The sequence below is a fragment of the Notothenia rossii genome, assembly GCF_949606895.1.
Source record: "Notothenia rossii genome assembly, chromosome: 2".
NCBI classification, from domain to species: Eukaryota; Metazoa; Chordata; class Actinopteri; order Perciformes; family Nototheniidae; genus Notothenia; species Notothenia rossii.
In genome coordinates this window covers 67,130,997-67,203,085 of record NC_136904.1, presented here as the reverse complement: position 1 = coordinate 67,203,085, position 72,089 = coordinate 67,130,997, and the positions used below count along the sequence as shown (strand labels likewise).

At 40.5% G+C, this 72,089-nt stretch overlaps 3 protein-coding genes across 5 annotated transcripts; 2 read left to right on the top strand and 1 right to left on the bottom strand.

Moving 5' to 3' along the window:
- Window positions 1-46,484: 46,484 nt before the first annotated feature.
- Window positions 46,485-48,091, top strand: LOC307029660 (uncharacterized protein; the record flags this gene model as incomplete). Its single annotated transcript, XM_079665739.1, has 5 exons — window positions 46,485-46,642; window positions 46,973-47,099; window positions 47,359-47,439; window positions 47,670-47,877; window positions 48,070-48,091. The coding sequence occupies exons 1-5, from the start codon at window positions 46,541-46,543 to the stop codon at window positions 48,089-48,091; spliced, it is 540 nt and encodes a 179-aa protein (XP_079521865.1). The 5' UTR covers window positions 46,485-46,540.
- Window positions 48,092-48,910: 819 nt separating this feature from the next.
- Window positions 48,911-53,822, top strand: LOC307025640 (uncharacterized protein). Of its 3 annotated transcripts, none has more exons than XM_079660460.1 (9): window positions 48,911-49,115; window positions 49,213-49,294; window positions 49,486-49,832; window positions 49,974-50,091; window positions 50,168-50,259; window positions 50,371-50,488; window positions 51,498-51,650; window positions 51,922-52,121; window positions 52,290-53,822. In XM_079660460.1, the coding sequence occupies exons 3-8, from the start codon at window positions 49,587-49,589 to the stop codon at window positions 52,119-52,121; spliced, it is 927 nt and encodes a 308-aa protein (XP_079516586.1). In that variant the 5' UTR covers window positions 48,911-49,115; window positions 49,213-49,294; window positions 49,486-49,586; the 3' UTR covers window positions 52,290-53,822. The 3 variants fall into 3 exon arrangements, with proteins under 3 accessions (XP_079516586.1, XP_079516584.1, XP_079516585.1); XM_079660458.1 differs by having other exon boundaries at window positions 48,912-49,115; window positions 49,201-49,294; XM_079660459.1 differs by lacking the exon at window positions 52,290-53,822 and having other exon boundaries at window positions 48,912-49,115; window positions 49,201-49,294; window positions 51,922-52,275.
- Window positions 53,823-61,806: 7,984 nt separating this feature from the next.
- LOC307030098 (uncharacterized protein) lies at window positions 61,807-68,365 on the bottom strand. The gene is made up of 4 exons (XM_079666312.1): window positions 67,987-68,365; window positions 66,585-66,750; window positions 65,002-65,275; window positions 61,807-61,869 (listed from the first exon to the last, which is right to left on the bottom strand). Exons 1-3 carry the CDS (start codon window positions 68,197-68,199, stop codon window positions 65,034-65,036), a joined length of 621 nt encoding a protein of 206 aa, XP_079522438.1. The 5' UTR covers window positions 68,200-68,365; the 3' UTR covers window positions 61,807-61,869; window positions 65,002-65,033.
- Window positions 68,366-72,089: the final 3,724 nt, after the last annotated feature.

Here is a 72,089-nt window from a genome sequence, read left to right as displayed (position 1 = left end):
CTTCCAAGAACATCTCCCTCCTCACCGAGTCTAAAGAGCTGTCCCCTCGGTTTCTCGGCCCCTTCCTCATTGAGCGCATCATTAACCCCTCTGCTGTCCGCTTCAAGCTCCGCAGTACCGTGAAGATTCATCCCACATTTCATGTATCCCAAATCAAGCCAGTCCACACCAGTGACCTGTGCCCTCCAACCGTTCCCCCTCCTCCCCCCCGAGTCATCGATGATCATCCTGCCTACACCGTGCATCGGCTCATGGATGTCAGGCGCCGGGGCAGGGGCTTTCAATACCTGGTTGATTGGGAGGGTTACAACCTGGAGGAACGTTGCTGGGTGCCTCGGTCACGCATTATGGACCCTGTCATGGTGAGGGAGTTCCACAGGGCACACCCTGACAAGCCTGGTTGTTTCCAACTTAGGATCAATAAAGTATATCTTATCTCTTTCGACTACACTTCGAGCGATATAATTACTAACAAAGAACTTATATACTAATAAAGGACTGGCTTATCTAAAGCCAGTTGAGTAGCACTTGACATGTTTTAGCTCTATGAAACCTGATGTACTTATATGATTCTGTTTTCTTCAAGTTTGTATCTTGTTGGTCAAATGCACTTATTGTAAGTCACTTTGGATAAAAGCGTCAGCTAAATGCAATGTAATGTAATGTAAGATGATCGATGGCTATGCCATATTTGCCTCTGAACCTTGACAAGTGCATGTTTCAGGCTTATATATTAACAACAGGAGGGGTCACAGACATAAGACCAGCTGTTAAATAAAGCTCTTCTGACCTTAGCTGTCATGTGGGTATATATTAATGCTGCCCATTACGGGCACAAGCAATTTTCACCCTTTTATTAATTATATGTTTTAAATTTGAGTGTTTCCTATCCCCTAAACCTCCAGGGATGTTTAATACTGGCAACTTCTTATTATGGGAAAATATGAAAACGTCTTTTAAAACTACAATTCCCAGTAGAGACGTGCCATAGAGCATGTTGTAAAACACACAATGCACAGCATGTGTAGTTCTGGGGATGGGGTGGGGGAGGGGGGTTCGGGGTGGACCCGTTCAAATCCAGTTTTGGACAGTCTGCCGTGGTTCCATCCCATTTCAAAGTGTTGTTCGACGCTCTGCGTAACCCTCGGCGAACACTCAAACATCCAATCACAGAGCTTGCGTGCAAGGATAAGGGCAGATCCTGCTGCTAGGGAGGAGAGACTAGCAAAGAGAAGGGACAGGTATAACTGTGAAGGTGTATGAGAGCAGTAATGGCGGTAAACAGTATAGGATGCATTGTCTATAAGCCTGAATTTGTTTTCCATATCTACAGTACCACTACAAAGTGCATTTGGCAGTTAACTTGGCTTAAATCTTCATTAAAAAGAATAAACAAATGAATATCTAATAAATAAATACATGACTAAATTAATAAATACTTTGTAGGTATAAACAGAGGATGCAAGCTGGACAGCATGATCATCCGTCCGTCACAGAACTGACAGCATCTGCTGCTGAAAAGAAGAGGGAACAGTGGAGGCTCAATCAGAGGCGACGTAGGGAAAGAAAGAGGCAGGTGGAAGCTGTGATGAACCTCACACCTCTGTCTGAGGACTCTTTTGAGGAGCCTCCACAAGTTGCCATATGGACTTTTCTGAAAATTATGCCTGTAAGCTGAATGTTGAGGTCCAGTCTTTTCATTTTGGGGGTAGTAGAAAACAGGCAACAGTTCACACATGCATGGTCTACACAGCTGGGAAATCTCAAGCCTATGCCACCATTTCCGACTCCCTCCGACATGACGAACGGGCAGTATGGGGACATCTGAAACCTGTGTCCTACTAGGGCATTGCGTTCCAAGAATGCAGGGTTGTTGGTTGTTCCTAGAGTCTCTAAAAGTACAATGGGAGCCAGAGCCTTTTCTTATCAAGCTCCACTTTTGTGGAATCAGCTTCCAGTTTGTGTTCGGACGGCAGACACCCTATCCGTTTTTAAGAGTGCGCTTAAGACTTTCCTTTTTGATAAAGCTTATAGTTAGGGCTGATTAGATTCAGCCCCTAGTTTTGCTGATATAGGCTTAGTTTGTCGGGGGACATCTTACTTCTTCCTTCTCTCTGTCTATATCTGTGTACTCTCATGTTCCGATTAACCCAGCTTCCCCAAATTTCTTTCTTTTTGGTGTCTATATACGCCGGGATCCGGAGTCATGGATGATCCTGCGGTCCTGTGTCATGGATTGCGAGTCCTGGATCTTGAGTCGTGGCTGCGGTCCTGGATCATAAGTCCTGGATGGATATCCTCGTGGATTCATCTTCTTATTATACACACATGCATTTCAAAACATTTGGACTACCTATGTTGCAAATGTATTATCTTTTCAATTTACACACGGCATCTATTGCACGTCTGTCCGTCCTGGGAGAGGGATCCCTCCTCTGTTGCTCTCCCTGAGGTTTCTCCCATTTTTCCCTTTAAACTGTGGGGTTTTCTCTGGAAGTTTTTCCTTGTACGATGTGAGGGTCTAAGGACAGAGGGTGTCGTATTGTCATACTGATATTCTGTACAAACTGTGAAGTCCACTGAGACAAATGTAACATTTGTGATATTGGGCTATATAAACAAACATTGAAACATTGATTGGATGAGGTTCTATCCAATACAGGGATAACTACAGTGCACTTCATGAGTGACGGCCCACTCACCCAGTACAGAAACCGAAATAATTTCTACTTGATGTGTACCATGCCTTTCCTTAGAGGCATTAAAGAGATAACATGGAACTTCTCAGAGAAGGCCCATGGAAAGGGTGCACCAGACGGTATTGGTGGTTCAGTCAAGAGAGGTGCTGATGCATTTGTGTTGCAAGGAAGTGATATTCAGCAGCCTCAAGATTTGTTTTCCTTTCTGGAAAAATCGAATTCAAATGTAAAATTATACTGGGTATCCGAAGATGACATCACCAGAGTGGATGAGGCTTTGCCGAATGACGTGCCGGTTGTTAAAGGCACCTTGAATATTCACCAGGTAACTGCAAACACCGCAGGGAAGATCATGTTTAGAGATGTGTCCTGTTTTTGCCATCGAATGGGACTTACCTGTGAATGTGAATCACCCTCTGAGGTAGACTTTCATGCCAAAACAGCTACACCCTCCACCACCATTTCAGAATCTGATGACATGGTTGGAAAGATGGTAATAGTGTCTTATGACAAAAAGCTATTTGTAGGGCAAGTCCTGAAGGTAGTTGGTGATGACGTTGAGGTGTCCTGTATGCAACAGTCTGGCAGAAAGAATTGCTTTGCATGGCCCCAAAATCCCGATGTCATCTATTACTTTCAATCAGATGTGAAAACGCTTATCTCAGAACCAGAACCATCTTCTAGTAGAAGCTCCAAATTGTCAGCTGATGACTGGGATAAGTTCTTATCAGTCTGAAACAGTCAGTAAATAACACTGACCAGCCTTCAGTGGTACTGTGTATTTCTTAACACTAATGAGTTCATTATTTAGTAAAGTATAAATTGCAATAAAACAATGTTAAATTATATATTTCATATGCAATAAGAAAAACAGAATTGCCGCTATTGTTGCCTGTTCACTTACCTGTTGATAGCAGCTGAAATAAAAACAGGAGTTGTTATTGTTATTATTCTGTTGTAGTGATAAAAAAGAAACTTTAATCAGATACTTACTGGTTCATATTTGACATCATTATTGTGTTAAGAGAATGGAGAACGATGTTATGAGACTGAGTCTGTTTTTTGATTTCAATAAATGTAAAGTTCAATTATAAAGTCTTTGGTATCCTTTTTTTAAATGTAGGACTAAATCCAGTTATTGGATCTATGTGCAATGGCATATTGCAGTATGTCATTCAGTAAAACGAAAGACGTCATACAGTAAAACAATGAATTTTACAACAAATATATAAAATAGTGTGTTACTTGACATAAACAATTAAATTAATAAAGTTAATTTAATTATAATAAGAGATTTCATATGATTTGAAAGCATTTTTACCTGTACTGGAATAATGTAGGAAAAAAATGTTGACGGATGAAAAGCTATTGCCTTAAAAGACAAAATATTTAATATTTGTAGTTTTGCTGTGAAAATGTTATACCTGGATATAGATTCCTTATAGATCAATAATTACATTTTTCACTATCTGTGACTGTGTCATTGTCATTGATTTTAATATCATATGGAAAATAGCTTTGTTTTGCCGAATGACATTTTCAAGGGGTGTATCAATGAAATGCATAAAAATGCCTTATAGTGTTACCTTTTTCAGTGGGCACATGCACAAATGAAAAATATATATTTGATTTCACTCAGAAAATGTTGAAACTGACTTGCTGTTTCATTTTTATTTTTTTGCCATTTTGAAAATATAAAATGTCACTGACCCAAATACACATGTAAAACTTTTTTCTGTATTTGGATTTTATGTATATGAAACGAAACACATTTGTGTGTGCGTTGAAAAACACAAGTGTGGATCCGCGAAATATAAGTGTGACTACTTTTGCCGATCATGAAATACAAGTGTGAATCCTTCTGTGTGCATGCGTGTATTATGAGACTGTTCTGAGCCCATAGCTGAGCGCTGTGAAATAGTAAAACAGCAAAAAATGGGCTGCAAGGAGCTAAAATTGGCTAATGTGAGATCATCATGCCAAACGACCACTTATACTGTAGCACTACGCCAAATGTTTTGATCAGTTGTTAGGATAAATAATATTGATAATTGCAACTTTAAAGGAGAGGTGTCATGGCCATTTCCACTGATCTTAATTCCATTGTTGAGGTATACTAAAATAGAAAAATACTGTGCAATTTTCCAAACTCACATTGGTTTCGCATACAGCATCTCTGTAAAGTATGTGTATTCAGCAATATTCACTTTCTCCACTAAACGCCTCGCTGCAGCTCCTCCCCCCCCCCTCCGTGATTTCCTTGTTTAGCGATACACAGCCAAACACAGCCAAACTCAACCTGAACACACACAAAGTCACAGCCGAAATAAAAACAATAAGTGTGGCTTGATGTTGAGTAAGGAAAAGGTTTATAGGTTGATAAACGCTGTGAGAATGGGTCTGCAGAGAGAATTTCGCGCGATCCCAACTGTCTGTTATCAGCCTGCAGCAGAAATCGGCAGGGCTGCCTGCACTGAGTGTGTGTGTGGATTGGTCAATTTGGACCAATCAGCAGGGGCTTAAGGTAACGGCTCCGCGGACGTAACGTAACGGCTCCACGGATTGGCCCATTTAGTTCCGGGTACGTGCTTACGAAAGCACGTACCCGGAAGAATCAAATGATGATGACGTCATGATGACGTTTCACCAACGAGGCGTTTTGGGGAGGTATTTTCTGTTTTCGAGTTTTACTCGCTACAGGGTGTACTTTGAGGGTTTTGACTCTGCACACCGTTGTATGCAGAAAAACCTTCATAACACACAAGGGGACGGGTAATAACCGGAAAAGCATGACATGTCACCTTTAAGTTAATAAATGCTTTAGTATCCTTTGTGATGTTTTTTACTAAGATGAACAATAGAGTGGTGCAGGAATGAGTCCCTAAACCTGGAAATGGATAAGCATTGTATCACTTCCAGTCTGAAATATAGGGTGAAATGCCTGAATGCTGTGATTTATAGGATCTAAGGCTTGTTTTCTTTATTTTTCCTGGGTTGCATGTCAACTGTCTCGAGGACACAGGTCGATAAAGAGGTTGAGAAGGCTGATCAAGTCCCAGGTTGGATGTCTGATGCCGTTTCAGTGGTTTGGAGTCCATCCGTCCCCTAAACCACAGTCTTCTTTAGCATAAGCACTGCGTAAAATGAGAAGTCACCTCAGACAAGGCCACCGGGCTAAGTACATAATTTAGGTAATGTAATTAATCCATATCACACTCTAGGCATGGCAAATTAGACCACATACCTTCCCTGCTGGAAAGTAAAAAGGTCAAGGAGATCTAGCAAGTCATCCCGGAGGTTACTTTTCAAAATGAGCATAAGGAAAAAGCCAAACAGCTCCATCCAACACAAATCTATCACGAACTCTTAAGGCCTGTCTTACACTTATTAATCACATATGATACAAGTTCAAATGCAACAGAAGCTCAATATTCAGCTGTTAACTGTGCCATTGTCTCTTTTTTGATGATGTTATCAAGCTTGTACAACTCCTAACAATTCAGAGGGTTATCAAAAAAGCATTGCCAAAGATTCTGGGATGGATGTAATATTGTGTCTTTGAATGTCACCTGGACTTAGTTTTTGTATTTAGTTTCTCGTATTCAATTTATAAAATAACACATTTTCCTCCTACTGTACGTGTTGAGGCATTCACACATATAAAAGGACAGGTGTACTATTTTGGTACCTTGGTATCAATGGAGTTGCTAGGCAAAACCTAGGGAGAGTATTTCACAAGGACAGGTTTTTTGAATTTCTTTAAAGTTTCAAACAACCGAAGGATAGAGAATGTCACTGCATTTTGCTACCAACATTGATCACTCCTTAGTAAAGCTTACATTTTGTAGCACTCTTTCTCTCTTACACACACACGTACATACACAGATGTTAGCTAACTACTGCTGTCTCCTTCCCTCTCACACATTAACCTGGATCTTCACAACTCTTTCATTTCTGTGCAGTCTTGGACACATTTCCTCTCTCATTACCCCTATCAGCTGTCTCTCAGACCCGCAAGTCCTTTTTGTCATAATTATTTAGCTCAGAGCACTTTAGCTAATCCTTAATAATGCTATCTTTATTTACATTTCAATACTGGTCTATTCATTTATTCCCGCAAACCAATCAATTATAGGTGTCCACTTAAAGGATTACTCCACATTCAAAGAAGAATCAGAAATAATTGATGCAGAAGTGTATTAAAATTGAAAATTGTATGTGTTCTTGAAGTAGAGAGCCTATAAATGGATTAAGGGTTCTCAAAGAGATGCTTTGATAGGCCATTTTGATGTCATTTTGCTGTGGTTTCTCCCATTCATCCTTTCTGGGTTTCTTCATTTAAATTTAGGCATGCAAGAAAACCCTTTTCCTAACAAATTCATGGGGACACAAGGTGATTAACTTGAACAAATATATTATTCTGGTTAAATAAAATGGTATATATAAGCATTGTCCAAAAAATGTTTGCTCAGAAATGGCTCTCAGATTTCTTAACTGGTAGCACATATTTTAAGGCTGAGCCCTTATCGCAGCGAACTAGGGTTTGAATCCGACCTGTTGACCTTCACTACGTGTCATCCCCCCTTTCCAGACTGGGAATCAATAATCAAAAGCCAAAAGGTGGAAATTAGTCCAGTGCAACTACAAGACCCAAGCCACATTTCCTGCTTGAGTGCTGCGTTCTGGCTGCTGTCAAATAACTGTTGAACAATAATATTCGCTGCATATATTTGATGTGAACTGGAAAACAAGGGAGTGACGCTGCTTTCATGTAGAAAATAAAAGTAAGATATAATACGGGATACGTTTCTTATGCAGGCAGTGTGGTCTGGGCATTAAACATTACAAATAAATGTCTCTGTCTTCAATAAGGAAAGTCAAGGGGCCTCCACAGCTGAGTAAACCTTATTTCTTAAACTACTAGCCCCTTCCAGGTTTACCCTTATTAAAATATGGTGGTGATGCTAGACCTAAAGTTTTTCCCAGCAAATGAATGTTGCACGCCGTGCGGATGCTTTATATCTCATTATACATTTCAGCTTCAGTACTTCCAAGAAGCTTTTATTATATTATTATTTAAAGAAAAAACACCACAATGCCAGTGTCTGACTCAGTAGGAGGTTTTGCTTTGGTAGCCATCAAAGAGGCTTGCAAACTACATCTCAGGTTAATTAATAAAGGAATGGTATGCACTTCCTTCTAATTTTTCATTTGCAACACTTTGCTAAATTAATTAGTAACTCATACATCCAGAACATTACTGTAGCAGCTGCTCTTTGCCATTCGGACAGCCTAATTGGAACCCACACCTCAAATCTTGTTGTTCAGAGACTCTTTAAAGAGATTCTTCAAATCATTTCCCGTATGCAACATATGTACCGATGTGGGAGTAGCTCCAAGGCTTTTGGACATATCAAACCTTGAGCATTTTATCTTACTCAAACCGGGTGCTGCTTTAGTTTTATTTAGAATGTGTTTTCAGAAATAATGCTTAGCTGTTGCAGGCAGTTTGCATTGATTTTTCTCAAGACATCTTTAGGTGGGTGTAAATTGTGCTCTGTGAGAGAGCGGTGCTCTTTTGTGTTTACCCAGATCTGTAACCAAATGGACAATTAGCAGGTTTCGGGAGTAGATTAGTGGGTTTTTTCACAGGGGATTACTCAACTGATTTTTTTTTATTTGGCAGCTATTTGTTTGGTAGGGAAAGGACTGTTCTTGTGGGCTTTTTGGATAATCCGCCTGAACATCTTGAAGGAAAGCCAAGGGACAAATTGAGCTATTTCTTTCATTAGTCATGGAAGTTTGCATTTCAGTGTTGTCATATTTCACTTTTAGCCTATGGATGACTTTGTGCTTTAAATTTAAAAAAATCAATTATTCCCTAATTGTTTTTTGTTTATGAATCAATGATTTACAAATGCATTAAACATTTCTCAAATGCAGATACTTTGCAATACAAAAAACAAGGCCTGATTACTAAACACACGGACCGTGCACAGGCTCAGAGGGTCCCACTGCATTCACCTGCAACATTTCAAGAAACAGCCAGAAAGTGACTTAAAAAATAACACAAAATGATTAAGAAGAGACACCATAGGACTAGAAAAAAACACAATATAATTACAAACAGACACACAATCGTCACGAAGAAACAGAAAAAAACTGCAAAGAAACCAAAGACGGCAAAGCGTCCAGAGAACCAGACAAAATGACAACAAACATCAACAAATAGACACAATATGACCACAGAGAACCATAACAACCACAGGGAATGCAGAGCAACTGCAATTAACCAAAAAGGGTGAAACCAAATTCAATTGACACTTATTGTTTTTCATTACGCGTACTTCTGTGCTTATACTTGCTATTTTAAATGCAGAATCATATTAACACTGAGAAGTATGGCAAATCCCATGTACTCATGAGCTGAGTGTGGAATACCGCACACTTTTTACACTCAACGATCGCCATCTTGCCAATCTAAGAGGTTGTGGAGCCAGCCGCTGTTTTGATTGTTCCTGTGAACACAGCACCGTACATTAAAAAAAATATTGTATTGCCACAGCAACAAACTCACCCCAAAGAGATACAAATAACATACACAAAGAGACACAAAATGAACACATAAAAACACATTCCAACAACTAAGAAACTAAAAAAAACGGCTGAGTTACATAACAAATATCTAACAAAAGAGGAAAAATGAACAGAAGAGACACAAAATCACCACAAAGAAAGGAAACAAAACTACAAAAAACACGAAATCTAAAAAATAAATTGAAGAAAGTACAGACAAAGTCACCACAGAGATACAAAATGACTACAAGGAAAACTTAACCACTTCAAAGACAGCAAAGCAACTTTCAAGTCTGCGCCCATGTGCCCATTGTTTCATAATCGATTTCACGTGTTTTGCCAAAGTGTAACGTGTTGATTAATAGCAATTTACACCTGTTTTTAAAGCTTTTTGCACCACTTTAAGGATTTTTTCTTCCCACCATGGTTTGGCTGAGATATAGATGTTTTCTGCACGATCAATAACAGATGCATCTCACTCCCACATACCGTGGTTTGTGAGTATGACTCAAAAGAAAGTAATACATAAGTAACCCGTGGAGTAAGTGTCAAAGTCAACTTGAGCTGCCACTGTCGTTGTGGCTGTGGGAAGCTTGCAGGCAGAGCATCCCCCACATTTTGTCACTCTCTATGCTGGTCTCTGTTTAATGATTTCCCTCGCTTTTCTTTATGAGTCATGTAGAAATACTTTGTGCAAATCCTCTCTGTAAGGTTTGCTTTAGTTTTGCAGTCATCTCAAGATCTACTTATATATACTTAGCAGCCTGAGGAGACAAGATAATAGAAAACTGCTCATCCTGTCCTGTGCCAGACCATTACAACTTGTATCATTGCTTTTGTAGTACAATTTTAAAGGGCAGTGAGGGCTGAGAATATATGGACTAAACCAAAATAGCAGATTTTTTACGGTGATAAAAACTGAATAGGGTACAGAGAATTATGTAGGCTACTGTATAATTTGTCTTAAACGCAAAGATATCTGAATTCTTAGCATTTTAACTGGAAGTTGCTAATGTTATTCCAGAAGAAGACAAATCGATCAGTCCAATGCCTCGCAAAATGAAATAGAAAAGGAGTTCCTCTTTGTCACCTGCTGTCCTTTTTTACTGTGGATAGCGCAATGCTATAAAAAGACATCGATTTTGAAAATATGGATAACGCACAAACACAGGGCTGTTCATTATGTGAAGGTTGTAACTGTTTGCAATACATTTGTGGGGGGCTGAACTGTTCCTTTGAATGTTTAGAATTTTGATATATGATACTTGTCTTTCAAATTTGAAGGAGGGTGAGCAAGCATATTGAGGAGCATTCATCAGTAAGTCCTCCAAAAAATATAGTTTATTCAATAATAAATACATGTGAATCATAACAGTGATTGACAGCTGATAGGAATAATACGATTGTCAATATCATATTTATTCAGACAAAGATCGATGAGACAGTCAATTCATGTACTTATTGCAGCAGTCTACATAGATTTGGCACCCCTGCTGGTCTAAGAGTGAAACAAACTCATTCAGTTATTGTTCAGTTAAAATTCATTCAATTATGTCAGCCACCTTATATATTTATATTTAAGGCTTTACTGATGTGCCACAATAATGTCACCTATGTTATTGAGTTAAAATATTAATATTGTGGCTTTCCAAGTTAACATTGATTGATATTACTGCGATTAAATCAGCATATACTTCTGCCAGGGGATGCCACCCCTCAAAATCTCCTGCCACCCTCTTGCCACTACATGAATATTTTTCTAGATCCGCCCCTGGATACATGAGATGTAATATTTTTAATTGATGGTATTATTTGTACATATTTCTCTCCATTCTTCCTTCTGCCAATGGTGTCGCAGTTTCTCGTCCCTCCCGTTTGTGTGCGTACCGCGTACAGATGGGTCAGAGTGTTCGTGGAGGACCGCACATTTTCCCGTCAAGTGTTTTTTTTTTTTAAATCGCAAAGATTGCTTAGAAACTGGCGTACGCCATCTTTTGAGTGTACGCACCATTTATAAATGAGGCCCAAGGTGTGCCAGCTGATTGTTCCTCTGCATCAAGGCTGATGATGTCAGGCCTAAACCCTTTGTAAGAGAGCAATCAGCAAAAAATCAGGACTCATTAGTCTCTGCGTTATGTAAACTAATTCAATTTTGAGTGATGTTTTGAATGCGGTGAGGGAGGAAGAATCTCTACTGGATTGGGGTAGTGAGTTCCAGAGGGTGGGTGCAGCAACGGAGAAGGCTCTGCCGCCCCAGGACTTGAGGTTGGGCCGGGTGGGGGGGGACAGGAGGTTGGCAGCAGCAGAGCGGATGGAGCGAGTGGGAGTGTGTCTGTGGAAGAGGTCAGTCAGGTAGGATGGGGCCAGGTTATGGAGGGCTTTGTACGTCATCAGGAGGATTTTGTACTGAATTATCTAGGGGATGGGGAGCCAGTGGAGCTTGATGAGGATGGGGGGTAATGTGTTCACGGATTTGTGTGTGGGTGAGTAGACGGGCGGCAGGGTTCTGGATGTATTGAAGTTTGTTGAGGATCTTTGCAGGTGAACCATAGAGGAGGCTGTTGCAATAGTCCAGACGGGAGGTGATGAAAGCGTGGATGAGGGTTTCTGCGGCAGTGGGGGAGAGGGATGGACGTAGACGGGCGACGTTTTTGAAGTGGAAGAAGGCTGTCTTGGTGATCTGTTTGATGTATTTGTTGAAGGAGAGGGTTTGGTCAAATATGATGCCTAGGTTCCGGATGTGAGGGGGGGTTTGAACTGGGAAGCAGTCTATGTTGAGGGTGAAGTTATGGATAGATGAGGTGAGCTTTTTTGGTTGAATGATTATTATTTTAGATTTATCGCAGTTGAGTTTGAGGAAGTTGAGTTGGAGCCAGGATTTTTATTTCAGGAATGCAGTTTGTCAGGATGGAGTGGGTAGCAGTGGAGATGGACTTGGTGGAGATGAGAAGCTGGATGTCGTCGGCAAAGCAGTGGAATCTAAGTCCATGACGGCGGATTAAGTGACCAAGGGGAAGCAGGTAGATGATGAAGAGGAGGGGGCCGAGAACTGAACCTTGGGGGACACCTTGGGGGAGAGGAGCGGTGGGGGATTTTGCAGTTATTGATGTAGATGAACTGGTTTCTGCCAGAGAGGTATGATGTGAACCAAGAGAGGGCAGTGCCGATGATGTTGAAGCTGGTTTCAAGACGGGTGAGGAGGATGGAGTGATTGATGCTGTCGAAGGCAGCGCTGAGGTCAAGGAGGATGAGGATGTTGAGGTTACCGGCATCGGAGGAGAGGGTCATTTGTATCATTTAGATCAGAGAGGTCAGTAGGGGAGACAGGGGAGAACTGGGAAAGGGGTTGGCAGGATAAGGGGGGGGAGGTGGCTTGAGGGGGAGCAGGTGTGGTAGTGGTTAAGCTGCTGTAAATGTTGTCTATTTTGCTTTGAAAAATGTTGAGAAAAGAGCTGCATTTGTCGACTGTGAATGACTGAGAGGTGGTGTCCAGGGGGCTGAGGAGTTTGCTTATTGTGGAGAAGAGTATTTTGGGGTTTCCGGAGCCAGAGTGGATTAGCTGAGAGTAGTAGGTGGTGCGGGCATGGGAGAGGGCATCTTTGTATTGCTGTAGGTGGTCCTTGTAGGTTTGAGATTTAATCGTGAGACCTGTTTTATTGTCTTTAAAAGTTGCCAGGCACAGGTTTTCATCAGACGGAGTTCGGGGGTGAACCAGCGAGCAGAGTGGGTGAAGGAAACGGTTTTGGTTTTTATGGGTGCAAGCTGGTCAAGGCAGGAGGAAAGAATGTTGCTGTAGTAGTCAGTGAGATCAGAGGGGCTATGGAGGTCCACAAAGGGAGTGGTGGATATTTTTTCAGAGAGGAATGATGAGTGCGAAGTAACGAAACACAGCTTAGCTACAGAAATTGATTTTGCGTTTTTGCTTTGGTGGTGGGGTGGGAATGTTGATGGTCATGGTGATGGCTAAGTGGTCGGAGAGGAGGAGGTCTGAGCCAGAGAGATGGTGAAGGTTTAGTCCAGTCGAGCAAACAAGGTCAAGAATGTGGCCCTGGTCATGGGTAGGAAAGTTGACATGTTGAATGAGGCTGAAGCAATTAAGCATATCCGTGAAGTCTGCAGTTATTGTAGAGTCAGTGGAGTCCATGTGGATGTTGAAATCACCAAGTAGGAGGACTGAGGTGGAGAAAGAGCTGAGCTGGGTCAGAAATTCAGAGAAATCAGAGAGGAATGATGGGTTTGGTCTGGGAGGGCGGTAGACAACTGCCAGGATTGACTGTGTGTTACCAGAGAGTTTAAAAGCCAGGTGTTCAAATGAAGGAGCAGGTGAGACGGGGATGAGGATGGTTTTAATGTCCTGTCGGTGTATTACGGCAATTCCACCTGACCTCGGCCCTCCGAGCATGGTTTATTTATGTATGAGTATCCATTGGGTGTAGTGAGGTTGAGTGAGAGATAATCCAGAGGTTGTTGCCAGGTTTCTGTCAGACAGAGAAAGTCCAGTTTATTGTCCAAAATGAAGTCGTTGAGAATGTGGCACTTATTGTTTAGGGACCGGGTATTGAACAGAGTGAGCTTCATATTGCTTTGTGTGGTGAGGTTCAGGTGTCGTTGCCAGGGCTTGCAGACAGGGGGCGCGCTCGTCTGTGTTGTTGTGATGACGTAGTCGACGGGTGGGAGTGCGCTCAGCTGACCAGAGTACGGGGATGGAGTCACCTGTGTGAAAGTAAACAAACTTGCGACCGGATATCTACTCATGCAGAACAATACCACTTACAGTAACTAAGGCACGATTCAACCCCTCATGGTTGTGTTTTGGCATACACAGAACTAGGCTTAGGTTTGGAAAATGTCTCTGTCAAACCTAAAAAACATTCAACAGTGACTTGTAGCAAGTCACTGTTGAATGGTGTTTTGTTGAGGGTATAATATGAAGACATTACCGCAATAGTCTAAAAACCCATAGACCCATGTTTCATATTTTTTATGAGTAGCTTAACCCACATTTAAAAAAGAAAATGTAAACATAGCAAAATCCATAATCTCAAAAGTGTTTGTCTGTAATGTATACCCTGTACAAATTAGTGAGCGTTCTAGATGTCTGCTAGAAGCTGTCATAAGTTTAATTTTAAAGGGGGTGGGAGCTGCTCTGTCCAAGCCATTTAGGACAGAGAGTGAATACCTGGTGAATACGCATACTATACAGAGATGCTGTATGAGAAACCAATGTGATTTGGGAAAATTGCACAATTAAAATCTATTCTAGTAGACCTCAACAATTGAAATATGATCAGTAGAAATGGCCATGACATGGGCCCTTTAATTAAGTTTTAGCAACTTTTAATACTTTTTAGATCTTGGCTGTTTTTAACCATATATTTTTAACTGGACGAAGGATTTCAGTCATAGGAAGTCTGAATCTTTTAATCAGAAAGCTAGCTTAGAAAATGTTAGCGGTAGACTTACAGCCATAGGGAAACTGATTTTTGTAACTTAATGTAATGCTTTCTCCATTTGAAACGATTGTCTAACCAGTTCATATTTACATCAGTGGGCCCTTAAAGGTGTAGTTTTGATAGCAAGATTCAGACTTATTTTCCTTCTTCCGTTCATCAAAATAAAACTGACCAACAGCTGGGAGGTGGTGTTCAATGGGCCTGTAGATGCTGAGGATCCAGGTAATTGTATGACTCGGTAGTTAATCCATTTTGGTTTAATACACCACTGAGGTATTTGGTTATGAAACTGATGAATGAAAGGTATCATACATCCTTGGGTTGGACATAGAAGAGGGCTGCCATTCTTACATTTAGATGACATGGTCAGAGTGTTTAACTCCTAAGAATAGTTCTCTGTTAAGGATTTTCCCAAACATGTCATAGTGAAATAATGAGAAGGTTCAGTCTTGTTGACTTTAAAGAACAGAAGCCATTTTTAAAGTAATTCTGCCAGGCAACACATGGGGGTTTGATGCTTTAAAGCATGTTAAGGCTGCCAATCCCTATATTTATTGCACATTAGCCCCCCAAAAATTGTAGATTGACCACGGTAAAGAAGAAGATGCCTTTCTAACACAAAGGTCCTTGCTTACATTATGCTGAACTGATCCATGCCCCCTTGTTGAGTCACCGCTCTCTTCCATCGTGACTCCATTCTGTGATGTTGCCCGCTGGCAGTGATGTAAGTTATAGCCAGCAGTAAACAAATCCCATCCCCAGCCCGATAATAGTCTTCCCGGCTGTGTGGATCTCACAGCTTTCGGGGAACAGCTCTGTTTCTTGCTGTGCCAGTTGTGATACTCTGCCAGCACTTTCCAACTCAAGCCCTCCACACAACTCCAATATTACTCCTTTCCCCAACACATAATTTACCCCCCAACAACTCTGTCCCACCAAACCCCAGTAAGTCCTTTCTACTGCTTACCCACCAGATGCACATGACTGCACATACACGCAGCTTGGCACACTTATGCAAAGTATAGCTTCACATAAAACCCTACTTACATATTTCGCGTTCAATTGCGCGCACACACACGCACGCACGCACGCACGCACGCACGCACGCACACACACACACACACACACACACACACACACACACACACACACACACACACACACACACACACACACACACACACACACACACACACACACACACACACACACACACACACACACACACACACACACACACACACACACACACACACACACACACACACACACACACACACACACACACACACACACACTACTCCCAAGACTAATGTCATATGCTCCACTATTGCTCTTCCTTTTTCAAGACAAAGCTTCTGTGTCTTTTTGGACAAATAAATAAAAGACACAAAGCCACTATAGAGGAGGAATTGGCATGCTGTGCTATGACTCTTTCTCTCTGTTGAGGGAAGCCTATGTGTGTTTTGATCTGCGCTCTGCTTTTCCTTCTGCCCCTTACACAACCATTCTTTGGAAAATATCCATCCTGATGCTTAGCTGCTCATTTATCGGTCTGGCCACAGCTTCATTCTCCATTATCGTCATGTTAATGCTTATTGCCGATGACAGGGCATTAGGACAGGCTACATATGCCCAGTGGGCTGTTAATAGCATTGTTATGTACGGAGGCCAAATTTCCGTGTTGGCAGTGTTAGCCTGTTTTATAATTGTTAGTGTGTTTTCGTTATATTTGAAATGACTAGGTTAGCTATGTTGGGTTACTAGCTTGCAGCAGATTTGCAAGACAAATTGAAGGAATCATGCAATCACATTGTTAAAATAAGCCAACAAAACTTACATTGTTGGTACGTTTCCAGTGACAGTTGTCCAACTTCCAAATCCACAAGTCACCGAGCATTCTGGTCCCAGTTTCGTGCATAATCTTTTTGTGTCCCAGACTATGTGTTTAGATATTTGTGAAGCTTTTCGTTTATGCAGCTTTTCGTTTTTGCACTGCTTTCAATTACAACTGCGCATGTTTCGTCAAGTCGGTGACATTTTTCTAAATGTTTTCGAAATGCCCTGCAAGTAAAACATGTTTCTTCATTTGCAAGTGTTTTGGTACATTTGTGTTTTTTTAATCTGCATCACTTTTCTCCTGATGGAAATGTTTGTGCCATTGAAATGTATTTGCACCTTTCGGGCACCGTAGTTAGGTTCCCATGAATGTGTGGAAAAAATCACGGAAGACTATTTTAAAGCAATTTTGTTAAGTAATTATAAAACAAGATGTTTGTAGAGCAAAAAGTATAATTTATCAATCACTTCTGTTTTGTCAGTTATTAAAATAAACCAATGATTATAAGTGTTCTTGTGCAATGGTTCTCAACTGGTCAGGCCTCGGGACCCACTTTTTACTTGGTCAATACATCGCGACCCAACATTTTGAAGCACTCAAATCTATTCAACAAAAAATCGTGCTGTAATATATACGCTTTTCAGCATACAACATTAATACAAGTGAAGTACAGTGCATATATCCCTTATATCCCTTCACAGAACTTAAAGTATGCTTTTTAAAAGGGTTTAATGAGATGATGGAATCAAAGCTGAACTATATAAAAAGGCACACATGCTGAAAACCCAACCCCAGCAGGGGGGTCTGGGGGGATTCTACCCCAGGATATTTTTAGAAATACTAACATAAACTATGCATTCTGGCACACTCTGAGAAGAAAATAAATAAATCTATTACTACCCGACATATTAATAATATTTTAGGCCATTGTTTGTTTTTCACTTTGTTCTGACATCTTGCTGCGAGAAGAATAAAGAGGAGATAGTCTGTGTGACTTACTTTAAATTGTGGGTAAGGGTAGATAGCTCCCATTGTTCTGTGACCTGTCGATCATCAAACCGGGGGTCATATTTCATTATGTTTTCATTTTTATCTGAAGTTGTACCCATGGATGTATAAAGAAGAGTTCTACCGCAAAGTTATTCTCTGTGGGGACTTCCGGCAACAATCTTGATTCTGATTGGCCAGAAGACTAAAAAAAAAATCAGCAAAGATATTTTTATTGAGAAGATGATCAGAAGTTTTCAAAACGGTTTATGGTCTCCGGTACTTCCAGTCCAACGCCGACTGCATGCACAGCGTTAGAAAATCGGGCCTTCAAAATAAAAGTTTGACTTTTTCCCCCCCCAAAAAAAAAAAAAGAATTCAATTTTTTTTTTTCACTCACACATCCACGACCCACTCGAAACGGGTCCGCGACCCACTATTGGATTGCGACCCACCAGTTGAGAACCACTGCTCCTGTGTATCTCTTTACTATTTAATCACTGGTATTTCTGAAAATCAAGCTTCTCCCTGGTAGGAAGCATCAGATTCATTATTATTGCAGTGTACACGTAGGGGGTGGGGTAAAACATTGTTTACCGTAGATTTAATAGAGACCCACTCAGGCTTAATGAAATATGTGAAGTTCATCACAGTGCAGGGTTACCAACCAACTGGGCAAAGTGCTCTCATTGTGATCACATTGTGGATATTCTTACATAATTTAGTGTTTAATCAAATTACCACACAACAAACCATGGGGCAGGCAATAATCCAGCAGACAATGAAGCTGCCACGCTCTGATGGTTACTCAAAAAGATGCAAACACATGGCTAAGGAGGCAGTGGGGAACTATTTTGTTTTGTACTGCTGACCCCCATCAGGTTGATGCAGTCCTGACATTTGTCCAACCAGATGGACAGGTGGAGGGAAGAGTGGACTGTCCTTTTAGCTTAGTAATGTTAATTTTGACCTCACTTTTCTTAATTAACTTTGATATCACCACCAATTAAATTCCTGGTACGGGTAGGCATAACAAAGTCCAGTAGTTGACAAGCAAATACAATTATTATTGCATTTCCATTACATATTTTGCATTTATTTAATTAAGAAGAAATAATATCCTAAAAAGTAAATTAAAAAGGCAGAGTTGTTCTTACGCTATTAAGGGCTTCAAGTCTTAATGCTCAGCTATGCTAACCGCATTCTGCCTCTAGCCTAGCATATTTAACAGATATAAGAGGTGTATTGATCCTCACCTATTTGTCCAGGAAGGGGAATAAGCACTTTCCCTGAAATTTCAACTAATGAAAAATAACATGCTGTACCTCAGTGTTATCAAGTCACCAATTCACGAGTCCAAGTCACTCTCGAGTCCCCACTTTCCGAATCCAAGTCTGAGTCACCCAAGGAGTGTCCGAGATGACGACATTCTGCATGTTAAGTTGCCATGTGCTTTCGTAATATCGGCTGAATCTTTATTTATTGATTTGATGATGATCACATTACTCTGATGATAGTGTTCAAGACAGCCTACCTACAGTATATGTCTGAACTCAATCTTTTTTCGACATAACAAGCATTTTGCGCTGCTCTTTCCCAATGTCGAAGCAAAATCTGTTAAAGCGTACAGCACGATGCGGGGTGTGTTTCTGGACTTCTTCAGACTGGAATAGTAGAAGCACGCCCAGTACGTGAACTCGCCTCGCAGGTGCACACGCTAGGACAGAGTTCATCTGACTCGAGACAAAACTTGTTAGAATCCATGTCCAAGTCAGAGCGTCAATGTACAAGTCAAGTCTGAGTCGTCGTGGGTGAAAAAATGCACGAGTCCAAGTCAATCAGTGAGCGAGTCCGAGTCGAGTCACGAAAATCGGAACTCGAGTCCGAGTCCAGAACTTGAGTCTCCATCTCTGCTGTACCTCGATAGTGCACTCATTGATCACAATTTTGGCTATGTAACGGAAGTTGCACGTGTCAAGACATGTTTTTGGGTGCCCCGGTTAACAATGCAATGTACAAAAAAGGTATACATGTTTTAGTTTATCTCTATTTCTAAATCTGGAAGACACTATTAAATTGCTTGGGTTTATTGAGCAGTAATTGTAATGATGTGCGACCACAAAAGGTAACATTGCTAGCCGGTTAGCAAGTTATTGAAACGCAGCACAAGGCTTTGTGTTTTTCCCCCAAAAAATTATGAAATGTTCCTGACACTGACCAAGAAGTATTTCTCCATGGAGGAGAACTAGCTGCTAACGGAGCTAACAATAGTGGAGGAGAGCTAGCTGCTAACGGAGCTAACAGTAGTGGAGGAGAGCTAGCTGCTAACGGAGCAAAGAGCTCCGGAAAGAGCCGACAATCGTGCAAATCTCCCCATAGTGAAAACAACAACAAAACATGCCGGGAAATAAACCAAAACAGAAGAAAGACGAGCAAGAGAATGAAGAAGTTAAAGGGAAGATGAGGCTTGTTAGTCAAACAGTTATACAGCTTGCCGGAAATGGGCCATCTGACAACAAACAAGATGGAGGTAACGATGTAACAAATGTCAATAAAACAGCAGATGAAGACTCCTGGGTATTGTAAACTGTGATCGTTATTCTCGCGTCCAGGAGAGAAGCTTAAAAGAGGAGACTAATAGAGTCTCTGAGAAGGTTCAATTGGGTACTTTAATTAAAAGAAGCGCGGTAATAGAGAACCGCAGTGACGCGTCGTAAAACCCGGAAGTAAGTTAGCATTTTTAGCACTTCCGGTTCCTTCCTCAAAAAGCAATGCATTTTTTCCATAGGGTTTTGGAAAATAGCTCGAAATAAGGTCTGTGGTTGACACAAATTTAAGAGATAAATCACGTTTTGTTCTACGACATTAAATACATCAGCAGTGACCCCACTGGGGATTTTTGAAGAGTTTACGTGTCTGAAAAACGATGGTTGTTACCGAATGGCTGAATAGGACTACAGAAATTGTCGAGGCCGTTTTACGTCATTACGCCGAACACGTAAACACTCCCGCTAAGTTTGTTTTCCCCTGTGTTCTTCTTGAAAGCAAGTACCTGCCTATTTTTAGTATCTGTATATCTATATCTGACCATTAGAATCTGCATTTTTCAAATTGTCGTTTTTAACACCGTAGTTTTACAAATTATAGAATAATTAATTACCAGTGTTTTCCAATTTTACTCGGCAGTTCGTTTCGTTAGCTAACGTTAGCTAAAGCTAGCGCTACTAGTTAGCTACGCAATGGTTTGTTGCTTTGCTCTGGATTGCAGCCACAGGTCTTCACATGAAACGTGCTTGTTCTATCGTTTCCCGGCCGATGTTTTCCAAAGGAGAGTCTGGATTCGTGCCATGAGGTAAGCTGACGTTACATTTTTGTCCATGTCACGGTGAAATGTAAATGATGGGTAGTGACTGTATCGCCGTTTTAGAGATCGCGCTGCTGAAAAGACGGCAACATAAGTAAAGATAATGAATACATCCTATTAAAACCTGTGTGGCTTATATGATAAGTCTTATTAGTACAAGCAGCATAACGTTTCACCATGTAACTAAAGATTGTAGTCAGGGAAATCAGTTTGACATATTGAACTAATAACAAATCACCTCTGGCTGGCAGAGAACTCTCTGCTCCATAGCTTCTCTTGGACGTAAAATTACATGTACATTTTATATTTATATTCAATTTAATATTCCATCCCTCACATACTTTTGTATATATAATAACTTATATTTTGTTTTTCTTGTTATGCTGCTGCAACACAAACATTTCCCAAATTGGGATCAATACAGTAATATCTTATCTTAATTAATTAAGAAATATAACTATTATAATTAGTGTAGCAGCTGACACCTATTTTCAATATGGATTAATCTACCATTTATTTCTTTAGTTCAATTTTCATCTATAAACATTTCAAAATATTGAAAATGTTCACGAGACTTATCGAAGTGCAAGGTTATATCTTTAGATGTTTTGTTTTAGCCTATGTACTGTATGTCTTAATGTGACAGTTTGACTTCCATAAAACTAATATTTTATATCTTCCCAACAGACGAGCTGACAGGAAACCTAACACTCTAACAACCACAACATTGCAAAGGCGAGTAAATGTAAATTAAAAAAAATTCACAATTTTTTTATTTCTTCTTCTTTCTTGCAGTGAGGTGAAGCTGACCTTGCACTTGGTGCCAGTAAGGATCTTCCTCACGCAGGCTGAATGTTTCTCCTTCCTTACTGACACAGAAGCCCTTGATTTGCAATGCTTCACTAATTGTCATTTTCCTGGCTCTGTAGGGACACTTTACCTCCAGCACAGCGGAAGACCCTACCAGACCATCTGGAGATGCCCCCAACAATCCTGATAGGGAGAGCCACAAATCTGACTCATGGACCTGCATCTGGGTTGCAGTGGTGAATGTCCTGACGCCCTCACATTCATTCATAGTCCCCCACTGTACAGACAAAACAACATCAAGGGCCTGTTGTTGCCCTCGCACCCTGGCAATAAAGGAAGCAGTCACACGCTTTGACCTCAGGACAGCTCCAAAGTTGCTGGCAGTCAACCTTCCTTTCCTGAACAAATGCCAGTTTGGGTTGGTTCGCTGACCAGTGGTAGCCACCTGAATTGCCCTCTGTTGCTCCTCAGACAATGCCATGCTTGCCACAATTGCCTCAGGTCCCTGATGCACAACAGATTTGATCATTTCAGGAACAGTAAGTGTTTCCAAGCTGTAGTGTTCCTCTTCTGGCTCGGGGAAGAGAAGCCAAGAAATTCCTGAAAACCTGCCCCCGAGTCTGTCCCTCAGCCAGTCACGATCTTCGGAGGTGGGCTCTCTTGTGAGCGGGTTAAATTAGTTATTGGTTTCAACAGTCACATTAAAACAGTTACTAAATCAGCCTATTATCACCTAAAGAACATATCTAGGATTAAAAGACTAATGTCACAGCAGGATTTGGAAAAACGTGTCCATGCTTTTATCTTCAGTAGACTGGACTACTGCAATGGCGTCTTCACAGGTCTCACTAAAAAATCTATTAGAAAGCTGCAGCTGATTCAGAACACCGCTGCTCGAGTCCTTGCTAACACTAAGAAAGAGGATCACATCGCTCCTGTTCTGAAGTCTTTACTCTGGTTCCTTACTAACACTAAGAAAGTGGATCACATCACTCCTGTTCTGAAGTCTTTACACTGGCTTCCTGTGTGTCAAAGAATAGATTTCAAAATACTGCTGCTGTTTATAAAGCACTGAATGGTTTAGGCCCAAAATACATTTCTGACCTCCTGCTAAATTATGAACCATCCAAGTCTCTCAGGTCTTCAAGGACCGGTCAGCTTTCTGTCCCCAGAGTCAGAACTAAACATGGAGAAGCAGCGTTCAGTTATTATGCTCCAAATATCTGGAACAAACTCCCAGAAACTTGCAGGTCCGCTAAAACTCTTATTACTTTTAAATCCAGGCTGAGGACTTTTCTTTTTGTCGCTGATTTTAATTGAACTATTCATATCTTAGACTGCACTGTAACTTTTATCCATGTATTTTTTCTTTTAATGTTTATTTTATGAGCTTTTCTTTTTAATGACTGATTTTAAATGCCATGTTCTTAATGTCTTTCATTTTTTGTAAAGCACTTTGAATTGCCTTGTGTTGAAAAGTGCTATATAAATAAACTTGCCTTGCCTAATAAAGATTTCATGTGACACATACAATTGATTTGTTGATGGGAATTAATGTGAATAAATTAACTCTAGGTTAACGGTACTCTTGCTATCACTACTCACCGACACTATAAACCTTGTCACTCATGCTAGCCCTGACAACACCGGTAAGCACACCTTCATCTAGGCTGCACTGTTACGTGTCCTGACTTGTAGTGGTTCTCTCCTCTATCTACACTCTTCTTGTCATCTTTGTAAAACTATGTCAGACTGGTAATTGACACAGCCAGGACTTCTAGTTAAATTCAGTGTGGCTAAAATGAAAAGCTTTGTTAAAATATGCAAGCACGCGAAAGTTAAATTCAGCTTTATTGTAAAAAATTCGACATGTGTTATACATCCAGAAATATCGAAATATCGTTTCCCACAGTGTGACATGTATACATAAAACAAAACAAAAAGGGCCTAGATAAACGTGGTATACATTAAACAAAACAAAAAGGGCCTAGATAACCGGGGTATACAGTTTAAAATGTTAATATATTTAAAGTGTTCAAAGTGCAGTTTCAGTGCAAGTCAGTTGAAACAATCTTAAGTTGGCGTGACGTTGAAGTCGTGCGACCCTGCTGCTGTACTGGCTTGTAGTTTGTTTATAGCATAACGTTAGCATTTTTGCTTCTGGCGACTAGATTTATGATTCAAAAATGATAAAAGTAGGGTTGACATGTGGAGATTATCCGGCGGAACAAAACGTGATCCCTCTCTTAAATGTGTGTCAACCACAGACCTTATTTCGAGCTATTTTCCAAAATCCTACGGAGAATTTGCATTGGTTTTTGACAAAGGAACCGGAAGAAGTTTACTTCCGGGTTTTACGACGCGTCACTGCGGTTCTCTTTGTTACAAGCAGAATATTGTTCAGGTGAGGAAAGAAAAGCTGCAGCTCCCTCTCGCAGACCTGGCCGTGAAGAAGAGACCCCACAAAGCTCCGTCACCTCACTATATATCTCATTTGGCTCCTCCTCTTCAATGGCGGCTGTGGCATAATCTTCCGCCCTCCTTTCACCAATGTCCGATATCGCACATAACAGAGGATTTTGACATTGTACATTCAATACATAACTAAACACGCCTTTTCCCCTCATATTCTCTTTCATGACTTTTCATTCATTGCATTTTAACGGCTACAATCGTTACTTTTCCTTAAATCTGAAGTCAAGCTACTGTTGGTATTTCGGAGATCCTTTCCGGAATAGCTTTTCAAAATAAACTTTAACCACAGGCGGAAACTAACCGGAAGTATTTTCACAATAAAACAGTTATAACATTACTGGTGTTTAATCTATTTTATATCATTAAACAGTGACGTGCGGTGAGGTTCATGGTTGGTGAGGCATTGACTCTTTCAGAGTCAGATTTACAAATATTATATTTTGACCTTAATCCAAATATTAGGTTATTTTCAAAAGCTTTTTTAGTCTGATGCTTCGATTCATTTTAAACAGACCGTTCAACAAAAGGATACCCAAAATTCAAATATTGGATTGTTCTTTCTTAGTAAGATCCCATTTTCATTACAATTGTGGTCTTACCTTGACTTGAAGATGCTCTCATTCTGGACAACAATCTCTATTAGTTTTTTGTAAAAGTCCTCCTTATCTTCCTGTAGTTTCAAAAGTCTAGTTTGTTGTTTGTGTCTATCCGTCTCTGCGTAGAATAACAGTAGCAACAAGAACCTGTGGGCTCACGTGCGCCCCCTTCAGTGCGGCAGAGGTTATGGCTGCCTCTCCTGCTGCTTTTTTCATTGCCGTTATATGATGAGACCAGCGAGCCTAAATATCATATACGTTAAATAAGTTATTTATAGACTATGGATGGAGAGGATAAATGTAATAAAGGGATCTACAAACATTACATTGGTGACCTACAGTGAGATGGTAACAGGCAAGCGCTTAGTGCCCGCTTTCCAGCCAGTTTCTGTGGGGTGACACATTCTGAGGTGAGGCAGAGCTCATCTGTGCCTCACCTCACCCCACAGTAACTGGCTTGAGCGCGGGCACAAAATAAGTGCCCACGCTAAATTAGTGCCCGTGCTCCAGCAAATTACTGTGGGCTTACGAGAGGCAGAGCTCGTCCCTGCCTCACTTCTCATCGCTACCTGTAGTTGTTGCGGAGCTTGGCAAATTGGCTGATTTTGACTTTAAAAAGCGATTGGAATCATACATAAATCACACTTACATCATAGATCAGTGGAGACATTTTATTATTATTACTATTTAGTTTTTCTTTAGTTGTTTTTCCGTTACATTGGAGTATGACAGGTGAGGCTCTGCCTCCCCTGCCTCCCCTGACTGCACGTCGCTGTCATTAAATATTGATTTTAATTTCTAACACTATGTACTATCTGCCAAGTTATATTCAGTGAGGTCAGCACAAAGATACTAGAATGTGAAAACTGCAATAAACACACATGTGCAAAATGTCTGAAACTAACAAATGCACAGTATGCAGTCACACAGCGTGATGACTTGACGTGGCTGTGTAGTAAGCAATGCCAGGATAACATCTGCTAGGCTCTTAAGGATTCAAAATCAGAAGAGTTGCTGGAAAACAAGAAACAACAAGAAACAAATTAATCACCTGACAAAAGACTGGACGCACTAGAGGAGATGATAATTAAGCAAACAGAGAAACAACAATACTACACCAGAGAGCTTATCGCACAGCTCATCTCCCAAGACATACCAGTGAGCCCACCTAAGGAGGGAGACATTGACTCTGTAACTGAGTATGATACTTCACCTAAGTGGTCAGATGTCGCCAGGAAAAAAACAATACATAAGGTACTAGTCAAATCGGCAATCAGGGAGTTTACGAGAAAACAACAGTCAGAAGAGAGCAGAGAAAAAAACATCGTTATACACAGATTAGAAGAAAGTGGGGACAAAAAATATAGATGCCAGGAAACGGCAAGATGAAGATAACATAAACGATCTGATAAAAAAACGAGTTGGGAATCGAAGGGATATTGGCAGCAAAGCTGATACGCCTTGGGATTCGAGAACCGGAAAAAAACAGACCAATGCTGATCACCACGAACTCCACTTTCGAGAAACAAAAATCATGTCAAGTCTCTACAAATTGAAGAACGCATCAGCAAAATTCAAGTAAGTCTGGCAAATGACCTCTCCAACGAAGAACGAGAACAGGAAAGACCTTGTCAAGAAAGCAAAAATCAAGATGGAAGAGGACGGAACAAACATGTGGCGGTTCAAAATACAAGGACCAGTGTGGGACATGAAAGTGGTATGGCAAAAAATCAAACCAAATTAAAACAAGACAGAACCCACAAAGACATCAATAATAACAACTCAGAGAGTAGAGGACTATCTAAGGGCCTTCAATGTATTTACACTAATGCAGATTCTGTTATGAATAAGAGAAATTAACTGGTAGCAAACATTGAGAATGATGACCCATATATTATAGTCAATAGTGAAGCTCTTCCAAAAAACCCACAAGTACCAATCCAGTTATGTGAATTGAACATCAGTGGATATGACATTTTCAGAAATCTAGATGAGGGTAGAAGAGGTGTCTGTATCTACACTAAGTCCTACCCCAGAGCAGTACCTAAGAACTTGACGGGCTGTACATTTACAGAATCTGTGTGGTAAATGGTAAATGGACTGTACTTATATAGCGCTTTATCCAGTCTTTAACACCCCTCAAAGCGCTTTACATACTACATGTCATTCACCCATTCAAACACATTCATAAAGAGCAGTGTACCTTACTCTAAAGGACCTAACATTCATACACATTCACACACCGTTGTTCATGCCATCGGGAGCAACTCAGGGTTAAGTATCGTGCCCAAGGATACATCGGCATGTTGACTGCATGGGCTGGGATCGAACCCACGACCTTCTGAAAGACGACCGCACTCCCTCGCAGCCACAGTCGCGAGGGAGTGGTGTGAAATACAACTCCGCAATACGGACTGTCTTCTGGTTGGATGTGTCTACCAGTCACCAACCTGTCAAAATATCAACTCTGAAACTAGAAGTTTAGGTGAAGAAGCTTCCTCACTAAACCGCAGCCATGTTTTAATTATGGGAGACTTTAACTATCCTGAAATTGGTTGGCAACCCATACGGACACCAGAGAGTGAAAACCGCCCTGCATCCATGTTCATTGAATGCTTGAGAGACTGCTATGTATTTCAACATGTGACAAAACCAACTCATGCAAGAGGAAACCAAACGCCATACGTGCTTGACCTAATTATCACAAATGAGGAGGGAATGGTTGAGGATCTAAGCCATGAAGCACAACTAGGAAAAAGTCAACATGACTGCCTGTCTTTCAAATTTCTATGCTACAATGAGATATGTGATAATCCAAACCGCAAGTTCATCCTTGACAAAGGAAATGGTGAAGGCCAGAAACAGGAAATGATTGGGACAGACAGGGCACAGACCCTTGAAAGCAAGTCAGCTTCAGCACAGTGGGAGGCCATTCAAGAAAAAATCCTTTGATGATGTTGGAAATTGTTGATGATATTGGTGATGTTGTTAATGTTGTTAATGATGTCAGGAATTATGTCTTGAATGTTGTTGTATTATTGCTGTATTGTTTTAAGTGTCGGTGTCACGATCTGTCTGTGTTGTGCTTTTTCTTGTCTTTTTCTGTCTTTGGTTTCCTGTTTTATTTTGAAAAGTGTTCACCCCCTGTCTTGCCTGTTGCTTTCTGTCTGTTTTCCCTCCTACCTGATTACCCGATTGTGTTCACCTGGTGCCCCTGTGTTTTCTCCTCCCTTCTCACCTGTCTCTTGTTTGTTTGATTAGTCCTGTGTGCATTTAGGTTCTGTGTTTTCTGTTAGTCTTAATGAGTTCCTTGTTGTAGTTTGACTGTGTTCACGGGAAAGAGAGTTCAGCTCTGTATCGGTAGCCTTGAAATAAAGGTATTTTCTGTTTATCTGCATTTGGGTCCTGCTTGCCTCACTCAACCCTGAAAGTAGGAACTCACCAAGGATGGGCCCAGCAGATCCTTTTGAGCTGGAATTAATCGGTTTTTCCTTTTCTGTGGCTGGCTGCTCTGTTAAGTGGAGGGGAGCGTCTGGAGTTCAGCAGCGAGAGGCTGCTCTGGCTGAGGCGCACCAGATGGCTATGGAGAAACCAGGTTTAGTGAAATTCTTACCTGGCTGGATTTTGGACTTCCTATCGGTGTGTGATTCCCGGCCTGCTAGCCCCAGGCATGCTAGCTCCCTGCCTCCCAACTCCCAACCTGACACCATACGCCTCGGTGTGTTCCGTCTGGGGTCAACCTCTGCTTCTTCCCCAGTTCCTGCTTCTGTCCAGGAGCCATTCTCTGGAACTCGTCTGGCTTTTGGAGGTCCACGGAGCCTCCAAAAGGCCCCTAAGAGAGGAAGTCGCAAGTCCAGGCTAGCAGCCCAAGCCCCAAGAGCCATAATTCCGGCCCCTGTTCTGGCCCCAGCAGCCATGGTTCTAGCCTCAGTTGGGGCCCCAGCAGCCATGGTTCCAGCACCAATTCTGGCCCCAGCAGCTATGGTTCCGGCCCCAGTTCCGACCCCAGCAGCCATGGTTCCGGCTTCAATTCCGACTCCAGTACCGGCCCCAGCAGCCATGGTTCCGGCTTCAATTCCGGCTCCAGTTCCGACTCCAGTACCGGCCCCAGCAGCTATGATTCTGGCTCACGTTCCGGCTCTCCGGCCCACTCCAGCTCCTCGTGTTCTGTCGGTGTTCCGGCCCACTCCAGCTCTTCGTGTCCTGTCGGTGTTCCGACCCACTCCAGCTCCCCGTGTCCTGTTGGAGGTCCCGCCGTCACCTTTTCCGCCGGGGGTCCTGCAGACACCATGTCCTGTTCCGCTGAGGGTCCTGCCAACTCTGCGTCCTGTATCGTTGGGGGTCCTGCCGACGCCTGTTCCGCTGAGGGTCCTGCCAACTCCGCGTCCAGTATCGTTGGGGGTCCTGCCGACGCCTGTTCCGTTGAGGGTCCCGCCGACTACTCTCCTGCCGGGGGTCCTGCCAACTCCATGTCCTGTCCCGTTGGAGGTCCCGCCGACTACTCTTCTACCGGGGGTCCTGCCAATCCTATGTGCTGTTCCGTTGGAGGTTCCGCTGGGGGTCCTGCCAGCTCCATGTCCAGTCCCGTTGGAGGTCCCGCCGACTACTCTCCTGCCGGGGGTCCTGCCAACCCTAGGTCCTGTCCCGTTGGGGGTCCCGCCGACTACTCTTCTGCCGGAGGTCCTGCCAACCCTATGTCCTGTGCCGTTGGGGGTTCCGCTGGGGGTCCTGGCAGCTCCATTTCCAGTCCCGTTGGAGGTCCCGCCGACTACTCTCCTGCTGGGGGTCTGCCAATCCTGTGTCCTGTCCCGTTGGGAGTTCCGCCGACTGCTCTTCTGCCGGGGGTCCTGCCAACCCTATGTCCTGTGCCGTTGGAGGTCCCGCCGACTACTCTCCTGCCGGGGGTTCTGCCAACCCTATGTCCTGTCCCGTTGGGGGTCCCGCCGACTACTCTCCTATTGGGGGTACTGCCAATCCTATGTCCTGTTCCTCTGGGGGTTCCGCCGACAACTCTCCTGCCCGGTCTCCGGAGCTGTCTGGTCTTGCCCTCGAGCCCGGTCCTCCGCTGTGCTCCTCATAGTAGCCTACTTGTGGTAGAAGTCCAACTAGTACTGAGTCCAACACTAAAGTACTTCATTGTATTTGTGGTAGCTGTCTAACTGAGTCCAACTCTGTGTAGATGGAACATCCAGTATTTTGAAGGGGCCCTAACGGGACCCTCGTCTTGAAAGAAAGGGATAAGATAAAATAACTATCGAACTTAGATGCCTCAAAAGCATCAGGACCGGATGTCATCTATCCCAGGATCCTCAAATAATTGCGTGACGGACTAGATGAACCCTTGCTCACATTATTTAAAAAATCACTTGATGAAGGTGTGGTACCACAGCTTTGGAACGATGGTCATGTAATTCCTATCAAAACAGGTGACCGAAGCAATCCTGGAAACTATAGGCCTGTCGGCCCAACACAGTCCCACAAAAAAAAACGTGTAATAACTAGGTTGGTCCACAACTTGGAACGTAGTATTTCTACAAAAACGCCTCTGAAATTGTAAGATCCCTACATTTTTTTCACCATTCATTTCCAATGGCTGACGTCTATGTCACGTGATCTTCAAATTTCTCACTGCAAAAAAAGAAAACTTGGCCGAACTTCATTTTATTCTCGGTGGAAAATGCCTATTTTAAGGTTAGTTTGGCCATTAAAATGTGTTTTGATGCGAGAAATATGAGTTGTTGTTTTAGATTGTGTGCAGTGGATGTACATGATCTTTAGTTTGCTAGTTATTATGAAGATTACTTCAGGAAATTGTGTCCATACAACGTTTTCATTGTTACCAAGGTGGTTGCTAGGGATGCTGCTATCGATATTATTTCTGTTATGTTGTGTAACTGTTTAATGGTGTTATCTTCATTGCTACCCCCTTCCCCGTCAATTTATAGTGTTGGTCCACAGCGCAAACGTATTAGTCTAACAAAATCTGCATCTAAAATTGTGGTATAGATACGTTATTTTCCCCTGTGCAATTCTCCGACCCAGTCTCACATCACATCTTCTTAAACAATTACCGGAAACAGACCGAAAACATTTTTTTAAAACAAAGTAATACTTTATTCTGAGTGTGCTTGCTTTTCTCTTTGAAAGTCATCACATAACGGCATTGTAATACACGGTTTGGCTGCATTAAATATTACATATCTGCCGTAGTTCTCTATTTATAGAGCCCTGATGAGAAGACTTCTAGACAAACATGAGGAACTGCCGCCAAAACTCAAAATGTGACGTGGATCATAAATATATCAGCAATTAAACCACATCTTACATTTCTTTTCACACAATACGTCTCCTTGCAGTATCAACACTAATTCGGCTGACTTTTATATTTGATCCAATTGATAGATAGGCTGTATTTACACCATAAAGGTCCACAGCTGATATAAAGGGACACCTAGTGGTTAAGGCATGTTATTGAATTTCATTATTTTTATTATTAGGATCCCTATAAAGTATATTCATTACTCGTTATTCTCTACTAATAGTTAATTAAAGACTGTATATAATGACTATTTTGCACATCCCTTTCAAGATTTTCTAAGGTTTATTGACATATCATATATACAACTACGGTGTAGTTGTGCAATGAATGAAAAACTTGGGTCACAGGTTCCTCAACAGTGCATTACAAGACATCTATCAATATTTGTGTATACCTCCAGCAATGTTATCTATGTTGAAGCACTTATTTTAACTGATATTATAGATATATATTATACACTTATAAGATGTATGTAGATAGTATAAGAAATGTGCAGAATACACACATATTGATAGATGTCTTGTAATGCACTGTTGAGGAACCTGCGACCCAAGTTTTTCATCTCCGACCTTGTCAGGTATTGAACAATCAATAAATAAAGGACACAGAATTATTAAATATAAAACACAGAATTTGTGTGATTATACTAAATGATTTACAAATAAACACCACTGTATATTTACAACTGTTACACATGCTGATGTAACGCAAATGTTTCCAACTTGGGATCAATAAAGTATATCTTATCTTAAGATGATCGATGGCTACTGCCATATTTGCAAAATTTGCCTCTGAACCTTGACAAGTTCATGTTTCAGGCTTATCAATTAACAACATGAGGGGTGACAGACAAAAGACCAGCTGTTAAATAAAGCTCTTCTGATAACACGTTCTCACTTCGAAACCGTCCCATGTTGACGGTCGGTCAGGGCCCCTCCCCGTCACTCTAGTACGGACAGGGTACCCCTTGAGTCACTTTTCAACGGGCAGGGCATCCCATAAACCTTCATAGACCTCCCATAGCGTTGATAATAGACGCCATGAGAACACCCCCCGGTTGTTATTGTCAATATTAATATAATAATAATTTAGTTTTTAATAGTCACACTCGATTTCACCGATTTTCTGGTTGCCCCAGCTGGTTGACACTTCTTTTAGCAGAAACAAAGGCTACATTCATGTATTAAATCGATGTTAATCCATGTGTGTGGTTGTGGAATTAATGGACGTGCCGTTGTCGCCAGGCAACGCAATAATTTACAAACTCTTCAACTACAACCCTAATTATATTTAAAAACATTTTAGAAGGCCTCACAAAATACTTTAATGTAAATTAAAATGTAAACCTGAAGGGATGTGTGTAATGTGGTGATTGACATTATTCACCCACGGATCTATGGGTTGGGGTATTGTTCCGCATGGACATTTTAGTTAACCGGACTTCCTGCTGATGTGAAATCCGAAAACATTTTTTTAAAATAAAAGAATACTTTATTCCGAGTTTGTTTGCTTTTCTCTTTGGAGGTCATCACATAACGGCATTGTTATACACGGTTCGGCTGCATTAAATATTACATATCTGCCGTAGTACGCTATTTATAGAGACCTGATGAAAAGACTTCTAGACAAAAAGGAGAACTGCCGCCAAAACTGAAAACGTGACGTGGATCATAAATATATCAGCAATTAAACAAAATCTTAAATATCTCTTCACAATATAAGTCTCCTTGCAGTATCAATACTAATTCGGCTTTTATACTTGATCCAATCGGTATATTGGTATATTTACACCATAACGGCGCACAGCTGATAGAAAGGGACACCTGGTGGTTAAAGCACATTATTGAAATGTATTATTTGTATTATTAGATATTAATAGGAGACACAGACAGACCAACTAATAAGGCTTTATTTAAATATTAAAGAATAATTTAGGTTAAGGTCTTATTTTGAATAAGAAAAAAGCTTTGGGGGTATAAATATTAAGCCTGACAAAGTACTAATATATTGCTTTCCTGCAATGTTAACTACTGTATGTTTAAGCACTTATTTTAACTGATATTATACACATGTATTATACTCTTATAAGATGTATGTAGATAGTATAAGAAATGTGCAGAATACGACTGTTTAATGGTGGAGGTATAAACATATTGATAGATGTCTTGTAATCCACTGTTGAGGAACCGCGGACCCAAGTTTTTCATCTCCGACCTTGTCAGGTATTGAACATTCAATAAATAAAGAACACAGAATTATTCAATATAAAACACAGAATTTCTGTGATTATACTAAAGGATTTACAAATAAATACCACTGCATATGTACAACTTTTACACATGCTGATGTAACGCAAATGTTTCCAACTTGGTATCAATAAAGTACATCTTATCTTAAGATGATCGATGGCTACTGCCATATTTGCAAAAATTTGCCTCTGAATCTTGACAAGTGCATGTTTAAGGCTTATTAATTAACAACAGGAGGGGTCACAGACATAAAACCAGCTGTTAAATAAAGCTCTTCTGACCTTCGCTGTCATGTGGGTATATATTAATGCTACCCATTATGGGCACAAGCCATTTTCACCCATTTATTAATTATATGTTTTAAATTTGAGTGTTTCCTATACCCTAATGTACACAGTTTAATACTGGCAACTTCTTATTATGGGAAATACGAAAACGTCTTTTAAAACAAAAATTCCCAGTAGAGACGTGCCATAGAACATGTTGCGAAACACACAATAGCCAGCATGTATAGTTCTGGGGACAGGGTGGGGGAGGGGGGGACGGGGTGGACCCGTTCAAATCCAGTTTTGGACAGTCTGCCGTGGTTCCATCCCAGTTCAAATGCTCTTCGACGCTCGGCGTAACCCTCGGCGCACACTCAAACATCCAAACAAAAAAGCTTTAGCTTATTTTCGGACGTGTAATTAGCTAAAGCTTTGTTGTTTATTGATATCAGACAATGATAGTACAGATTATTCAATTATGAATTAAATATTTCGTTTTGTTATTGCATTCATTTGTATAGCACTGTATCATGTCTGTATCAACTTTTGTTTCATTTGTATTTTCTTTGGTTTTACACGCTCGAAATAAAATAAAATAAACTAAACTAAACTAAACTTGAGGACTATCACGGGGTTTGGGTTTGTCAAGCAAAGCGGAAAGAATACTTACTTCCGGGTGTATTCTCTAAAGCAAATGACCTGCTCCGACCCTCGGTCCTGACGGACTCCAACTTGTGTTTATTAGTCAAAAAAATAAATAAACACAAGGATAATTGTGTGTTATTGTTGAGTAAATGGAGAATTGCACAGGGGAAATAACGTATCTATGCCGCAATTTTAGATGCAGATTTTGTAAAACTAATGCGTTTGCGCTGTGGACCAACACTATAAATTGACGGGGAAGGGGGTAGCAATTAAGATAACACCATTAAACAGTTACACAACATAACAGAAATAATATCGATAGCAGCGTCCCTAGCAACCACCTTGGTAACAATGAAAACGTTGTATAGACACAATTTCCTGAAGTAATCTTCGTAATAACTAGCAAACTAAAGATCATGTACATCCACTGCACACATAATCTGAAATAACAACTCATAGAGACATACTCACCTGGATCTCAGACTTTCTCAAAAACGTGCGACAGAGTCTTTGTTAACGGTAAACCACCTGGATGGTGCCCAGTTCTCAGTGGAATTCCTGGGTCCTGTACTGTTTGTAGTCTATATCAACGACCTACCCGATAATATGAGCTCCATGGTCCAGATGTTTTCAGATGATACTAAAGTCTTCAATGTGTCCTTTGGTCCCTTGGCGCTATATAAATATAATTTATTATTATTATTATTATTATATGATCGTTTCACCACAGAGGAAAACACTTCACAAATTGCAGTACCCATAAGGAGCTGTACAAATGCCGCAGTTTTTGCGTGGCTGTGTCTTTAGTTGAAAGCCCATTGGCGATCTGCTCATCTCTCATCAAAATAATATGCTACAAAGGGGCGGACTGGCCATCTGTGTGTTGAACTTTCCTGTCGACTCTCAGACTATAGTCGAGGAGGGGATGACTCTCTGTCGTCTCCCCGGGCAGAAGCAACAAGCTTCAGGTTCAATAACGTACTTTAGCTTAAATGACTGGAGAGAGGCGAGCTCTTCTTGGGAGGCTGTTGCATTTATTTAGTTGTTCTTCGGTTTCACAAAATACATCACAGACCTCTGTTTTTCTGCTGCCTCGTTTTTACTTCCAGAAACATACACACGCTCGCTCGCTCGCACGCTCGCTCACTCTCGCTCTACCATCCACACTAGTGATGGGTCGTTCGCAAACGAATCTTTGAAGTGAACGAGATGAACTGATTCCTCCCAAAAAACGATTCGTTTGTTTGAGTCGCCACCTTCCGCCAAAAAGCTAAAGAGAAGCAGTTTGCGAACGACGAACTTAAAGAACTGGTGGAAACAGTTCAGAACTGTTTCCTGCAGTTATTTTATCTTATCCCTTTCTTTCAAGACGAGGGTCCCGTTAGGGCCCCTTCAAAATACTGGATGTTCCATCTACACAGAGTTGGACTCAGTTAGACAGCTACCACAAATACAATGAAGTACTTTAGTGTTGGACTCAGTACTAGTTGGATTTCTACCACAAGTAGGCTACTATGAAGTTATTTTACTGTGTACTTTTTCATTTATTCTCTGTCAAACTCCTGTGGCAGAAAATCATTTTATCTCTCATAAAATATGGCAGAAAACATGCAGTTTGACAGAGGATTAAAACTGTAATCAGAGCCCTCTCATCTGAGCTCCGTTACACACACACACACACACAGGAGCGGGACATCCTCCTCAACCTGTCCGCAATAAATGCCTCAGAGGACGGATACCTGAACCGTAGCATCCAGCTAGCTTAGCCGCTATCTAGCTTAGCGATAAATACACACAGAGTTGTATTCTCCTCCCCCTGTCGGCCCTAAAAGCTTCAGAGGGCGGATACCTGAGCTCCATAGCGTCCCGCTAATGTGAAACACACACACACACAGCGTTAGCGGGACATTCTCCTCCCCCTGTCGGCCCTAAAAGCTTCAGAGGGCGGATAGCTGGGCTCCGTAGCGTCCCACTAGCTTAGCCGCTAGCTAAAGGTAAACAAACATAGATGGGTACATATAATATGAATAAAACGATTTGTTTGTTTGAGTCGCCACCTTCCGCCAAAAAGCTAAAGAGAAGCAGTTTGCGAACGACGAACTTAAAGAACTGGCGGAAAGAGTTCAGAACTGTTTCCTGCAGTTATTTTATCTTATCCCTTTCTTTCAAGAGGAGGGTCCCGTTAGGGCCCCTTCAAAATACTGGATGTTCCATCTACACAGAGTTGGACTCAGTTAGACAACTACCACAAATACAATGAAGTACTTTAGTGTTAGACTCAGTACTAGTTGGACTTCTACCACAAGTTGGCTACTATGAAGTTATTTTACTGTGTACTTTTTCATTTATTGTCTGTCAAACTCCTGTGGCAGAAAATCATTTTATCTCTCATAAAATATGGCAGAAAACATGCAGTGTGACAGAGGATTAAAACTGTAATCAGAGCCCTCTCATCTGAGCTCCGTTACACACACACAGGAGCAGGACATCCTCCTCAATCTGTCCGCCATAAATGCCTCAGAGGACGGATACCTGAACCGTAGCGTCCAGCTAGCTTAGCCGCTATCTAGCTTAGCGATAAATACACACAGAGTTGTATTCTCCTCCCCCTGTCGGCCCTAAAAGCTTCAGAGGGCGGATACCTGAGCTCCATAGCGTCCCGCTAATGTGAAACACACACACACACACAGCGTTAGCGGGACATTCTCCTCCCCCTGTCGGCCCTAAAAGCTTCAGAGGGCGGATAGCTGCATGGGCTCCGTAGCGTCCCACTAGCTTAGCCGCTAGCTAAAGGTAAACAAACATAGATGGGTACATAGAATATGAATAAATCGTCGCCGATGTAGAGGATATATCTTTTCATTCACTTTGAACTCGGCCAAATGGAGTTTAATGCTTTGGGATTTAAGTTAGGCCACATAGTACGTGCATGGGCTTGAAAGTATAACGTGCTAGCCTGCTGTAATACATCGTATAGTCAGGCACACACTTATGAGATTTAACAAAGGCCAATTATGTTTCTTAAATAATATGTAGCCTATTCCCAGAGCATAATTGATGGGGCAACAAGGTCAGGTGTAAAATGTGTTTTAATATCATACATTTTACGCCAGCAAACTTCTTGTACGGACTTCGGCAGTAGTGAAGACTCACTGAACGAATTAAGTACAAAGACGAATCGTTCGCGAACGTGCAAATCACCATAAGTCGTTCGCGAACCGGTGAACGAATCAGTGAACGAATCAGTGAACAAATCTTTAAAGTGAACTGAATAGAAAGATTTGTGTCCCCGAAGGGATTCGGAATGCCCATCACTAATCCACACACATGCACACGCCACACACCTCTCTCTTTCTCTTAAAGGGACAGCGATCTCATCTCACTCTGCATGACCCTAATATCATAACGTGTGTTCTGGAGAATCATTATTATTATTATGCCGTTTAAACCAATTATTTAAATGTGTTTGTTAAATTCGGCATCATGTAAGTTGACAGGCTCCCCCCGCCCTCCTGTTGACAGTTCACGAGCGTCGAGCTCCTCTACCCCCACTTCATATCAAAAAGGTTGCCGACCCCTGCTTTGGACTATGTGGCTCTTGCTATTATATAAAGAACAGTGATCTACCTATTTATGAGCGACTATAAAAGGCCCTCGGCCTACTACAGCCGTATCCTATTGATTGATTGATTGAATGGTGTTAAAAGCTGAACTGTAGTCAATGAACAGCATTCTCACATGTGTTACTCTACCTCGCAGAACCCATTTCATGTTTGTAGTCTTGTTTTTTTCCCTTATCCAGTAGGTTCCTTTAGAGAGCACAGACAGAATATGTAATTCTAATGAAACAGTTGTCAGACTAGAAACGGCTTAGATATATTGTATTGCTGGTTGGATGTATAACAGTTGTTGGTTATATGTGGAAGATTTTTTTGTGCAAACCGAAAGAATTGTGGAACTGGCGAAAGAATATGAAGCCAAACAAAGCACAAGAATACAAAAAAAAGAAACGCACAATGCCGAATGATACTTGAAAGCTTTTGTGGCTTCTTGTGTAGGAGGTGCTGTCAAAAGGGTTCACCAGGGCTATCTTTAAATAGCATTTAATGGAGCATTTTGTGTTAGAAACGAGACTGAGCAGCATCTTTGTCGCAGCCTGACGCGGTGAAGGAAGGAAATCAGAATGTTTCATATCCCCTTACACCACATTTGCATATCAAAGGTCCACCATGTTTTGATATCATTACAGTGTTTGAAGTGGGCAAATGTGGTGGGATTTTTTGATAAACAAATCATGGGGACTGAATCTGAGGTATTCCAGATGTTTTCTTTGGTCTTGCTTGCAATGTGGATTTACATCACAATAGCTTCACTCATATACTGTACCTCAAACAAACTGGTTAATCAAAATTCCAGTGGCAAGAGCCAATTAAGTGGATCATAAAGGGAGACGCAAGAAAAAATGAATGCTTCTTGCGGAATTTATAGGCCATTACTTAACCAGTTGAATCAATGTGGAGGAATTCATATACAATTGTCACTTGGGATGAAAAGTGCAACAGTGGGAGAAGGGAATGTTGTTCTTGATTGACAGGTACCGTTGCCTGGAATGTATTACACATGAAATATGTGTTGTAAATGTGTTCTCTGCTTTTAACCCATCCTAGTACCAGGAATAGCACTAGGAGCCCAGGGAGTGGGGCGGTTGTCCGGTGCCTTGCTCGAGGGCACCACGCAGGGCAGGAGGTGAACTGGGACCTCTCCAAGTAGCAGCACACTCCATACTGTAAATCTGTTCGGGGACTTGAATCGGCGACCCTACAGCTCCCAGTCCAAGCCCCTACTGACTGAGCCACTGCCGGACATTCATCTATAATATGTGACCTATGGCTGTGAGTTCAATTTAATAATCAAATATTGTTGTTCGTCAATGTCCTCTACAATGATGCATGCACAATTTCTGATGGTGTCGTCTAAGAATTGTAACAAATCACTGTCAAACACACAAATCTAATTTATGATGTGACAAGGTCATAAACTATGGTTACGGTTAGAATGGCTTTACCTTTTTCTTTTGCATCTTGCATCTAGATATTTTTATGTGGATCTTACTAGCATAAATAACCATTGTCCATCTTTAAACTGTCCAAAAATCCTGTTTGTTTATCAAATGAGCCACTTTCCCAACGGACTAACCATTAACACCCACTAACATCGGGCTTTTGTCTTCAGTGGGAAAGGTTATAATAGGCATTCATTCCGTGGAATAATGTCTGTGCAGTAGTTACTGTATTTATCGAGCGACTGGCAGTTTTGGAAACAAAACATGCAGATGGAATTGGTCATTTCCACCCCTTTTTGGCATTTCTGTGTGACACACATTGAAGTGGATTTATAATTATTGTATCACCAGAGTAAATTATTATACTTGGACATTCAAAACATAAAATGAATATGTTCTTCTCATCAACAACAAAAACTCCCATCCAACTACATTCATTTTAACTTACCGATTATCAATAAACACTATATTCAAACTCGACAGGAACTAAATAAAAATCATCAAAACCATATGTTTTTCTATTGTTCCAACACTCACAGTATCTGGTTTGAGAGTTTGAAAGATAGGCTGAAATTGTAAGGTATAAAAAGAAGTAACCAACACAACTGCTTTCCAGCATGTCCTTGATGGCGATTGTGACACCCCAGAAAAACACTTTGCTTTAGTGCAGGGGTGGGGAACCTCCAGCCCCCGGGCCGTATACGGCCCGCGAGACCCTTTGGTACGGCCCTCGAGGTAATTTATAAACACATGCAACAAATAAAAAAATTCAAGAAATCTAGACCGCAAAATAATTAAACAAGCGAGTGCCTGTTTTTCCTGGCCAAGGTCAGGGTCCTTGAACACAACACGAGCCTAACGTGTCATCACGTGGTATATGTCTAGTCTGACAGGGGTGTAGTTCTAAGGGAGAGCACCAGAACGCGGCGGCTCCGGACCGGGACTTCACAAATGGCAATACCCATTAGGAGCTGTACACATGCTGCAGTTTTTGCGTGGCTGTGTCTTTAGTTGTAAGCCCAGTGGCGATCTGTTCATCTGTCATACTGATCATACAGTCAAGAACTTTGTTGTTATTAGCATCTGGTTAGCTAGCTATGCTAACGAATATAAGAAGCTTTTTCTCCAACCAGTGGCACATCTTTGTATGATCATTATAGTTATACAAAAATAAGAGATTAAAGTAAACAGGTATAAAATACTAATATGACAGTAAAAAAAAGTTATTATTAATAAACAAGAATACAGTTTTAAAGGGGAGTGATTTGTAAAATATCCATAAAGAAAAAAATCTGCTTACAGTTCTGTTTCATATGGGTGTTGAGAGATGTATTGATAGCTTTGTTCGTTATTCTCGCGTCCAGGAGAGAAGCTTTAAAAGTAAGGAGACCAATGGAGTCTCTGATAAAGGTTCAAATGGGTACTTTAATTAAAATGGCGCGGTAATGTTACAAGCAGAGATATGGTTCAGAGAGAGGGAGAGGGAAGCTGCAGCCTCCTCTCGCAGTCGCGGCCGTCCAGAAAGTAGGCTTGTTTGAGACGAGCTGCGGCTCGCCTAGAAAGTAGACGAGAATAGCCGATCGCTGCCGGGGGAGGTCTCAAAAAGCTTGCCTGAAGTCGGACAGCTCGGAGTCGGTTTCTTCTTCTTCTTCTTCTTCTTCTTCTTCTTCTTCTTCTTCTTCTTCTTCTTCTCTCGGTTTTTTGGCGGATTGCAAACAGCTTAAGGTGCATACCGCCACCTCCGGAGTCGGCTTGACTCGGTTTGCATTTATAAAGAATGCACAAATGTGTTTAATCATTAAGGTCAGATATGTAATGAGTAAATACATTTGTTCCTGCTAAAGATTAGATTCAACTTTATTGTTATTGCACATATTACAGGTACTGAGACAACAAAATGCTGTTTAGCTTCTAACCAGGAGTGCAAAAAGCAGTAAAGTGAAAAGTAATGTACACAATCTACAGAATAAAATATAGAATGAATTGAATGATGAATAAACAGTGAGGAGGGGTATGAATACACTAGATATACACAGCAGCCTGTGAGCAGTATGAACAGTGTGTATGAATATGCTAAGATATATAAAGTATGAAAACGGTAAGCAGTGCAAGTATAGTATAAAATATATAGATATTAATTTCATGCCTCGCCGCGCCGCGCCCCGCCTCGCTCTCAAGGCTGCGGGCGTCTTTGTCCCGCGAGATTTCAACGTCTCATGTAGGCGAGCCTCCAGAGCAATTCGGACAAAATGACTAACCATCATGCAATGCACTAGCAAGACGTTGATCGCAACTGCGCAGGTCTCGCTTGTCTCAAACAAGCCAAGAGACTCCGCAAGGCTCCGTCACCTCACTATATATCTCATTTGGCTCCTCCTCTTCAATGGCGGCTGTGGCGTAATCTTCCGCCCTCCTTTCACCAATGTCCGATATCGCACATAATAGAGGATTTTGACATTGTACATTCAATACATAACTAAACACACATTTTCTCCTCCTTATCTCTTTCATGACTTTTCATTTAATACATTTTAACGGCTGCAATCGTTACTTTTCCCTAAAACCTGAAGTCAAGCTACTGTTGGTATTTCGGGGATCCCTTCCGGAATAGCTTTTCACAATAAACTTCAACCACAGGCGTAAGCTAACCAGAAGTATTTTCACAATAAAACAGTTATAAAAGTACTGGTGTTTAATCTATCTTATATCATCAAATATTGATTTAAATTTCTAACAGTATCCATAGATCTATTAATTTTACTCTCAAAGTGCACCAGATTGATGCTTTTAACTTCATCATATAAAAAAATCTTCCCGGGGAGCATGCCCCCAAACCCCCCTAGATGAGGTTAGATCCCCCCCCCCACACAAATCATGTCCACATGGATATGAAACTAAATACATTTGCACACATCTTGTGTCCATATATTTCTGTTCTGTTTTGGTGGTCATGCCACGGTGCATGCATGCGCGGGTCATGGTCATATATCTGGATTAAGAGGTTGCTTTTTCTTTGCACAGCATGAAAGAAAGGCGAAATGAATGGGCTGTGATTTTAGTTTTTTAAGCAGACGTTGAGTTCAATAATTTGTACGGCCCTCGGAGGATGTTGTAAAAATTGAAATGGCCCTTGAGAGGAAAAAGGTTCCGCACCCCTGCTTTAGTGTTATGCCAGCACTAGAGAAAGGTCTTGCTGAACCAACCCTGAAATAATAGTTTCTTTGTACTTTTTAAAACCAATCATCACTTTGGGTGGTGCAGAGGATTTAGCTTTAGATGGTGCAGGAATGAGTCCGAAATCCTAAAAATATGTTTGGTTAGATTCCTGAAGTAAAGTCTATGATTATCTTGAAAAAAAAAAAAAAATGGTGTTCAGCAAGATCAAATGTGTAAGCTGTCGCTAACCATGCTAGTGCATTGACAGTTGCTTAAAAACAACGAGACTACTAAACTTTACCGCGCCGTCCACAAGTCTTTAGCTTGCCAATGTGCATTGAAGCTGTTAGGCCCCAAGCCTGTTTTTCAGGTTTCAGGCTCGAAAATGACCTTCCTAGAACAAATGACCATATCTTCCCTCCTAAAAGGGTTAAATTAATAATCTGTTTTCTCAAAGTAATGATAAACCTGTGAGTTGGATGTAGAAAAGTCAGAATCAATATAGATGTTTTTTATTTTAAAGAAAAAAACTATATAAATTATAGTGTCCGTCCAAAAGATATGTTGTACTTATAGTGAAAACTAACCTTGGATGATGGGTTAGTAGACTAAAAGCTTTAGTAATCCAAAGTACAACATATAATAAGTACCTTGTATCAAGATTGATGCAAAACAAGTGATATTTGACCTTTTTAGAAAGATTTAGCAAAAAAAACCTCTTCTGGGGCCATTTGGGTGGATTTTCCATATCTATGGCCCCCCTTGTTCAATTTTTACATGTGACATCTCTTTCTGACCGTTAGAGCCAATAGAATCCAAGGGAAATCGTCCCGCACACACTCATGTTAAAAAAAAAAGGTGGCGTCTCTGCGCATGCTAGCTTGCAGCAGAGGGGAGAAATATCCTGCAAGCAATATCAAGCAACGAAAAAGCTGTTTTATTGCTTATGGATTATCAGAACATTTCAAAGGGGACGAAGACACATTGGATTAACCTATGGATTAATTAAAGCATCGTTTTTATCGTTTTAATGCCATTGAAGACCAGTTTAGACCAGACAAAAACGAAGGTAAGCCATGTTAGCGTTGTGGGCTACCTAGCGCCACTTGTTTTGATGTATATTTTTGTTGATAAAGTCGCAAGTTTGTATCTTTCAGTGTTGAGGTGGGCACCGTTAGATTCTGTGTCTCCTTGCGATCATAAACAATGTGTTGGATGTGCACCTACGATCAGTAATAAGGGAGCTAGGAGGGATTATCGGTGCAGTGATAGGTTAGCATTTTTCGCTCAGGGGTCATTTAGATGCTTCTTATGAGACTTGTGTTTTGTTTTGGTAAAAATGGTTTGTATCGTCAGTTATTCAGTATTCCCGTTAATCTGGTATAACACATTAATAGGTTCTTAAATATTAAGATCCCCTGAGAGACACAGTTTCGTGAAAAAAAAAAAAAAAGTACCCGCCGGCGGGGACCTTGGAGTTTAACAGGTTTAAACTATTATTGAAGTGGTGTTTACATGTGATAAGCCTGCTTAGCCAAATGAGCAAGTATCATAAACATGTCTTTGCCACAGATGTTATTTTCTGTTGTTTTTTATTCAAATTCTCTGAAATAGGCTTCAAATGGCAGGCTCAAACGTCCTTGTTCAATTCAGCCTGTCCTCCTACAAAAGATTACCATATAGGCCGATTGTTCATGCCCTTATTACGACCCAGAGACATGTTTTAAAGGGTATGTTGTTTCTTACACGACCACTAGAGGTGCTCTATTGGTCGTGTAAGAAACAACATGCTCCTGGCCCGTTCGTTCAACAAATAGTTTTTTCGGAGTTAAGACACTACAGTTTCCGAAGACACTACCCAGAATCCCCAGTTATCGTTTGGGACTACAACATCCGCCTTGCTTTACAAACCCTGTGATTAGTCATCAAGCCCTGTGATTGGATGTCGGAGTGGCAGTGCGACAAGGTTACGCTGAGCGTCACAGCTCTATGAAATGGAATGGAACCATGGCCGACTTTGCAAAACTGGAATTGGAAAGCCCCCCCCACCCCCAGAAATACCAACCCAGTCTCACGGCATTTCGTGTTCACCAACACGATCTTTAATCTATTGATTCGTGTTCACCAACACGATTTCCCCCTTTTTTTCGTGTTGCACAGCACGATTTTAAAAGCAATGTATTTCAATTGGTAGTTTTTCCCCTTTTTTTTCGTGTTGCACAGCACGATTTTAAAAGCAATGTATTTCTGTTGGTAGTCTCACGGCATTACGTGTTATTGGAAGACCGGAAGCTGTGTGGTTCATAAAAACATGTTCTTACTCCATATCAAGCCACGATTATTGCTTTTATTTAAAATCGTATCATTTCGGACTTTTGTTGCTGTCTGTGAGGAAAATAAATGGGGTTCAGTTTTCCTTTTAATTTGTTATTCTTTTCAAAATAACACACTGTTATTTAGTCAACAATAACACACTGTTATCTAGTCAACAATAACACACAATTATCTTTGTTTTTATTTATTTGTTTAATTCTATAATCTCGGGCTTTTTTGCCTTCCTTCAGGAACTGAATTTCAAAATAAAAATAACCGGAAACAGACGTAGGCCTATAAGGGACATTTCGAGCATTATCGAGTTTAGGATGGCCGAAGACACTACACTACCCATAATCCCCAGCTATCGTTTAGGACTACAGTCCCCGTGATTAAACTTCAAGTCGGGATTGGATGTTGGAGTGGCAGTGCGCCAAGGTTACAGAATCGAAACTGGATCGAACGCTCCCCCCCCCAACAATTAGAAGTTGCCAGTATTAAACACCAATTATTAACCAATTAAAATGAACCGATTAAACATCTTTCTGACACAGTTTAAACGCATTTCAAGTGGAAGAATTGTTCGTGTCTCCTCTTTGTGTCTCGGGAAGCTGGAAACTGTATTATTTTCAAAAAATAAAAATATATATATATATTTTTTAACCATAACGGGTACTTTACACAACATTGAGTCAAACTTATCCTTGTTTTAATCCTTGTTTTATTTATGTTAAATTGTTGTTGTCGGTTAATTTTCCATTTTATTTATTTTGGTTTAAGATATCATTATTTTTTATTTATTATTATCATGTTAGATGTTTAAACTTTTCTGCATTTTATAAGGCAATATATACTTTTTTGTTTTTGTCCGTAGGCTACTTAGGTTATTAAAGATTTATCGTGTCAAAATATAGGAAATGTATTAATATTTTATTGTATAATCGGTACAGGAAATTACATCATTCAGAGCACCACCTATTGGCTAAAGACGCTGCCACCGGCATTGCGATCCATCCTCTGACAAAGTAAGTTGGTTCACTAAAGTCTGATACATGTTTTGCTTAGATTTAATAATTGGGGCTTTTTTTTAAGCCTTTACTCGCATGGTTCATCATACATAATGAACTGTTCTAAGTCTGAGAAATGCTTTCGCCATAATCAGCAAAGCAACATTAATGTGAAATTATTCTTGCGGGCGGCTAGCTAGCTAGCTCACGTTCAACATAAGCTTAAACTAGTTTAGCTACATTTATATCAGCTCATAAGTGGTGTGTGAAAAATATTTGTCTTAATTATGGCTACATACGTCGGTGTTAAAGTGTGAGTTATACGTTATCTTAATCGCTTTTGTTTTACACATGACAGTACTAACGCTGGCTGACATTTTAATATATGTTTGGGAGGGAGGGGCTTAGTCCACGTCCATGTTCTCTCCTGCAGCTCCCATACCCACACCACAAACCCATACACTGATCTACACCATCATAAAACCAATGGCACTTTTAAGTGCCAAACTCAACCTATCTCTCTGTCTATCTACCTACCTTTCTTATAGTTATTGTGTCTATCTTTTTCTATCATTCATTATCTATTTCTTCATCTATCCATCTCAATCTTACAATCTGTCTCTCTATCTCTGGTTGTCTCATACAGCAGCTGTTGCATATCTGTTGTGTCTGTCTGTCTGTCTATATGTCTGTCTGTCTGTCTGGCTGTCTGGCTGTGTTGCAATGGCAACAAAACACAACCCAGACCCCAATAATCCCACATCCAAAGAAGGGAAACGCATGGCTCTTGAGCTGAAGCATGAACACATGCTAGCTGAAGCTAAGGTTGGTGTTTTAACCCATATGACCTCATTCATTTCCCACTTGAATTTGGCACTATCTGTTATCCAAAAAATGCTGAACAGGCCAAGAGTAACTGGATTTTGGATCAATGTATAGGGCCTTTGCAAAACGGTTCATCATTACAACATGGGGGGCAGAGGCTTACTAAATGAAGCTTGTTCAACTTGTTTTACTTCATTAGTTGTATATGGTAGGAAAAACTTGAAGCAAAAATGTTCTTCAAGTGAATGAATTTACTTTTATTTGTCCACTGTCATATGGTATCAGTTTATCAGCAACATCAACCTTACATGAGTTGTTACTTGTTCACAGAAAGCAGCTGAGGAGAGGAAACGGGCACGCTCTGTAGGAGACACTTTACAGTCCCCTAAAAGGGGCTGTGTAGGACGTGGCAAGCCGAGAGGGAGGCGTGGAGGGCGACGCCAAGGCTCAGCTACAGGTTGAAATCCCAATTATTTTACATTTTTATGAATTTACTAAGTAAATGGTTTGAAAATCGAATTAAAACACAGTAATTGCTTGTTGAGGGTCTACAATAATTCCAATATATAAACGCATAGTGACACTACAGTCGGAGACATTCCCACTGTGGTGTCATAAGAACTATGCTTTATTTAATTTCACAAGCTTTTAAACAATAGGTAGATAATACAAATCATCAGTTATCTGTTGTTAACACTCTGTGTGATGTTTTACAGTCACATCCCCCCCGACTGAGGGCTTCCAGTCTTCCAGTGTGGAGGTTCTGCGTACTGAACCTTCAGCACAACACAAATTTGGTAAATCACAAAAATGGCTTTAAGTTTAAAACTAAAATCAATTTTTAAATAAATTGTGTTAGTGAGAGAAAATAACTTTATACACAACTGACAGTTCAGGACTCGAACGAGGAATTTAATTCAGTAAAGATATTGGCCAGTTCCATACTGAGCAAAGAAATGATCCTTGATTTTTAGTGTTCATCTTAAATATAGTCATTTACAGTTAAAGTTTCCCATTCTGTTCACAGAAAAGAATATGGAGAGACTCTCTGACATTCTTTCCTCATGTCCTCCTCCTGAGCCTCAAAAAAGCTCTGCCTCATCCTGGTCTTTTCGGCAGCAGAAAGCCTCAGAGCGCTGGAAAGAAGCGAGACCACACCACCTACAATGCCTTCTAGAAAAAGAGGCTGTTGGTCATCCCCTGTGTGGCCTCTGCCACAAGCCGGCTGTTATTAGGTGAGATAACATTTACCTTTATTTAAATTACTTTACCTAATTGTAATTTTTCAGTATTAATGCTCAGTGCCCTGCAATTTCAGCTAACATGCATGACTTTTGGGATGTTAGAAAACTGGATACCTAGAAAAAACCCACATGAAAATGAAAGTAATTCTAGGATATTAGAATAATTTTGTATTTCCTCCCAAGGTGTAGAGAGTGTCTCCGCTAGGAGTGGTTCTGTGGAGACTGTGATGTACTTCATCACAAGAACCAGCCACTCCACAACAGGGACAGTTTAATGAATGTTTTTTTTAAACCAATTAGTCCAACAACGTGTGTTGTTAGAGTGGAAGGTGGATATGACACCCATGACCAAGGTATGCTCTCTCAAACTTGCATTTTGATGTTCACATGTCTCTTCGGCCAGCATATAATGGTAATTAGTGCTTTTCTTTTTTTTTTGACAGCTTGCATATTGCCAACTGTGAAGGCATCCAACTGCTCCTGTAAAGGCACAAACTTCACTGTGGTACCAGGCAAACCAGTGATTTTAATTACCATCAATGGTAAACAAATATATATATATATATTTGGATTTCTATTGAATTGTTGTTATATGTTTACTGTTGTGGGCTGAGGCATTGTGCTTCCACTTGGAGTAAAACCTTCATGTAATATCTGTTCATCTTTAACTATTTGTAGATGGAACTGTTGTAAAATGTGTCTTAATTATGTTTATTTACTTGTTCCAAGGGCGTTATGACTTGCATCTGCCACTATATGTCTGTCAAACTTGCCAGCAGCAGTGGACCCCCGACTTGAAAGTCCTCCTTAAGAGTGGATACTGGCCAGCTTCGGTCAGTATTTCCACACTTTACACCTTGGACCTCCTGAGCTCCTTTGAAGAGCTCAAGGTCATCTCTCTGGGATTCTCCAGACAGGCCTTTGCAAAGCTGCTGGAGCATCGCACAAAGTGTGGAGGAAGAGGAAGTGTAAATATTCTTTACCATATTATACATTATAACATTTCCGTAAATAGACAAAATCACAGCAATATCTGTAATTATCTTCCAGTCTGGACCTGTCAACGGAGATGCACTGCAGCGCAGCTTTCTGGAGTACTCCTATGCCTCGTATGAGGAAGACCAGCTCTGCTGTGGTGCTCCTTTCATCTGCCCTGCCTGCACGCCGGAGATGTTGGCTGTTTCTGCCGATGGAAACAGGAAGCTGTATCGCTTTCGGCGAAGGTGAAGGTGCTGTTTTTACAATGTTGTTATTTAACTTATTTGATTACTGTTTATATTTCATGGATATATTTGCTAATCTTTTTTTCCTCAGTTCTGATGGCAGCGCTTTTTTTAATGGGCTCTTTGTAGCAGAAGACAGCGCGGTGGCTGCATTTGTCGACAAAATACAGAGATCACTGAAAAATGTAAGTTTTTATTCGTCATTTTAACTTATAGGTATATCACAAAAATAGCCATGTATATCCGACCCTGACTTTCTTCAAATTCAGCTACTTCTCCTTACCATCTACTCCAAAATCAGATAATTAGAACAAATGTTGTAGATCGTGATTCCATTGCTTTTAACTGATTTGTCATGATGTAATGTGTGTCTTAGACCCAGGGAAGAGGCACATGTGGGGACTCCCAGTGGACAGCAGCGAGGGAGACGTCAAGGAGGGCTTCGAAGCTGGATGAAGAAGGGATGGAGGTGGCTGTATGTCGCCATGGGTTTCTTTTGAAGGTCTTAAATATGTACAGGGGGGAGATATTCGCCTACCCCCTGTATCTTCAAAAGGAACTCATGACAGCCAAAGCCAAGTTCTTCGCCATGGATGTGGCTTGCAAGTATGCTGGCCGTACATGGAGAAAGCTGCAAGTGTCCTTCCTGCTCTCCAGGAGCTGACCACCATGAAGCCATTCCTCAGTGTAATGCATGCTCGAGCCCATGCTAACAAATGCGAGGTATGTGAAATATTTTTGTATCACGTACATTTATATTTTTTTAATTTATAATACTGAAGTAGTAAATATCTAAGCTATACTGTTTAGTATAGTAGTATGTAGCCTCTTTGCACAACAATTCCAGCAACCTTTTACCATCAGATTATATGGAGTGAGAAGAACCAGGAGGGAGCAGGGATGACCGCTGGGGAAGAGGTGGAGCAGGTCAACAGCTACCTGTCCCGTTGTGCCCTGACAACAAAATACATGTCCAAAGCAGGTGAGTGGAAGGTTTTGCCCTATTATTGCATACTTTTTTAGATGACACATCATAACCTCATTATTGCTTTCAAAAGCACGACTGGACATGCTCACAGTGCATGCAATGGGATGGAACAGGAAAAAAGGTGACTCCCTTCACCAGGCACTTTCCACAAGATATGTGAAGGTGAGCCTCCTATTAAAGGTGTGGTTGTGTCCTTTGTCATTTGCACATGGCTTGTTGTTAATCATAGCAAGTTTTAATCTTGATAAATGTCCATCGTCTACTGTTTATCAGACTAGTAAGAAGCTCCTGGAAGAGACTGCAAGTCTTGAGGAACTCAAGACGGAGCTACATTGTATCTCAGATGACATGGTGTCGACGTGGATTTCCGACGTGAAGGAATGGGCATCTGGTAAGCACGACGAGATAACACCAGCTACATATCATTGTCCATGACTGTTTGAATTTACAGATTTGATCCTAAAGAGCAGCCAATTTTAAGGCAATAAGGCTGATTTGTTATGCCACGTAATGGTACCCTCACTGGATTTCAGTAGACAGGGACATAATCTTCAAGCAATAGCAAGCCAACTATGTGTCCATGTTTATCTCTGATATGTTCCAGTTTCCATAGTTGTACCATCAATTTGTGTTAAAAGGTGTTAAATATGTTGCACAACTTTGTTTCTCAAAACCGTTACAGTACGTGTTGTGTAACAGTACATTTTACTGCCAATATTATTTCTAGAGGAACCTCAGAAACATCGGGTACTTCTGAAGACATCCTTCAAACAGCACTGCAGCAAAGCATTGAGGGGCTTTACCTAAGTGTGAGGCAGCGGAAGCAATCCCTTTACCGACAGAATGGTATAACAATATAATGTTTTAGGTTGCAGATTCAACCGACTGAATTATATATATTTTTTGCACTTGCAAATATAGTTTGTCACATATCCCTATCCCACTACTTCATGTCTTTTTCAGACAGCAGCAAGCTCCGCCATCGACTTCAAAGGAAGCTTGCAGACGATAAAAAGCGCCTTAATCAGGAGGAACTGAAGTACAACCAGCTGGTACACGACTCTGCCAGAGGCATAGATGTTGCTGCGGTGGAGCATTCCCTTTCTGGAGGGAGCATCATGTCCGCGCTGTGGCCGTGGGAAGTTCATGGCATGGGTCAGTTTGCAGATATTTCATAATAATTCATTTGAAGTTCTGTTATATGAAGGTATACCTTGCTGAGTTATGCACATATCATGTAGAGTGTTAGAACGTTCATTTAGTTTAAGGGTATATCTTAAGTTTTCTTATTGTGTATACATTTGATTATTTTGAAAGTACATGTTTGGAGTTTTAAACATATTGTTATGCTATAATGAAAATGTGATTCATGTATATACATAACTGTGATTGGATTTTAGCTAACTTTACAGCCAAGAAAAAGATACTTGATCAAGTCATGCTTACACGGAGACTGCAAGAGGAGAAAGGCATCCTATTGTGGGAGATGGCGCAGCATTGCACATGGTTGCAGAACATGGTAGTTGCTCTAAAAAATAAGGTGGCTGAGGAAGGTAAGTTGAAAGCAAAACTTAACCTACCTTGTAAAGTATGAGTTTTAAAGGAAAAAAAGTCAGCCCAAATCATTCTTGGTCACAGAAATTGGATGGAGTATAATGGCCTTTGCCCATTCGACCCGGCCATTTTACATAATGAAGTCCCTTGACAGTGACAATCATCTTTATATGTACATGGGAGAGAATATACTCCATTGAAGTGCTCTTGCCTCGTGAAGCAATCTTACTTTATAGTATGTCCAAATAACAATATTTTGTGTATTTTCAGATGTAGACAAGGGGAATGGAGGACTTGGGTGCACCCTAAGGAGGAAGCATGCTGAGGCGTTGGAGAGGTTGCAGGTGGTACTGCAGCAGTACAAGACTGCTTTAGGTCCTGATGCTTGTTTCCTTCAACATGAAGAGGAAAGTCAAAGTGGCCTAAGCAGTCCAGACACCAGTGAAGATGAAGAAGGAAACATAATTTAGGTAATTTACTTATGAATTAATGTACAGTATCTTTGTTGATTTAGCCTCAACCTAGACATGTTGCTGTTACTTTTGTATTCATTAATGCTAAACATACATTGTGTATTCAAAAACCTCAAATTTGGTTTCTGATCTGCCCCTCTTTTTTGTTTCTCTGTATTTACCCAGATTGCTGCTGCTCTCAAGCACAAATATCCGCCAAGACTTGATGTGCTATCAGAAATGTAAATACTTTACTGACTTTATATTTAGAGATTGTATTCATACTCCTCAATGGAAGATTACTCTTGAATATGTTGACCATATGACTTATCCCTATGCCGCAGCATCAGGCCAAACATTTCACTTGTACACAACTGAAATTGTATTGAAGAAAATGCTCAGCGTCCCTGGAATGCATCCTGATCAATGAACCATTCACTTTTGATCCTTTTTGAAACACTAGACTGTAAATTCCTAAATCTCCAAGTATATCTTGCTGGTTACCATACAACTTGGTGAGCACATCATTGTCCAAGAGTAGGAGGTCTTTCCCTTTTTTCCCAGAACGGGATGCCTATGCCTTATTATTTTCGATCTCTTATAGGATTTACCTGTCATTAACTTTATATGACTGCACCTGTTACACCGCAGGCCAATAACAGCTTTCCTCTAATTGTTCATTTTTGTTTCTTTTGCGTTACTTGCTTTAATTGCTTTGTCAGTTATATTTCCTTTTTGGTCTCCAGCTATTAACCTGATTGATTGAAGTACTTCAATCAACATGTACAATGCACAGTCTTTTAGGATGTATAATTAGGGACATTGAGATAAACAACAAATAGTTTATTTGGTGAATCACCTCATTGTTGTTCTCAAAACCAAATAATACATTGTTATACATTGTTATATTTGATTTACACATAGAATGTACATGTTTAATATACATAGTTAAATCATAAAAAAATGGTTGTGTTGTATGATTTCTTAATACTGTATGTTATAACCGTTTGCATAACTTGATTTTATGTTCTGTTGTCCATGCTTTTCATGTTAGACTAACCCCAACGCTCTAGAGTCAAGACATACACCCTATCTACCTATTGCAGAATTGAGTGAAAAAGACGGCCCAGACAATGCTTCCAATTTGAGGCCTTTTATATAGGCTAATTGCATCTGAATTACTGTTACAATGAAGGCTCCATAATCAGCTCACGGCATATAGGCAGGGGTAAAGTGCTATGTGCGAGTGGGGGGCGGACCTCACCTCCTCTAGGGGGGCCCTCACCTCCTCTAGGGGGGTCCGGGGGGATGCTCCCCCGGGAAGATTTTTTTTTAAATATTGAAGTTGAAAGCATCAATCTGGTGCACTTTGAGAGCAACATGAAGAGATCTATGGATACCTCTCTCAGCACCCATATGAAACAGAACTGTAAACAGATTTTCCTTTTCTTTACGGATATTTTACAAATCACTCCCTTTTTAAACTGTATTCTTGTTTTACTGCCATATAGTAGGCTATTTCATACCTGTTTTTTATTTATTCTCTTATTGTTTGTATAACTATAATGATCATATGAAGGTGTGCCGCGGAAATAGTCTTTTGAATAATTTGTGACAAAACCGTATTAAACACTCAAGAGTCCTTTAGCTCACCTGAGCCCCTCAGTCTGACAGGAGAGGACTCTCCTGTCCTCCAGCTTGTTGTGGAAACAGCTCCTTATGTCCGTTAGTGCAGCTAGCTAACCAGATGCTAACATCACGGTCTCCGCTAGCACCGGTCCCTCTCTCTCCCTCACTCCGACTCTCTCTCTCCCTCTCTATCACACTAAATGCGCTATTGCCACACACACACAGAGCCGAGCTTGAATGACACAAGCACACGTGTATTTCCATGCAATCTCTGATTGGTCTGGTGTCTTGCCTCTGTTGCGTTCACTGAACACGGGAAATTACAGTCCTGCCGACGTCTCTTGTATCATGATGAGGTTCACGTAAAGCACGGTTAATGTATTATATTATTGAGGTGTCTCAAATATACGTCAATCAAGTGGCACCTGCTAACGGGGTGGTGGATGATAGGTTTACATCTAAAAACGTATTTTTCAAACATTATTATTTTAATTTTTTTTTTTTTTTTTGTAATGGTCCGCGATCTACCCGCACCACACTCGCGATCGACCGGTCGATCGCGATCGACTGGTTGGCGACCACTGCTTTAGAGAATGTTACACCCGGAAGTAAGTATTCTCTCCGCTTCGCTTGACAAACCCATCCATGGACAAACCCCGTGATAGTCCTCAAGCTCTGATTGGATGTTTGAGTGTGCGCCGAGGGTTACGCCGAGCGTCGAACAGCACTTTGAAATGGGATGGAACCACGGCAGACTGTCCAAAACTGGATTTGAACGGGTCCACCCCCTCCCCCACCCCGTCCCCAAAACTAGAAATGTAGTAACTGTGTAGTAACTACACACTATTGTGTGTTTCGCAACATGTTCTATGGCACGTCTCTGCTTGGAATTGTAGTTTTAAAAGACGTTTTCATATTTCCCTTAATAAGAAGTTGCCAGTATTAAACTGTGTACTTCCCTGGAGGTTTAGGGGATAGGAAACACTCACATTTAAAACATATAATTAATAAATGGGGGAAAATTGCTTGTGCCCATTATGGGCAGCATTAAGAAATAATAAAATAATAAATATAATATATATAATATAAATAATATATATATATATATAATATATATATATATATATATATATATATATATATATATATATATAATATATATAATATAAATAATATATATATATATAATATAATATAAATAATAAAGCTCTTCTGACCTTAGCTGTCATGTGGGTATACAGGACTGTCTCAGAAAATTCGAATATTGTGATAAAGTTCTTTATTTTCTGTAATGCAATTAAAAAAACAAAAATGTCATACATTCTGGATTCATTACAAATCAACTGAAATATTGCAAGCCTTTTATTATTTTAATATTGCTGATTATGGCATACAGCTTAAGAAAACTCAAATATCCTATCTCTAAATATTAGAATATCATGAAAAAGTATACTAGTAGGGTGTTCAACGAATCACTTGAATCGTCTAATTAACTCGAAACACCTGCAAGGGTTTCCTGAGCCTTGAAAAACACTCAGCTTGGTTCAGTAAACTAAATCACAAGTATGGGGAAGACTGCTGATCTGACTGCTGTCCAGAGGACCGTCATTGACACCCTCCATCAGGAGGGTAAGACACAAAAAGAAATGTCTCAAAGAGCAAGCTGTTCACAGAGTGCAGTTTCAAAGCACATCCACAAAAAGTCTGTTGGAAGGGGGAAATGTGGCAGGAAACGCTGCACAACCAAGAGAGATGACCGCAGCCTTAACAGCATTGTGAAGAAGAGTCGCTTCCAGAATTTGGGGGAGCTTCAAAGACAGTGGACTGAAGCTGGAGTCCAGGTATCAAAAGTCACTGTTCACAGACGTGTCCGGGAAATGGGCTACAATAGCTGTATTCCCATGGTCAAGCCACTTCTGAACTCAAGACAACGGAAGAGGCGTCTGACTTGGGCTAAGGAAAAGAAGCACTGGACAGTTGCACAGTGGTCCAAAGTCCTCTTTTCAGACGAAAGCAAGTTTTGTATTTGATTTGGAAGTCAAGGCGCCAGAGTCTGGAGAAAGGCTGGAGAGGAGCAAAATCCAAGTTGCTTGAAATCCAGTGTGAAGTTCCCACAGTCAGCGATGGTTTGGGGAGCCATGTCAGCTGCTGGTGTTGGTCCACTGTGTTTCATCAAGCCCAGAGTAAATGCAGCTGTGTACCAAGAGATTTTAGAGCACTACATGCTTCCGTCTGCTGAAAAGCTCTATGGAGATGAGGAATTCATTTTCCAGCATGATCTGGCACCTGCCCACAGTGCCAAAACCACCAGTAACTGGTGTACTGACCATGGCATTACTGTCCTCGATTGGCCTGCAAATTCCTCTGACCTGAACCCCATAGAGAATATGTGGGGTATTGTGAAGAAGAAGCTGAAAGACACCAGACCCAACAATGCTAATGAGCTAAAGGCCGCTATTGAAGCATCCTGGGCATCTATAACACCTCAGCAATGCCACAGGCTGATTGCCTCCATGCCACGCCGCATTGATGCAGTAATCCGTGCAAAAGGATTCCCAACCAAGTACTGAGTGCATTAATGGAGATTTTCAAATGTTTGATTGTGTTTTGCTGTTATAAATCTTTTTTTTTTACTTGGTCTGAGGAACTATTCTAATTTTTTGAGATAGGATTTTTGAGTTTTCTTAAGCTGTATGCCATAATCAGCAATATTAAAATAATAAAAGGCTTGCAATATTTCAGTTGATTTGTAATGAATCCAGAATGTATGACATTTTTGTTTTTTTAATTGCATTACAGAAAATAAAGAACTTTATCACAATATTCTAATTTTCTGAGACAGTCCTGTATATACCCACATGCCAGCTAAGGTCAGAAGAGCTTTATTTAACAGCTCGTCTTATGTCTGTGACCCCTCCTGTTGTAAATTGATAAGCCTGAAACATGCACTTGTCAAGGTTCAGAGGCAAATTTTGCAAATATGGCAGTAGCCATCGATCATCTTAAGATAAGATATACTTTATTGATCCCATGTTGGAAACATTTGCGTTACATCAGCATGTGTAACAGTTGTAAATATGCAGTGGTATTTGTAAATCATTTAGTATAATCACACAAATTCTGTGTTTTATATTTAATAATTCTGTGTTCTTTATTAATTGAATGTTCAATACCTGACAAGGCCGGAGATGAAAAACTTGGGTCGCAGGTTCCTCAACAGTGCATTACAAGACATCTATCAATATGTGTGTATACCCAGTGCTTGAATTGGAATAAAAAAGGTGCCAGTACTCTAAATCAGCAACAAGTATTTGGCACAAAGTCATAGTATATCCTATAATGCTGGTGGGTTTGTCTCTTTATTGTATATTTTAGAAAGGCTCACTGTACTTAAACAAAATGACTCAGGGTGCATCTGAGATTAGAGGGGGTGCAGTGGTAAAGTGCTCTTTTTATAAGTGGGGAGTGGACCTGACACCCTCTAGTCTAGGGGGGTCCGGGAGCATGCTCTCCCGGGAACATTTTTTTTTAAATATTGAAGTTAGATGCATCAATCTGGTGCACTTTGTGAGCAAAATGAAGAGATATATGGATACCTCTCAACATCCATAAGGAAACAACTGTAAACAGATTTACTTTTTCTTTATGGATATAAAAGAAAGTAAAGCTTGACTCCTACTTGCTGGTTAAATGACTCCTCGTCCCTGAGGCCACTACCAGTTTTTTGTGCCATTTTGCTGGATTTATTTGTCAATAGCGTTGCTGCACAAAGTGATAGCCCTCTAGTTTAAATCTACTACCCAAAAAGAAACATATGGAGATGGGTTACTATTTAAAAAAAATTTGCAAATCTATTTGGGAACAGTGGGGCCGGGCCTCAAATCCTATAGGGGGGTCCGGGGGCATGCTCCCCCGGTAAGATTTTTTTTTAAATATTGGACTTAAATGCATCAATCTGGTGCATTTTGAGGGGGAAATAAAGAGACTACACCCATATGAAACAAAAATGTATACATTTAAATAATCATAAAATCATAAATACATGGCCATAACCAATAACATACAATATCCAATATGAAAAAACATTGAAACTTGTTTATTTATTTGTTTTTGGTTCATTTATAGTTGTGAGTGTGTCTGGGCTCCTGAATCGGCCTCTCCTGTCTCCCTCCTCTCCCCCCTGCTCCTCTTTGAGGCAACAGCAAAGACTAGTTTTAGCTCTCAACAAGTTTATCTTACCTTTTTTCACCTAGTTAACATTTTGTTTGTATTATTCATGCATATTTTACTAATCACTACCCCCTCAAATGGAAATATGTGTTTACATATGGTGACCGAACCGTTTGAGACCCACTGAGATAACTTAAACTAAGTGAACTATCTAAAGACTCAGAGAGTAATTTACCTCACCAGAGCTGTAGTTATCAGCCTCTCAGTCTGACAGCAAAGGACTCTCCCTCCACCTTGTTGTTGAAAAAGCTCCTTATATCCGTTAGCGCAGCTAGCTAGCACCAGATGCTAACAACAATACACGTAACCGGTGCGCGCGCTTTCTCGCTCGCTCGCGCCACACATACACCAACACACACCCTCCCGAGCTTGAATGACACACAGAGACCAATCGAGGGCATTAGTATGATCTCTATGAAAGTGGCAATGTCGGCAGGCCACGTCATGTAGACAGCCAGTCACCCTCTGTGAGGCAGAGTCAGACCCACATTTGCGCTGCGTTGCGTTTACAATATATACGTATATTGCCGGCGGCTGAGTACCGGCATTTTGCCGGTACTCAGTAAGAAGTGCCGGTACCACATGGGTAAAAATCAGAAGTGCCGGTACTGCGTACCGGTGAGTACCGGCCCAATTCAAGCACTGTGTATACCTCCACCATTAAACTGTCATATTCTGCACATTTCAAATACTATCTACATACATCTTATAATAGCATAATACATATGTATAATATCAGTTAATATAAGTGCTTAAACATACAGTAGTTAACATTGCAGGAAAGCAATATATTAGTACTTTGTCAGGCTTAATATTTATACCCCCAAAGCTTTTTTCTTATTCAAAATAAGACCTTAACCTAAAATATTCTTTAATGTTTAAATAAAGCCTTATTAGTTGGTCTGTCTGTGTCTCCTATTAATATCTAATAATAAAAATAATACATTTCAATAACGTGCTTTAACCACTAGGTGTCCCTTTCTATCAGCTGTGCACCGTTATGGTGTAAATATACCAATATACCGATTGGATCAAATATAAAAGTCAGCCGAATTAGTATTGATACTAATGCAAGGAGTTGACCGTCCGTCAACATGTGACCGGTTGGGAGTGAGAACGTGTTGTGTACAGAGTTATTGCAGTGGGCAGGAATGTTTTCCTGTATCGGTTCATGTGACAGCGGAGCTGCAGCAGTCTGTTGGAGAAGGAGCTCCTGTCTGTCCAGGTGGGGTGGGGGGGGGGGTTATCTGTCTGTCCAGCTGCAGGTGGAGAGGATGGGTGGGGTTACCCATGATTGAACCAGAATAGATTTTTTTTAGCTTACACGCCTTTCATCGTAGTGGAAAATGTTGTCATATGCAATATGTTTGGATAGTTTCACCATTGAAATGCGTTTGATAACACTAGGTGCTCTAGTGCCAAAGTTGTGGCCCTAAAAAAATATCAACTATTCATTTGTATGGCATCCAGAGCTTCCACATTTTAGGGAATATGTTTTTTGATTTAAAATATCATCAATGTCATAAGCAATGGTTACATTAAAACCCTCCTATTGTATTCGTTTCCCCCCCTTACTTTGGTGTTCGCAGTCAAATTTGACCGGTCCTGTTTTAACTACTATTACATTAACACAAAAACCATGAATCATCACCAAATTTCATTCATTTCATCAACATTGTATGTTGAGTTGGCACCTCAGCTCAAAACATACAAAAACACAGAAGAATAGAAAGTTAACCCATTGAAATGATATGAGAGCAGTGCTACAAACTACAATTCCCATTAGATACGCGCCCAACAATTGTTACGAAGTACACAGAGCTGACATATTTGTAGTTCTTCCGGCGTGTGTGCGTGGACTCGTTCAACTTGTCTTGCGTTGACGGCCGTATAGGCTCCATTCCCTTTCAGAAATCCGTCAATCGGGCGCGATCCGAAACCAAACCCTGTGTTTAAAAAAATATAAAATACAAATTTGCATTTTTGCCTCCTTAGCAACGGCAGTATCGTTTGGGTGGCGATCTGAGTTCGGGTACCGTATCTGTGAAGTGACAAAGGGTCGCCGTGACAACGTGGTGATGAGATGTGGATAACTTTCCAGATAAAGACCATTCTGATACTCGAGTTGTGGTTTTCAATAAGTGAAAAAGAAAATTCAAAGTAATCACTACCATTTTAATATCTCAAGTATTTGTCCCCAAAAGCTTTCAAATGTAGTAGCAAAACCAGTTATCCAGATCAGGATCATTTTAATTAGGCCCATAATTAAATGATATAATAATAATACATTTTATTTTTAGAGCGCTTTTCTGAAACCCAAAGACGCTTTATATGCAAGCCTACCTCCAAAGCGTTATACTTCAGAAGTTAAACAAATTAGATAAGGCAGTGGATGGCAAAGTACCAGATTTCACACATGAATATGCTTAAAATAGGTTATGGTGTTCCTATCACTGACAATGAAATCATGTAGTATTTCAACTGTAATTTCCTAAAAAGTCAAATGCATTTTGGTGGAGGTTTTCATCTTATTTCTAATAGAAACATATTAAATATGACTCAAATGGAGCATATAAACAAGAGAACAAACGTGCAAAAACAAAACTGGTGTTCAAATAACAGATTTTATTTTTATTCATTATCCCGGAGAATTCTTCGGCTGCCAGGAATGAGCCCACTCCTTGCCACTGAAAACAGAATGGAATAATGTTAGTTACAGTTACTAGTTTCGTCTTTCCGAAAAGCATAAACCATGTGTGAAGCAAACATCTTATAACTCAATTTATATAAGTAAATGTTTCATTTACCATTTAGAAAAAGGGAACATAGAAATGAAAACAAATGTTCTAACAAACAATAAAAACAAACAAAAACACATACATTAACAACAATGAAGTTAAACAATAATTTGTTCCTACACTACTTCAGCTGCTTCAGAATAACAGCAGTGAAATATATAAGAGGACTGGTGGTAGATTTGGATGTTTTGCATTTGTTAAATATCATGTGTTTGTTCTCCAACATGGGACTACATCAGATGACATGAAGCCAAGTAACTGGAAGATATATACCATACTGGACAGGGCTCCCACTCCACCAACATTTCTGCTTTTCCCTATCAAGAGAAGAAAACAAATCTCTAATTTCGGAAAGACCAAACGCATATTAGCTATTTAGCAAACAATTGTGTTGGAAGTTTGTAAATCATAAAGCACACCCTATGCATTACTTTTATTCCCGTCTAACCTTTCTCATTCTTTCTTTTATTACACTCCTGATGGGGAAAGTTTCTAGGCGAGTGTGGTAGGAGCAATCTGTGAACATCAAAGCAGGTTCCACATACAGTATTAGTCATATTAGAAATAAAATAAATACAACTATGAACACTTAAGTAGCAACCAGACTTGCACGATGAAAAGTGACCACACTGTTATCACTGATCAAAAGTTACTGTATACATCATTGAAATGGAACCAAGCTGCTCTCAGTCATAACATGGGATGCTTGTTTCAATGGCCATACCACTGCTGAGCCTGAGATGACCAAAGAAAATACTGCACTGCTGCTTCCTTTACTGCCTAGCATTCTCATCACCACCTTATCAACTATGACTGTATGTATTTTAGTCTAATTAGACAATTAAAGCCCTTTGGATTTTTGGATAATGTATCAGTTATAGTTATTAGTCACAATATAGCATTGTTAACTCACTGAAGAAGCATCAATCACTGCGTTTACATGCACTTTGCTAAAAGTACATGTCGATAGATTTAGTAGAATACCAATCAATTCGACTCATGCAAATGTTTATAATCAGTCAAAATACTTAATACTGTTAATATAGCTGACTTTTTCTTTTTGCGTCTAGGACCAAGTACTGTGTCCCTCACGGACCCTGTCCTGACAGCTGTGGGTTGAAGAAGAAATATTACTATATACATCCATACACCAAGTTAAGCTTAAACTCAAGTTTCAAAATACATCCCACAAATGCAGCATCACATGATGCATTAGGTACAGATATTTTTTTGTTATTACGATTTAATTGAGGTTGATCTATGAAGTCTAGGTGTTTTGTTGTCTTGCCTATATAATTGACTCCATACTTTATGTGTAAGGAATAGTTTGAGAAATATTAACATGTTGTGCTGTAACGTTAAATGAATTTAACTTTGATTCATAAACCTAAGTTTATTCCCCGTATGTTCATTATGGGACAGTGTCGTATCTAACTGCAGTTCTTGAGTATAAAGTTTAAATATGCTGCATGACGTTGTTGCATGAGTTGCTTCAAAGTTTACCCCTATGGTCAGGGATTGCTTTAGGTAGACCACAATATTAATGATATCAACCTCTCGTACAATATATGGACATGAGCCAAATCATTTTTGATGTAATCGACCTACTGCCCAACGCTACAATGTAAGACCCTTTCTGTGTGTAAACCAAATCACATCGGAGTTTTATTTTGTGATTTATCAAATGTAAAGTAAGCCTGCTGTTGCTTTGCATTTTTGTGTGAAAAAGGTATAACCATTAGTAACCACATGTCTGTTCAGGAATGAAAGACTGTATTTTTCTAAACGTTTAATTAGGGTCTGAGACCTAGGTCGGCGAAGACCCTATTGAAGTCGGTTGCGCAGCGACCGATAAACCTGCGAAACACACACAAAACAGGGAAAACGACCGGCAAAAGCACAGAAAAGGTTCGGAAATCATGACGGGTGATAGGCCGCGTGAGCCCAGTCTGCAACTCGCATGATTGATATCGGTAGGATCAATTTAGTCGCTCGCAATGCGAGCGATAACCATGCAAAACCCACACAAAACAGGGCAAAAGACGGGCAAAAGTGGCCTAAATCATGACAGTAGGTAGCCCACGCCAACTCGCGCCCATGTGACTCGGCCATCCTAGGCCGTCCATAAACATGATTGATATCGGTCCGATTATTATTACTATTATTCTTCTTCTGATTATTATTTGAATACATTGCGCGCACTTTTGACCCCCGCAACATATGTGAAAACTCACCAAATTTCGCATGCGCATCAGAAGTCGTGAAAATAGCGATGTGTAATTGGTACCGGAACTTTGCGTAAAAAATTGCGTAGACCACGCCCACTTCCGTTTTTAACGTTAACTCCCCCTACTTTAACTTTCACGTAAACCAACGAAACTCGCTACGCATATCTAGGGTGCGGAGACGAGCAAAAAAGCCTCTTAGAGGGGTATAAAATAACGTACAGCAAGTCGGCCATTTTGAATTTGGCGTTGGAAAAACGCGATTTAACGAACTCCTCCTAGGGACTTTATCCGTACGACTCCAAATTCGTCGGGTAGCTTCTCGACAAATGGGCGATCTAAAGTTATCACGGAACTTCATGTCTTTCGCACGGCGCAGCCGTGATTTGGCGCCAAAGTTTGCGTTCGCTCGATGCTAGGCCATCCCTCGCCATGGAACACGATGATGTCATAATTCAAACTGACATGCTCAGAACGCCACCAAACTTCACATGATGATTAACACTGCGGCCCTGAACAGCTCTACGTCAAATCCGATGTTACTTAATATGGCGTTACCATGGCAACGGATCCCTCGCCATAACACACGGTGTCGCTGTAACTCCAATGGACACGGTCCCATCGTCCCCCAATCTTCACTTTTATATCACCGGTGAATGCCTCAACAGCTCTACAGGAAATCTGAGATCTCATCGTATGCCGTTTCCATGGCAACGAATCCCTCGCCAAAAAACACGATGTTCTGTTAACTCAATGGAAAATCGTCCAAACGGCACCAGACTTCATATGATGGGTGATGGTCAGGCCCTAAACAGCTCTATGCCAATTATGGGATGTCATCGTATGCCGTTTCCATGGCAACGCATTCCTCGCCATACAACTCTATGTTGTCGTAATTCAATGGAAAATCGTGCAAACGCCACCAGACTTCATATGATGGGTGATGGTCAGGCCCTAAACAGCTCTATACCAATTATGGGATGTCATCATTTGCCGTTTCCATGGCAACGCATCCCCCTCCATAAAACCCAATGTTGTCTTAACTCAATGGAAAATGGTCCAAACGGCACCAGACTTCAGATCACAGTTAATGGTCCGGCCCTCAACACCTCAATGTGACAATAGTGAGTTTTCCTCAAAAGCTGTTGCCATGGCAACGCATCCCTCGCCGTTAAGCACGATATTGCTAAAACTCCTGTTTAAATGTTCAAAAAGTGTTCAAATTTCACATGTGTGCTAACGGTCAACCCCTCGACACATATATGTGTCAGTTTTGAGATTTCGTCAAATGTCGTTGCTATGGTAACTAAATGGTCGCCGTGAAACACGGTTCTCTCATAACTCCAGTTAACTTGCTCCAAACGGCCCAAAACTTCACAGGTTTGATAACGATGCAGCCCTCAACACATCTAGGCGTATTATGGGGTGTCATCAAATTCCGTTGCCATGGCGACAGATCACTCCCCATCAAACAAATTTTTTTTGATACTGCTGTAACTCCTGTGTACGTTGTCCGATCGGCCTGAAACTTCCCACGTTTGCCAACGGCCGAGTCCTCGAGACATCTGCCTGACGTCGACATGCGGACAACAGCCTGCGGAGCGTCGAAGACCCGCTCAACGCTGCTCGCAGCTTTAATATTTATTTATATCCGAGTACCTAAGGATATACACATACCCAAGTATCCCATTTTTCTTTCATATTTATGAAGTTGTAGGTGAAATTGTTATTTCGATTAAGCTATTGTTGTTATTATTATTTACCTATTGGAACAATCATTATTCCCAAAAATGCAAAAAGTGCAATTAGGTGTTTTGAGATATTGTAGAAGCATGACTTGTCAACAAGTTACCTACAATAATTCTTTACGAAAATATCGGAAAACACTCTTGACTTTTATAAATATAAAAGCTGCAAATCTCAGAGAACAAATGTCACTGTGTGTGCTGTGTGCTCTGCATGTGTGACCATTAAAGAGGGTTTCATCCCTCTGATTCTATCTATCTATTTTATTACCTGGCCCCTCCGTGGTGGTAGCCTGTCTCACATCATCCCACTGGGGCTGCTCCTCCTGCCCCACCTCTATGATGGTGCACTGCTTCACGGAGGGGGGGGGTCTTCAGCACCTCCACCTGCACGGTGCTTGTCTCTGGCACCTGGCTCTCTGTGGTCCCTGCCTCCTGCCAGTTGTTTTCTGGTTCAGATGGGTCACAGGGTGTGTGGTTCAGCGTGACTGTCTCTTCCTCAGGATCTTCCGCAACCCCCTGGCCAGTGGAGTCCTGTGTCCAACCTGTGCAAGTTAAACAAATATTGGTCTTGACTTGCTTAATACAAAGAGGTTAACTCATATATCTAGAAATAAGAAATACAGTGTGCTTAAGGTATGTTTCCAGACAGGGTCAAAAATATACTCGTCATGTCATAGGACTGTGTGCAGTCAAAGTTAATAGCAGAGAAATAGTGGTATTTATCCAGTCAACCATTTATGGTTTTGTTTTTGCGATATTATTCTTCCGATTTGTGTCTACATTCTACATGTGATGTGACATGTCAATTTGTTGGTAGACAACATATAGAGGTGTGCATGTATGTTCCCTTACATTATTTACATCCACAGATTTTGTGCAGAATTTATGAGACTGACGCAAACGTGTTTTGCATAAGTGCAATCAAATAAGTAGCAAGTCGCTTTGGATAAAAACATAAATGTAATGTAAAGGGACCTCTGGATGCACTGGATAACTACTTTTTTTTACAACCCGAGAAACATGACCTTAATACAAAACTGCCAAACTGAATATGTGGTCAACTGGGATCGTCTTCATGTATTGTGCTCTTAACATTTACCTCAAAATATTTCTCCCTTTTGGGCGTTGATAAAGGAAACCGTTTAGGAACGGTTTGCTAAAACGAAATTGCTTAAGGGATGGCTCAAGCCTAAACATACATTTCAGTCATCAAACCTAACTACCTTGACATTAACAACTTTACAACTTTCAATTTGTATACAATGAATGCGCAAGTGGTAGCACAATTCCCCAAAATTGTTTTTCAAATTCACGTAAACTTGCCTAACTATTTCCTGATAAATAACAGTTAAATGTCCACAAGTCCCCTCTGCAGAGTAAGCCATGTCTCATTAGGCTACATACTCAGTGTTAAAAATGTATTTATTGTATGTAGTTTGCTAAAATAATAAACAGTCAAACGTTGTCCATAACCCTAAATATTTTGCAATTACTTTCAACTTTTGTAATACTTTGCAGCTAAAAATAGTGACAGTTAACAGGTAGAAAGGATGTGTGTTAGTTGTCTCACAAAAATATAGTTTGCCAAACCCAAAGAAATGGTTCGAATGACTGCTTTCTGGCTGTATCAAAGGATAAATACTGGATCAAGTTGTTGTCCCACAAGATTTGGATGGATTGAAAACAGTCGCTGTAAGTTATTGTTAACTTAACTGACTTTATTAAATGAGTTGATCCAAACTCATTCCATATAACTGTGTTGGTTGTAAGTAAATGTTAAGCTCTCCATTGATACAAACATTTTGTGTACACAATACTGTGAACTGTGAAGATATCGTGCAAGCATCTCACCTTCACAAAGGTACTCATAAAAAGTGCCTATCTTGTCAAGGTAATCCTGGGCATAGGTGGTCAGTGTGCAGCGAGGGGTTAGGATTTCACATTTTACGTCCTTCTTCCTGGTTTCCTTGCCATGAAGCAGCACTGGTTTAAAACCAATGGCATGGAGTTTCTCAAGCTGTAATGACAAAATAATATATTTACTGTTTAAAGAAATGGAAAGGAAACATCAACAACAACTATATAACTACAACTATAACATTACTGATGACAGCATCTAGTTGTATGCCATTCATAAACCTAGATGCTGAGTTAAGCTTTTGCAGAATCATGTATTTAACAGGAAGGGTTACACAATAGAAGCAGAAAATATTTTATAGACAAACACAAAATACAAATAAATCAGTATCCTGAGTCCCAGTTCAAACCCTGATAATCTTAAAGTTAAAGTACAATAAGATACAAATGTGTGACCACTCAACAATTAACAGTTAACACTTACAATGACTATTGCATAATTAAAAATGTAACACAATCCAAGCATAGCTTGACACTGTTGAAATTGAAATTGCGTGCTACGATGTAAAACGTTCCCGTATGTTGTGGATGCAGTCGTAAGAGTAATATAGAGTAGTAACATACAATTATGTAGTCTTATTAAAGGTGGGGTAGGTAAGTTTGAAAAACCGGCTTGAGATTCTCTTTTTGTTATATTCCATGGAATGCTCTTAACATCCCGATAGCAATGAATATCTTAAGTGCTTTGACAAAAAATCCATAAAAAAATGTCATCTGTGGAAGCCGTAATACTGTAAAAAGCACGACCAATCATCTGAGCCGGCCCGGCTAAAGTAACTGGATGGCCAACCTGCCTGTCAGCCTTCCATCTGTACACAAACTTATCTCATGCCCTCATTGGTCATGTGCACGTTCGTGTGTGTTGGAGGAGGGGCTCTGTAAGGAGGTGGCAGATTTTCTCCGGTTGTGTATTTTCAAATTCTAGCGATCTTTGTCAAACTTACATACCCTACCTTTAAGGTCTAAAAGTGTGTACATAAGCAAGAGAATGGAACACAACATGGAAGTGAAGGAAGTGCTCTGTTTATTTAAATGTGTAGTTAAATTAAAATAGTGTCCCTTGGCTGTGAAAGTTAAGATAAGAGTAGTTTTAAAATTGAAAGAAAAGAGAATATTAAATAATACCTTTGCAATAATATCTATATTTGAAGTTGATATCAAAGTGTATATTGGTTAATAAGATACAAACATCATTAAGAAATAAATGTATATAAAAACAACATTCAACTTGATCCTGAGCCAATATATTGGCAAACAGTCAGGGTCCGTCTGTGTAAGTTCTTTGGTGTCAGCTTGGTGTGTCCGGGCCTTAACATACAGTAAAAAGTGTACATACCAAGACAATGGCTTCATCCTTGATGGAAGCAATGTTGTGGTTCTTCTTCCGCCCTGACACCCAACCCCCTCGCTTCTCATCAAACCTCTTGAGCTTCTTCTCAAGGCGCGGCTTTTTTGGCTGCTCCTTAAGGCAATGTCCACAGATCTTCTGTGCACAAAATAAAATGTTCTGACAGAAGGGACATGTCTTTTTTGTAGACCCACCTGGCATGATTAACACGGGATTACAAACAAACAGACAGACTGACAAACACAGGAAAGTAGAGAAGTACACAGCATAGATAGAAGGGTGAATAAAGAAATAGATGATAGATATAAGAGAGCTAGATAGGGAGATAGGGAGATAGGTTGAGTTTGGCTCTTAAAAGTGCCGTTGGTTTTATTATGGTGTAGATCAGTGTATGGGTTTGTGGTGTGGGTACAGGAGCTGCAGGAGAGAACAGAAAAAGTGAATTATGTAGTGAAACTAGCTTTTTTAAATGCACATTGTGACGGTTTAACTACTTTAGACAGACTGAGTTTCATACGCGTAACAAGCACATGGACGTGGACTAAGCCCCTCCCCCCCAAACATATATTAAAATGTCAGCCAGCGTTAGTACTGTCATGTGTAAAACAAAAGCGATTAAGATAACGTATAACTCACACTTTAACACCGACGTATGTAGCCGTAATTAAGACAAATATCTTTCACACACCACTTATGAGCTGATATAAATGTAGCTAAACTAGTTTAAGCTTATGTTGAACGTGAGCTAGCTAGCTAGCCGCCCGCAAGAATAATTTCACATTAATGTTGCTTTGCTGATTATGGCGAAAGCATTTCTCAGACTTAGAACAGTTCAGTATGTATGATGAACCATGCGAGTAAAGGCTTAAAAAAAAGCCCCAATTATTCAATCTAAGCAAAACATGTATCAGACTTTAGTGACCCAACTTACTTTGTCAGAGGATGGATCGCAATGCCGGTGGCAGCGTCTTTAGCCAATAGGTGGTGCTCTGAATGATGTAATTTCCTGTACCGATTGTGTAAAGTAACCGTTATGGTTAAAAAAAAAATATTTTTATTTTTATTTTTTGAAAATAATACAGCTTCCAGCTTCCCGAGACACGAAGGGGAGACACGAACAATTCTTCCACTTGAAATGCGTTTAAACTGTGTCAGAAAGATGTTTAATCGGTTCATTTTAATTGGTTAATAATTGGTGTTTAATACTGGCAACTTCTAATTGTTGGGGGGGGGGCGGCGTTCGATCCAGTTTTGATTCCGTAACCTTGGCGCACTGCCACTCCAACATCCAATCCCGACTTGAAGTTTAATCACGGGGACTGTAATCCTAAACGATAGCTGGGGATTATGGGTAGTGTAGTGTCTTCGGCCATCCTAAACTCGATAATGCTCGAAATGTCCCTTATAGGCCTACGTTTGTTTCCGGTTATTTTTATTATAAATTCAGTTTCTGAAGGACGGCAAAAAAGCCAGAGATTATAGAATTAAACAAATAAATAAAAACAAAGATAATTGTGTGTTATTGTTGACTAAATAACAGTGTGTTATTTTGAAAAGAATAACAAATTAGAAGGAAAAATGAGCCCCATTTATTTTCCTCACAGACAGCAACAAAAGTCGGAAATGATACGATTTTAAATAAAAGCAATAATCGTGGCTTGATATTGAGTAAGAACATGTTTTTATGAACCACACAGTTTCCGGTTTTCCTATAACACGTAATGCCGTGAGACTACCAACAGAAATACATTGCTTTTAAAATCGTGCTGTGCAACACGAAAAAAAAGGGGAAAAACTACCAATAGAAATACATTGCTTTTAAAATCGTGCTGTGCAACACGAAAAAAAGGGGAAAATCGTGTTGGTGAACACGAATCAATAGATTAAAAATCGTGTTGGTGAACACGAAATGCCGTGAGACTGGGTTGGAACTACACATGCTGGCAGTGGCGGCCGGCCCATAGGGGCGCTAGGGGCGCCGCCCGCCCTCTTCCCACATGTTTGATTGTCATTAAAAATGTAAAATAAATACAAATATATATTTCCAAAAAATATATATTTTTTATTTTAATTTTTTTAAAACAAGGTAAATATTATATAGTTGGTATCAGTAAAATGTATAATCTACAATAAAATCTCGTTTAAAATTGTTTTACGATGTCTAAAGTTACTGATAAGTCACATGTTTCCTGCCTGGCCGCAGCGTGTATCATTAGATCATTACCCTCTCTCGTCCGGGCGGTAGAAAGGAGCCCTCAGCCAGAGCAGCAGGAGCCAACAAGCTGACTGTTGCTATCTGTAAACTATGCCACCGAAACATAATTTCAGCCAATCAGCATCGTCAGATCTGATGCTCAAAGGGCACCCTTTCAGCGCCCTGGCCTGTGTGTCTGTAAGTCGCTTGGACTCGTATCCAAGGTGACGCTACAGTAGTTGTCTGCAGGTGTAGACTCCGGGGCTAGTAGATTGCTGGAGCTGTAGATTAACATTTACATGCTTATTGTAGTTGTAAGGGCAATGCCTGTGGCACCATGGAGCATATGTGTGGGCAGGAAAGGAGTGATCAGAGGGTCGAGTTGTCGATTCTTGTTCAGTTTTCATCTTCATCACCCTCTCAGACATTGAGTTGCGCGCGCTGCTAAAGAGACGCGCTACCATGGAAACCAAACAATGGTGTAGCTGTATTAAAGTCAGAGTGGAAACAGTCGTGAGTAAATCTGATTTTGTCAGAAATCGGGAGAAATGCGGGAGTCTCCCGCGAAAATCGGGTGGGTTGGCAAGTATGACACACACACACACACACACACACACACACACACACACACACACACACACACACACACACACACACACACACACACACATACACACACACACACACACACACACACACACACACACACACACACACACACAATGTTCGTATTTAGTCTCCTGATTTGAAATGCCCTACTATGGTTTTGTCACCATTTCCATAGCCCCACCAAAAATATTTTCCACCAGCCGCCACTGCATGCTGGCTATTGTGTGTTTCGCGACATGTTCTATGGCACGTCTCCTTATAAGACGTTTTCGTATTTCCCACAATTAGTAGTTGCTAGTATTAAACTGTGTACACCCTGGAGTTTTAGGGGATACGAAACACAGTGGTGTTATCAAATTTAAAACATATAACTGATAAATGGGTGAATTAATATACCCACATCATGACACCTAAGGTCAGAAGAGCTTTATTTAACAGCTGGTCTTATGTCTGTGACCCCGCCTGTTGTTCATTGATAAGCCTGAAACATGCACTTGTCAAGGTTCAGAGGCAAATTTTGCAAATATGGCAGTAGCTATCGATCATCTTAAGATAAGATAAGATATACTTTATTGATCCGAAGTTGGGAAATTTTTTTGTTACAGCAGCATACTACTTTGCTCTACTCCACTACAATTCAGAGGTTAACCTGGTATTTTTACTCCACTACATTTATTTTAGTTACTTTGCAGATTCTGATTAATGATGTGAAATATAAACAACCCTTCAATCAGACTTTAGTTACACCTGAGTCAAATTCAGGGAAGGTGATTGTCAAGTGCCAAAATAAACTATGCAATATATTGGACGTTAAGTACTTTGTCAGACTTCATATTTATCTGTGGATAACCCCAACGTTTTTTTCTTATTCAAAAGAAGACCTTAACTTAAAGTGTTCTTTAATGTTTAAATAAAGCCTTATTAGTTTGTCTGTTGTGCTCATCCTCCTGTTAATATCTTTGGACATCCTGCACTAAACTGTTTTATTGTAGAGATCACTACAGTATCTTCTTGATATTTTATATTCTATATTTCTATCATGCCTTCTACTTTCCCCCAATTGTGTATGTAGGCTACTCTTAATATTTAAATGTTTTCATCAAATAAAACAGATTCAACAACAACATTCAATAACGTGCTTTAACCACGAGGCAGCGCGGGTTAAAAAAAGAGTGGTGTAGTTAATAAAACATAATAATATCAAACATAATATGACTATTAAATTAATTTTGAAATTAAGACAGAACGGTAAAGGAAAATACAGTTTCAGTCTCTCGATTTGAAGCTT

What these genes read in the sequence shown, in the direction of transcription:
- LOC307030098 (XM_079666312.1), bottom strand. Translation starts at nt 68,199, where the DNA reads ATGCCAGGTGGGTCTACAAAAAAGACATGTCCCTTCTGTCAGAACATT. An exon ending in AGGATGAAGCCATTGTCTTG is followed by an intron (nt 66,751 to 67,986) that starts GTATGTACACTT and finishes TTGTCATTACAG; the next exon opens with CTTGAGAAACTCCATGCCAT. An exon ending in TTATGAGTACCTTTGTGAAG is followed by an intron (nt 65,276 to 66,584) that starts GTGAGATGCTTG and finishes TAACTTGCACAG; the next exon opens with GTTGGACACAGGACTCCACT.
- LOC307025640 (XM_079660460.1), top strand. Translation starts at nt 49,587, where the DNA reads ATGTCGCCATGGGTTTCTTTTGAAGGTCTTAAATATGTACAGGGGGGA. An exon ending in CCCATGCTAACAAATGCGAG is followed by an intron (nt 49,833 to 49,973) that starts GTATGTGAAATA and finishes TTTTACCATCAG; the next exon opens with ATTATATGGAGTGAGAAGAA. An exon ending in AAATAAGGTGGCTGAGGAAG is followed by an intron (nt 51,651 to 51,921) that starts GTAAGTTGAAAG and finishes GTGTATTTTCAG; the next exon opens with ATGTAGACAAGGGGAATGGA.